The following is a 72,089-nucleotide window of genomic DNA, read 5'->3' as shown; positions in this document are numbered from 1 at the left end:
GTGATCCGTACTACTTCCAGCAGCATACCAGTGCAAAAGTTGAGAACTCCTGATTTATATATTTTTTCATGTTTCCTGCAACTAAATTAGACATTATTAAATTTATTTTAAAATGTGTACACTACTTTTATTCTTTTTGACTTCCTTTTCGTGTAATACTGTTTAAATGTATGTTACAATATTAACAAATATTTATAAATTACTTGTCTGTACTAAGTATTCATGTAATATTAATAAGACGGAATGTGATGTAAAAAGTGTGTTTTTAATGGTATGTGTGGAGCAACAATTATAATACTAATCAAAGTACTCCAATGTACCCGGCTTTTTTTGTTATCCGGCTTACCCTTCTGCAACATTAGACCGGCTAGTCAATAGTCTACTGTATATACATTTACGACACATGAGATGAGAAATTTTTGAAGGGAGACGGAAAAGGCTTGCCTAGAATCGATTTAAGAGAGAGAGAATCGTTTGAGAATCGAGGCGAGACTTACAAAAATGAGACGAGACAATAAAACTTTTTTCTCGTCTCGTTTCGTTTCGTGGGTAACACTAATATGACATTTTAAGAAAGTAATTGCCATCCCTCTTCTGCTACTGCCCCGTCGAATCTCCAAAAATCCTTTCCTAGTAGTACCTACTGTATGTCTTGCTCAAATTTCAAGTTTCTAGCTTAAGCTATTTGGTCTGAACGTTGATCAGCCAGTCAGATATTCACTCAGTCACGACTTTTTTCAAATATAGAGATATATGAATAGAGGTCGCTACTAAAGGGAAAAGGACATGTCCCGGGCGTGTGGTTGGAGGGGCGCCTAAAAGGACAATAGATAGATAGATGTACACGGTAAAAGTGGATTTGAAAAGGTGGGGGGACGGTAGGTAGCGGCATGAAGTCACGCCATCCCCCTGCCTATCGTTGCCCATTTTTTAGGAACTGGGGGCGCCGTACATATTTTATGTAGGTGAGGGGATGGCGTACCCACACCCTTTTACCACGTGATGTACATATAAATTAGGGGGAGCCGAATTTAGTGTTTGCCTCGGGTGACATAAACCCTGTATGAATAAGGAAAATATAATGAGCATGAAGATGACAAGCCACTTACGTCAGACCACAATTTGGGCTTTACACGTCGCTAGTGCTACGTTAGTGTTCGATAGTGACGCAAATCGTTAGTACTCCACAGATAACGTGTGCTTATAAATAATGAGTATGGGTCTTCTAACTGTATGCCAACAGGTTCACGTCTAAGAATCATGTCAAAAATGAGGTTAACCGTTAGAGCAATGTAAGTGCTCATTAGTGCCATTTATATTAACGTTAATGCCTCCATCGTACAGCTCTTGGAGTAATAGTATGACTTTAACAACTTTATACATCAGGCTCACCTTATTAAAATTTGCCAAAGGAACGTAACACCATGGTCTTTGTTAGCCTCAATGCGTCCCTATATTCTCGCGAACATAAAGCGCAATGTGGATGTGCTGCCTGACGTGCCCAAGTCAGATACTTTTTTTTTTAACTATTGTTTATTTTCCATTTATTGCTAGTCTGCAGAGCATTCCTTACATAAATATGCCCTTGCCCTTGGTAGTCATTGCGTATTTACAAGTAGTGTGTGCATGACTGTTAGAAAATATCAAAAACAATAGGGTATAGATAAAATCTACCACTTAACGGTTCATATTTTTATTTTACAGTACATAAATAATAATAATAATAATAATAATAATAATAATAATAATAATAATAATAATAATAATAATAATAATAATAATAATAATACAGCATAAAAGTTATCAATTGCATCACATTGGCATCAAGCGACGCATATTTTAACTTCATAAAAATTCGTTTCTCACGATTTTCTCAAAAACTATGCAAGATAATTTATCTTCATTATGTCATTTTATTTATCTCGGTGTGATATATGTCTTATCTCTAAATGGTATCAAAGTAAAACAAAAATTAAATATTAGGAGTACATCATACTTTTGGGCTACATCTCATTAACCATGGAAAGATTCAGTAGTGTGTACTTTAGGATGTAGTTTCAGCTTAACTTACATCATACATTCTTAGGATTACAAAAAGGAAAATAATTTTCCGAAATCCGGACTTTTTCCGAATTCCATAATTTTCCGAAATTTGGATTATTTCCGAATTCCGAAATTTTCCGACTTTACTTTCCGGATTCCGGAAAGTAAAAATTCCGTAATTGGCCATACCTAGTCTTTATCACTTACGTAGACAATTGCAACATCACTTATTTACTGCTTTATGAGAAAGGTCTTATTTTCACACACAAAAAAGTCGCCGGTATGTCTCAAACATTATCGTGTTCCCACCTGCAGCTGCACCAAAGCGCTGCAAACTACTTTTTAACCAGACGAAAGGGCAGTGAAGGAAAAGAAATCTCAACAAATATTATAATAACGTTCGCTTATTGTCAACCTACCTATGTACAGTAAATAAAAATTTATAATTTTTGACTTTACGAAGTATACAATGTAATTGTTCAATAATTAACATAAGCAGGCATTCATTAATTTATATGAATATAATAATTAATAAAACTAATAAGCGGGTGATTGATGACTCAGTGGTAGAGTTTTCATCTATGGTATTCTAACCCAGGACATGTGGGCTTTGGTTGGCTAATTTTGTGTTTGAAAATTTTCTCGGTTGTACTCTTGGTTCCCTTTCTTGTATTTGTTCCATCATCACTCATTAACGAATTTAGTTTATCAAAACTCTACAGTCATATATTCATTCTGTTCGTCAGTGAAACAAACAGTCTTAAGAACTATCTGATGGATTACCATCAATTTTGGCCACGATGTACAGAGTCAATAGTTAAGAATCTAGTTCCCTGATGAATGTATTATTCAAACCGGAAGCGGTACAAATTAACCATTTCCGGTTTTAACGGTAATCCTTATATAGTAAATATGGTAATAGATAGCGAGAAGCGGTTTCTAGTAATCGACATATATAACATTCATGTATATAGAATGTTACCAATTTGTGGATCTGCTGAAAATAATGAGCTTAGGTATTTAAAGAGCATTTTCCGCTTTAGAAAATGTGTGCTTGGTAAAGAATGTAGAGAATTAGCTGAGTCAGAAACGTAGCTAGAATATGGTAATAGGAAGGAGGGGTCTGTCACGAAATACTGTGGTTATTTACCAGGGGCTCAAACATTCTAAACTATTTTATTGGCAACATATATTGGTTCGTTTAGCCAAGATTTCTAATGGGCAGATGATATGAAATACTGTGGTTACACACCAGGGGCTCGTTCAATCTAAATATTTTACTGACAACATACCCATATTGATTGGCTTGGACAATGAAATGAGGATATGTTAGTATTTTAATAAGAAGCCATGAAGAAATCTCGAGTAAAAGAATATTAAAAAGTATTGAAAAAGATATAGTCTTCCGAGGTCATTCGAACGGTGTCGAGAGTTTTGCGCCTGGGAAATTCGCGCCTAACCTCAAAAACAGGGAAAATTGCGCCTGCGATGTACCTCCACCGGGAAGTTTGAGCCCTGCAAAATAAAAGAACCTATTCGACCTTACGCATTTGCTCGGAGGGGCTGATATTACAGTACAAACAATCTTCCCCCCACAGCCATGCCATTTGTGATTTATTTTCATTGTCGCTATATAAGGGGAGAATAAACTTCAATATAAGCCAAAAGAACACAACGGATCAACGCAATCACTGCTTCTTCCAGAGAGATTTTGAGGGAACACTGGCTTACCCAGAGCTCTCAGAATGCCCCTTCGGAGGAGACTAAAATAATAGGCCTAGAATATAATAATAAATAGAATAGTACCACCAGTGACCCCCTCCGGAATACTAAGTGTGCCCCCCGGAACATTTTTTCTGAAAGAACGACTGAACGCAATTGTGTGATTGAAGTGTAATTCCAGCAAGTAAACACATTGTACATAGTTTTCTTGATAATATTACTGAACTGATTTTACATTCACTTTACATTTTCTTTTCTATATTTTGTGTCCTGAAAAGCCAAACAACTCGCAAGGATTGTGAACAGAGATATCTGGGTAGAGCCAAACAGCCTTTTGTAGATTAAATTATACTCTTTGATTATATTAATAAATAATTATATATGTCATTTATACTTTTATTGTAAATTTTGCAGTATAGTGAAAAATTGTATTTGTATGGATTGCCCTTTAGTGAACTAAAATTGTATTTTTTTCATTTGTTCGGAACATTATAACGGATGGAGTAACTCACTGAGACGATGAGAGGCAAGCCTAGTTCAAGTGTGAGTGGAAGTTACAATACGCAATACACAAATAAGTTGAATTGTAGGGCGCAAACATCCCAGTGCAAATATATAGCCGGCGCATTTTTACCTCTTTTTGGGGTAGGGCGCAAACATCCCAGTGCAAATATATTGAGGGCACATTTTCCCCTATTTTTGTAGTAGGGCGCAAAATTCTCGCATTCAAAGAAAATATAATGTCCGTAAAGTTAACAAGCCACTTATGTCAGACCCCAATTTCGACTTTAAACATCGCTAGTGCTACGTTAGTGTTCGATATTGACGCAAATCGTTAGTACTCTACAGATAACGTGTGCTTTTTAAATAATGGATATAGGTCTTCTAACTGCATGCCAACACGCCCACTTCTATGAATCATCTCAAAAGTGAGGTTAACCGTTAGAGCAAGTAAGTGCTCATTAGTGCCATTAATATTAAAGTTAATGCCTCAATCGTACGGCCCTTGGAGTAATAATATGACTTTAACAACTTCAAACATCAGACTCACCTTATTAAAATTAGCCAAACCAATATGATAATACCACGCTCTTTGCTAGAGTCTCAATGCGTCCCTATATTCTCGCGAACATAATACGCAATGTGAATGTCCCCTGACGTGCCCAATTTAGTTACTTTTTTTTTTGCAACTATTGTTTATCTGTTTTTTATTGCTGGTCTGCAGAGTAGTCCTTACATTAATATGCCATTGTCCTTGATAATCATTGCGTATTTACAAGCAGTTTGTTATTACTGTTAAAAAATATCAAAAAACAACAGATAAAATCTACTACTTAACGGTTCATATTTTTCTTTTACAATACATAAACGATTAATAATAATAATAATAATAATAATAATAATAATAATAATAATAATAATAATAATAATAATAATAATAATAATAATAATAATAATAATAAGACTATTTCAGCATAAAAGTTATCACATATTATATATCACACTGGCAACAAACGACGCATAAAAATTCGTTTCTCATGATTTTCTGGAAAACTACGTATGATAACATCTTCATTCTGTCAAGTTGTTTATCTCAGTGTGATATATGTCTTACCTCTGGACAATATCACAGTAAAGCAAAAATTAAATATTAGGAGAACATCCTACTTTTGGACTACATCTCATTAACCATGGAAACACTGATTAGTGTATAATTTAGGATGTAAATTTCAGCTTAACTTGCATCATTCATTCTTAGGATTACAAAAAGGAAATTTGTTCGTTTGCATTTGAAAAAAAATCTTAGGATTACAAAAAGAAAAAATAATCTTTCCGAATTCCGGAATTTTTCTGAATTCCGGATTTTTTCCGAATTCCGGATTTTTCCGAATTCCGGATTTTTCCCGAATTCTGGAATTTTTCTGAATTCCGGAATTTTTCCGAAATCCGGATTTTGTTAATTCCGGAATTTTTCTGAAATCCGGAATTTTCCGATTTTACTTTCCGGATTCCGGAAAGTAAAAATTCCGGAACTGGCCATCTCTAGTATTTATTTCCTTACAAAAGTGTCATTGAAATCCAATCCCAGTTACGGAAGTTAATGTGTTCACAATGTCGTGTTACATCTATCTATCAGCGGCGGCTGGTACTATATGTTGCATGGTTGTGCAACCGGATATTTTTTAATACTAAAACTATTTTTAAGTATTAAAGTAGTGCATTAGTAAAAAATAAACCTCTGCTCTTGAGCGCAAAACAGTATTGATGCATTTCTGAAAAAAAGTCAATTAAAAAACGGAAAGAAAGAGATTTACATTGCCGGTGGCAGCGAACGTTGCCACTGGAAGCAGTAACATTGAGCATATGGCAGCGAGCTCCTATCTCGGGAAGTGGATTTATTCTTGCATCGCTCCTATCTTCCCCTATTGGTCTCATGCGGTTGCCTTTCTTACCGCAACTGGTCAGCTTCTGTAATAGTTACGAATTCCTCCGCTTAGCAGCGCTTGACTCAATTGATAGGGTGAGCGAGATACAGACGCTTGGAAGAAAGAAGTTATTCACAAAACAAACTCGCAAAGAACAAATATAAGTCTGGTGGTAGCAGGGACGGATCCAGGCTGAAAGTTTGGGGGGCGGTCGTTCGAAGTCAATAGATTTTATTTAACATTTATAATACAAAGGTGAAAATTCTTGGGATAAGATTTATTAAAAAAAAAAAATCCTATTCTGGGGGGTCGATCGAGTCTCGAAGAAGAAAATGTCTTACTACTGGTCTAATTCCTAGCTCTGTGTCTTTCGTGCACATGATTCTGTGTTCGATTTCCGGCGGAGAGCATAAATTAATATCAAATCATTCACTTCCAATACTCATCTGTCTTCTTTAGCCTAATTTGCTGGAATGTTAAACTACTTTATTATTTTTTTTTCCATTTTCGAAGGAAAACATCTTAGATTTCATGCTTCTTTACAGACAAAAATACGTGGTTTCTGAAAATGGACTTTTTGTACCGTATATTTATACAAAGAAATGCTAACAAAATGCATATTGTCGGAGGAGAGAGGTGTTTCTGGACCCTAAAGAAAATAAAGCGAAAAATATTTGCGGTAGCGATGCTTTCTATTCAGAGAAACTTGGCGAGCACCATTTCAGATTTCAATAAAGTCATAGAAAAATGTGAAGCCCAAAAGATGGAAGAGAAGATGGACCTTCCATTCTAAAATAATGCATAGTTTATATAATTAAATACTTTTGTTTAACTGCGTGCATGCAATTTTCTTGCTTTTTTTCTTCTTTTCGGATTAACGCCATCATCCATGGTTTACAGCACATACTATATATTCGATTTATCTCGTGTTCAATAACATGAGTGTAGAGGTTTTGTATATAAATAGTGTATAAACGTACATTGATAGTACATTAAATCAATATTAGAAAAATAATTTAATCAATAACATACAAATAGAGCTTAAAAGACTTTCCTCTTCATATTTCCTGAATATTTTTGGATAAGACTCAAGAATGCTGGGGGAGGGGAACACTTGCGCGTACCTACATACCTTTATATTGCAACATTGCAACCGGTGCTTATACAGACTACGAGCCGCTACTGATCTATCCTATATAACGCAACCTTGTGAACATATTAACTCCCGTAACTGGAATTGGATTTCAATGATACTTTACTGATATGGGTGCCCGAAGGTGGGGGAGGATGGGGCCCGGCTCCCCCTGGCTTACGAAAATGTATACGTAATATAGCAAACTACGTATATTAAATACCAGAAATACGGTACCAGACAATATAGCAGCCATGGAGGTCCCCCCCTAGAAAATTTTCTTCGGGGGCCCCTGTTTACTGATCCATTGTGCCTTAATACTGCAGTCCAGTTCGACGATGGCTGTCGTGGGTGCAAAATAGTCCCTCACTATATAGACGTAGCAATGATCATGTAGCTAGAAAGATAGAACAAATGCCACTCGCAAGCTTTTTGCACTTCTGAACACGAACCAAAACGGCCTAATTGCTGCACCATGCGTATTTTTTATTTTTTATTTTTTTTTTTTTTTAGATCTATCACGAAACATATCCAAACATTTAAATTTTCCTGGGCTACGACCGTCATCATACACGTGCTTTCTTCGCGCTTTTTTGCCATGTCCTTACTTTTTTCTCCACGTAATATCAGTTACGATTTTTTTTTTTTTTGCAATTGTTTATTCACATACATAATTACTTTGTGCCCTAAGCAGCAATGTTTAGCACTTTGCCCTCCTGAGATATTACGCCCCAAAAATGGCACCAAAATCACAACTTCAACTTTCGGCCCCCATAAATATACGGTGCCAATAGCATCATAGCTGTAGATATTACTGCAGACTCTTTACATGCAATAGTATTTAGCACAAAAGTTATGAACCCCCCACTTTATGCCATTCCAAAATACAGCCCTTTTAAAAGTGTAATTTTCTATAGTTTTTCTGGTGATTTCATGTACTGGTATGCCATTTTGCATATTTATTTAGAAGCAAGAGTACCGTATATATTCTTCATATACCTCAGTCTCTCCTGTGAATATTTGTTTTTGTTTGGTGTTCGTCTGATTCGTACGTCCTGAGCAACTGTAGTTTTCATACACGCTTGCAAATGCAAAAATTGGCACTCCACCGATAACAAAGATGACCACCATTCGGAAACACTTGTACAGTGAGGGACACTTCTAAATAGTACAGCCATATGGAGATTTACGGCAAGAGTGCTCCACTAGTTGAGTCCAAAGTATTTGCCGGGAAGTATTGCAACCCAATTAACTTTAAAAGAAGGCGGGTGGCATAATCGCCAGGCAATGAAAATTCCCGTACACTTGTGTGAAATTCCCACTACAATCTACAGCATCATTTCTCCAAAATGAGATGAATCTTAGACGTTTAGTTCTTATCCCAAACGTATTACTTGATATTTGTCCTATTCGTGAAGATAAAAAATGAAAGTCCAATACTGTTGCTGTTGGAATGAACTCTTTAAGTCGTTTGATCTGAAATGACTTTGCAGAACCTGAATAAATATTCTGTCACTTCAGCGGAGGGTGTAAGAAGAGCGAATGCTCCCCTCCTACAGTATGAAAACATATACTTTTAATCAAATGCTTAGCGACAGTGAGCCCATTGATATAGCGCTTTTATGATTTGAAATCTTGCTCCCAAGCCATCTTCCGTGATAACTGACAACATAGGAGAACGGGAGATGCAAATATGATGAAGGAGAAATACACTCACATGTGCAAATTCAGAATTGGAGACAAAATTATCGGATAGCATCCATATTTTGTCGAAAATTTTGATTTTGTAAGTAGACAAGTAAAAGAACACCCGAACCTGAGAGCATCCCATTACCAATTGTTGAATTCAAGTGAAGAACTCAGTTGAGAGCGTCAGATGATTAGGGAGGGAGAGAAACATCTTAAGATATAGGGAACAAACAATGAAAAAAAATACCAACTTCCCTCGACCGGACTCGAACCCTAACCCCCATAATTACCAAGCCACGCCTTTGCTCACTCATCCACCGAGCCACACAGAATGACACCCAGTCACACGTCAGGAAAAACCGTTCGTTACGACCAGTGATTTATTTGTAGGGGAAAGCTAGGCAAATTCCCCGTCTCTAGTTTTTCTTTCCTTGGCACTAACTTAATTACTGTTGTCCCAGCCTGGGAAGAATATTTTCCACCTTTCTAGAAAATTTCCTAACAATTTGCATACATTTTTAGCAACACAAAACATTTATTCAGCGCTGTTCTGCATTATTATACTTACACAAACGAATTATTTCCAATTCTATGAATTCCCGTACCAAGTAAACAGAAGTACTGAGTATGAAATTGTATATCTCGCGAAAAGTTTTGCAGAAAATACCTAAACTAAATTTTCTATTTGGAAGAGGGGTGAGCACACACGCTGGGCTTAGGAAGCAGATTGCGCCCATAAAATTTGTTTTGGTCAGTAAGGGACATAAATTTACATTCAAATGGCAAAATCACACGTTTAATTATACCATAATTATACTTTTAAGAGCGCCAAATGCGTAGAACGAATGCATTCTTTTTGGCTTGGAAGAATAAAATTATGGCTGAAGGTGGAAGTGAAAAAACTGATTATGATCAGGAACAATGGATGCTACCAAGCAGTGGCGTAGCCAGGAGGTCTTTAACCCCCGACATTTGTAAAAGTTGTTAATATGAGGCCTAAGATTCGGTTTTATTCAAACTTTTTCCTGGGGTGAATCCGCGGACACACCCAAAATAAATATTTAGCCAGCGGCCCTCCTGAAATCAAATCCAGGCTACGCCCCTGCTACCAAGTGATATATTCTCTGTCACATAAGAAAATGCATGTTTTCCGTGGGATTCTGTCTTTTGCCCCTTACTATGAGAATTAAATCGCTACACATTCCTTGCTACCACATCGCGATTTAATTAAATGTTTTAAAACTTTTTACAGCTCAATCCGTAACCAATAGGGATGGTATCGAGACGAGACGAGACGAGACTTGGTACAGTCTCGGTCTCGTCTCGGTTGATAAATAACGGTCTCGGTCTCGTCTCGAGTAAAAAATCACCGTCTCGGTCTCGTCTCGGTCAACAGATGCTTGTCTCGATCTCGGTATCGGTCTCGAGTACCAAATCTCGGTCTCGTCTCGAAAGTCTCGAAATAAATAGTATGAAATTAAAATAGTGGAAGTATTATTCTCGTACAGTCTGTTGTTTCCGCTTATTTTTTCCTCTCATTTTGACTTAGAATTATGGTATGGTGTACCTCTTCATAGCTAATTTGCTAGTGCTAATGCTTTCCATGCGCGTATTCCACGTTCAATAATCAGTGGGTATATCATCCTAAACAATAATAGAACCCATATTTCACTTTTAGCAATAGACTTTGTCTCATAAAGCCTCAGAACTGCCTATACAATTTAACTCTATTAAATTAACTCCAGTACTATACAGTAGTTTATTTCCTTCCTTTGAGCCAGAATTGTTCAATACTTCCTAACGGATAACGCAACACATAGCAGCACGAATGTATCTAATCGTACCGAAATTGAAACTTTACCATTTCTCATTTATTATTCAATACATTCTGCTTTGACTGTCATTCTAAAAACAGAATATAACATTCATCATCTTAACAAATAGGGAAAATTCTTACTACAACATACGTATTTTGTTTGAAATTGATGAAATGCTTTATTACCGTTTCACATCTCCGTATTTAATTGACACTTTATAACACGAACGTCCTGAACCTTGTGGTGGGAGCTACTACACTCATCTTTGCTATGTGAGGTCTCGAGTTGGATCACAAAACAAGTTAGATTCAAAGTCCAATGTTTCGCATAATTCGCGTCTCATTTTAAGTGCGTTCTGTTTCTTATACAAGTTCATAAGGTCGTAATGCATTACGCAAGCACATATCCAGTGCCGTAACATAGATTAATCTTATTCCTGAGCTCTCAACGGTGTATGCAATCTTTACTCGAGAAAACTAATCTTGCATTCATTGCGTTGAAATTTGATATTGATTAAAAATTACTTGCGAAACATGGACATACATATTATATAAGTATATAGGTAATTCGAGTTATCTGTATCGAGTAATCGAGTTATCGAGTAATCTCTCCAAAACAAGTGATTCTTAACTTTCTAGTTTTCTTTTGTATTAATTTTCGTAGGTTTGCTGCAACATGATGGATTGAATAGTCAAAAATATTTTTTCGCTGTATGATTTTCATTAAAGTTTGGATCCATTTTTACCCTACCTTACCTAGTAAAAGTTATATATTTAGTCTTAGTTGAGGAACCGGTTTTTCGCTTCTGTAAAATTACAAAATTATGACTTGGTTTAGTTTACCTCCGAGGTCCAGATATAATAAAATCATCACCATCATCAAATTCAACCATTATCAATCCATTGCTGGATGAAGGTCTTTCCAAGTCTTCTCCACAACTATCTAACTTGGGCAATTCTTTTCCAGGTTACTCCTCAGTGGCTCTTGATTTCGTCACACCTTCTTGTATGCGGAGGTTTCCCAGGCTGTTTATGTCTCGTGGTATCCAGTCTAGAATTGCTTTCGTCCGTCGATCATAATTTCTTCTTGCAATACGTCCAGCACACTTTCCAGCTCTTATTAAATTATTTCATTAGCACCATCAGTATTCATTTCTATATATTCGGGCTACAAATAGTTCGAATTCGCTACTTTCGGAGTACAGACACGCTACTTTTTAATCTTCGGATCTGGCAACACTGACTGAATGATTTAAATCAACACACTGTGAACACCCTATTTGATCTAGCGGCTATCACTCTTGATTTCGTTTCGCGTGGTCCCGAGTTCGATTTCCCGTAGGGGTAAAGTTGAACGACCGAAGCGGTTCGGATTCCACTATAATCATTAGCTCCACGCCTTTTTTAGCCGCCCTAGCATAACTGTGGAACGTTAAACTAAAACAAAACAAAACAAAAGTGAACACTGTGTATTACTAACTGTAAGTCCTTGAATAATTGCATATAGCTATATGGTATGGATCGAGTTTGAGGTGGTCGGTGGTCAAACTAAAGCAAGTGAAATGTAATTAGGGTGTAATTAGAACTTTTAATTAAGCACGGTCTTAAAGTGTACACCAGGCCTAAGGCTTAGGGGGAACAACTAGTGTTACTGAAAATGTATTAGTTACATTTGATTTCAGTTACAATTTGCATTTATATGTATTGCTGGAACGAAGACTTTAACATAAGTAGCCCAAAGACTATAAAAAACGTCGTCTCTTGAAAGCATTCTTGTACCATGAAACAAATTACGAGTAATTTTAAAATATTTTGTAGTTTATCTACGTTATTTGCACGTATTTAGAATAATATTTAGCAATTTATTTAAGTGGGAAACACTGCTTAAAATAATGTAACTGCGACTTCTTGTAATTAAAACCAACAAAAACTATTGTTGTAATGTTACAGAAGCAAAGGAAAGCAATAATCATTATAAAAATTTCATACAAATACGTCATTTTAAGCAGTATAACAATCACTACCAATGTGTTTGGTATCTCTGAAACGATTTGAAATAACAATTGTTATAAATGGCATTATAAGCATTTAAGTCCTTTCGAAGCATCTGCACGATGAGACGTGATCTGTCAGCGCGTTTTCGAAGTAAAGTCTTATAAAAATAAGGTCAAATTCAAGTTTAACAACATTTTACCCGCCCCTTCACCCCTGATGATTTAACGCATTGCGTGCAAAATTTTTGGGACATACCTGCATCAGTGTATACCGTTTCGTTAGTAATGATTACAACTGAAATTACCATTGAAAGTTATTCAGAATGTAACTGTGGACATCTCAGTGAAACTCATATTCTATCACATGCAAGAAGACATAGAAGGAAAAGAAGCGAACCAATATCATGCAGACGACTGTTGAACAAAACCAACGTTTGTAAACATTGTTCTAAATAGGGATGGTATCGAGACGAGACGAGACGAGACTTTGTACAGTCTCGGTCTCGTCTCGGTTTAAAAATAGCTGTCTCGGTCTCGGTCTCGTCTCGAGTCAAAAATCGCCGTCTCGGTCTCGGTCTCGTTTCGGTCAACAAATGCTTGTCTCGATCTCGGTCTCGGTCTCGAAGGCCAAATCTCGGTCTCGTCTCGAAAGTCTCGAAATAAATAGTTGAAATTAAAATTGTAAAAGTATTGTTATTGTAAAGTCTGTCGTTTCTGCTTCTTATTTTTGGCCTTATTCTTGACTTAGAATTATAGTATGTTGTACTTCTTCAGAGCTAATTTGCTAGTGCTGATGCCTTCCATGCGTGTATTCCAGTTTCAACCATCAGTGGGTATATCATATCTGGGATAAAATTCTAATAGTAACCCATATTTCACTTTCAGCAAAAGACTTTCTTATATGGCCCCAGTACTGCCTATACAATTAAACTCTATTAAATTAACTTCAGTACTATGCAGTAGTTTATTTCCTTCGTTAGAATAAGAATTGTTCAATACATTCTAACGGATAACGCAACACATAGCAGTATGAATGTATTTAATCGTACCAGAATTGAAATTTTACAATTTCTCATTTATTATCCAATACATTCTGTTTTGACTGTCATTTTAAAAACATAATATAACGTTCATTATCTGAACAAATAGGGTAAATTATTACTACAATATATTTTTTTTTAAATTGATCAAATGCTTTATTACCGTTTCACATCTACGTGTTTAATTGACACTTTATAACACGAAATTCCTGAACATTGTGGTGGGAGCTACGGCACTCATCCTTGCTATGTGTGGCCTCGGGTTGCATCACGAAACAAGTTAGATTTAAAGTCAGATGTTTCGCATAGTTCGCGTCTAAATTTAAGTACATTCTGATTTTTATACAAGTTCCTAAAGTTGTAATGCATTACATACGCATACGTATATCCACTGCCGTAACATAGATTAAGCTTATTCCTGAGCTCTTAGCGGTGCATGTGATCTTTATTTGAGAAAACCAATCGTGCGTTCATTACGTTGAAATTTTATATTGATTGAAAATTACTTGCGAAACATGAACATACATTCATATATATCTGAACATTAATGGTAGACTATGCAAAGTCACTTTTTGGTCAAATTGAGTTAGAATACTTTCTTAAATAGACTATGTTCTTTCTAGTGGTGTAATAATGTAAGTCTAAAGCCATCTTACTAGTGGCTACTTAGTATAGTTTGAAAAACAGTATTATAGATCTTAGTTAAGGAACCGATTTTTCGCTTCTCCTGTAAAATTACGAAATTATGACTTGGTTTAGTTTACCTCTGAGATCTCGATATAAAATCATCACCATCATCATAATCAATCATTATCAATCCACTGCTGGATGAAGTCTTCCCAAGTTTTCTTTACAACTTTCCATCTTGGGTAATTCTTTTCCAGGTTACTCCCCAGTGGTTCCTGATCTTGTCACAATTTCTTGTATGCGGACATTTCCTAGGCTGTTTTTGTCACGTGGTATCCAATCTAAAATTGTTTTCGTCTATCGATCATAATTTCGTCTTGCAATATGTCCATCACATTTTTCGGTCTATTTTAAACATCATTTCATTAGTACCAGTCATTAGTTGCCAAATAATTCATTTCTATATATTTGGGCTACAAATAGTTCATATCCTCTACTTTTGGAGCACAGACACGCTACTTTTTGATCTTCGGATCTGGCAACACTGACTCAATTATTTAAATCAACACAATGTAGGAACCCCCATTTGCTGTAATGGTTAGTACGCTTGATTTTGGTTCGCATGGTCCCGAGTTCGATTCCCGGTGGCGGTAATGTTCAACGACCGAGGTTTGTCGGGTTACACTATGATTAGTAACTCCACGTCTCCTTTATCCGCCTTAGCATAATCGTGAGACGTTAAACTAAAACAAACCAAACCAAAAATCAACACAATGTGTATTACTAACTGTAAGTCTTTGAATAATTGCATATAGCTATATGGTATGGATCGAGTTTGAGGTGGTCGGTGGTCAAACTATAACAAATGAAATGCAGTTAGGGTGTAATTAAAATTTTAATAAAGCAGTGTTTTAATCTAAAAAATACACCAGGCCTAAGGCTTAGGGAGAACAACCAGTGCTACTGAAAAGTTATCAATTGCATTTAATTTCAAATACAATTTGCTTTTACATGTATTGCTGGAACGAAAACTTTGACATTAACATTATAAGTAGCCCAAAGACTATGAAAAACATCGTGTTTTGAAAACATTCTTGCACCATAAAACAAATTACGAGTAATTTTAAAACATTTTGCACTTTAGCTACGTTATTTGCACTATATTTATAATAATATTTAGCAATTTATTTAAGTTCGCAACACTGCTTAAAATAATGTAACTGAGACTTGTTGTAATTAAAACTACTGAACACTAATGTTATAATGTTCCTGCCATTTGAGTTATTAGAGATCTCCAAACTGTTGATGTTAGTGATATGTATTGTCCTTTGTTACACTGAATAATGTATGTGGTATTATGGTTTTATTTAATATCTAAATTAGAAATATGTAGAGCTCTTTCGTGGCTAAGCAGTTAGCCTATGGCGTTAGATTCCCGGCGGGAGCTCATGTGGTTTAGGTTCAACGTTAATCAGTAGGTTCAGTCTCATATAGCCTCGCTGCTGAAAGAGGCGTTAAACTCAATTAAAAATGAAATGAAATTTTTGAGTTTTACGTCCCACGGTTATGCCGGTTAGGCTAAAGGAGACTGTGATGATGAGAGATGAATGAAATGGTGGAAGAAAGTGGGAGGAAACGGAAGAACCCCGAGAAAACCCACGCACTAAACTAAATTAACTGAACAGAATTATGTAATATCAAACGTAGTGCAATTTGAGAAATTACAACTTTATGTTGCGTTGGCAACATTGCTTGTTTATCTAGTGGTATTGCAGAGTATCTAGAAGAATTTCCCCTTCCATATTTCACACAGCATGTTAAAAAAAATCAGCATTTTTTAATATATATGACTATTGTATATAACTTGATGAAATACCCATTTTTCGCATGGGACCAGTATTTGGAAGTCAAGGCCTGTGGGAGTATCACTGTCTCAGCAACCGCGAAAACTATGTATTTGACACTGATATCGGTCATTTTGTATTATTTTTACGTCTCGGTACTCCCCTCCCCCACAAGTGAACCACGGCCACCATGCACTGGTAGCTGACTTTGAAAGTCATCGGTAATGGAAGTATCATCATTGATCTCAGCGACTGCGAAAACTATGTATTAGACACTAATATCGGTCATTTTCTACTACTTTTACATGTCCCGGTAAACGCCCCTCCTGATTAAAAAAAAAAACGCTTTTTCTTGGTCTGAGGCCTGGGACATGATACTTGTCACCCAATTTCGTAACTCTTGGACTCTCGTCTGGTCCCCAGGCCGCACACAGGCAATCAGAAAGACAGACACGCAGACACACAGACAAACAAACTCTTTTTTTTTTTTTACTTATATGAGATATGATATACATGCGGGGATCCAAGGGAAGTGTTAAAGGGGTTATACCTCCCCTTGACGCTCAGCTATACATTGTATAAAATGGGCTTCAATACTACTTCTTTCTTTACACTGGATAAAATGTCAAACTATGGTTTAGCCCCTCCCTCGATCATATCCTGGATTCGCTGGTATATATATATATATTGAGAGAGGGAGAGAGAGACAGAGATGACTATACACATCAGCAGTGGTGGATTTTGTTTCGGGAGAGGCTTGAGAACGAGTAAGAAATATTTGTGTTGTACGTGCAATGCGAAAAAATGATCACAAATCTATTTCGGGAGGGGCTTCAGTCCGATAGCCATCCCCTAAATACGCCACTGAACATTAGTCAACTGTTCCCATATTACCTAATACAGCAACGAAAGAAATTTTGAGTAAAGGTCAATCTTAATAGTTGTCTATATCAATATTCGAGACGAGACCGAGACTTTCGAGTATGACCTAAGTCTCGTCTCGGTCTCGTCTCGATTTATAGAGCTCCGTCTCGGTCTCGGTCTCGTCTCGATATATAAAAGGCCGTCTCGGTCTCGGTCTCGTCTCGGTATATAAAAGGCCGTCTCGGTCTCGGTCTCGTCTCGATAATTCGAGACGAGACCGAGACGAGACCGAGACTAGTCTCGGTCTCGGTACCATCCCTAGTTCTAAAATTGCATTGTTCGAGAAATTGGTTTCGCATTTCAGTTGATTCATTTTTGCATCAAACCATTGCCCGCAATCAAAATGGAAGGTACCATTTAACAAGAATTTTACATACTTTATCCCATTACAGAGACATTTATCTCTTATAAAAACATTTCAAATAACTTTGTTTCGTAGATACAATTTGCAAAAACTAAGGCTCCCATTTGCAATTTCACCGATTCTTCCCGCTTCACTCACGTACAGAGTGAGGTTGGAGCGATAATTTTCTAGGAGTTAGATTCTTTCCTTTCGATTATGGCACTTTCACTCTAATCATCTTTTCGACTGTTGCAACATTCCCGAGCTATAGAATGATAAATACCGTCTGTGATTTCCTATTCGAATATTTGTTCTGGTGTTTTCATATTAGTGATACCTAATGCAGGTACCATGTCTTGGTGGTCATTTTAAAAACTGTTTTCCATATGAACAATCTTTTGCAACAGCACTCTTTAGTTTTTAAAGATATGTCGAACGAGGTATCACTCACCCCATGTTTCCATTTTCAATTTTGAAGTTTCGCCCTGGGCCCCCATGAAGGGTGACCCTGGGAGTCTCCGCGACAATATCAATCGATGTGCCACATGACATTTTCTATTTGAGTTTTTGTTCGGTTCATTTATGTTCAACCGTTTTCATATTAGTGGTACTGCAAGTTTTACTGTATCTGATAGAGGCGAGGCCGAGACGAGACGTCTTGGCGGCCATTTTGAATACAGTGCACAATATGAAAGATCTTTTGCCACAACGCTTTTTAGTTTTTCAAGATGTATCGAAGAGGTAAAAATCACCCCTTGCTTCCATTTAAAATTAAAGTTGGGCCCCGGGAACCCATGCAGGGCGGACCTGGGTGGCACCGCGACCATATTATATATATAAAGAGAGAGAGAATTCTATTTCCATCGGCAGTGTTTCGGGAGAGGCTTGAGGAACGAGTAAGAAACATATGCGTTGTACGTGCAATGCAAAAAAATATCACAAATTTATTTAGGGAGGGGTTTGAGCCTAATAACCACCCCTAAATACGCCACTGTACATCAGTCAACCATTCTCATATTATCTAACACAGCAACGAAACGAATTTTGAGGAAAAGCAATTTTAGTATCTATCAATATCAATATTCGAGACGAGACCGAGACTTTCGAGACGGACCTAAGTCTCGTCCCGGTCTCGTCTCGATTTATAGAGGTCCGTCTCGGTCTCGTCTCAGTATTTAAAAGGTCGTCTCGATCTCGGTACCATCCCTAGTAACCAAATCGATAACTGTATGATCTCTCTTTGCAGTTCACCCAAGACACTATAGAAATATCGTAAAACTTAATAAAAGAAGAAAAAAGTTCTTTCACAGCGTGAAGCTTACGATTATTGTCATATATTTATAGCGTAGATGTGTTGTGTATCTTATTCCGTAGCTCATTGGATCCGCGCAGAATTCCCATTTCCGCGACCCGTGTTTGAATCTTCATGCCGATCTTTTTTATTTTTATTTTTCTTTATTGATCAGATAGGACTCCAGTAGAGAGAAATATATTGTTACAATTCAAGGTGAGATTCGATATTCTGCAAGTACTAATTTTTTATTTCTTGTCAAGCAAAACAATGAAGTAGAATTTTACAAGCGTAAAACTTCTAGATTTGAATGTTAATAGAAACTATGAATAAGATTACAGCTGAAAATAAATTGAATTCTTTTCAATTGTAGTCCATAATTAGCTATGGTCAAGGAAGTGGATTTCAGCTGTTTTGTGTGTGATCAGCACATTGAGTTTCATCATCCATATTTCTGGAATTAATATCACTAATTTTTTTTTTTTTTTTTCGTTTATATATAAAATTCTCATCTTTTAGTCTTTAACAAAACAGAGATTATTACTCAAACTGTCACTATGGCATTACATTTCATTATATAAAGAAATGAAATTAACTACAGATGGTGATCAGAAAAATGGAAACACCTGAACGAAATTGCAACTTACCAGATTAATATGGTGTCGGGCCACCTTTTGCCTTCAGAACATCCTTGATGCGACGTGGGATGGAAGCATAGAGGTCGTGAATGGTAGCAAGTGGAACTTTACACCATTCCTCGTGCAGAGCATCGGCCAGTTCTGTGAGAGAGGATGAAGGTGGATATCGTCGCCGGAGTCGTGTTTCCAAGACGGACCACAGATGATTAATTATGTTGAGATCTGGGGATTGGGCGGTCCAGGGGAGGTGTTGAACTTCATCTCGATGTTCCTCAAACCACGCTGCAACAACGCCAGCTGTGTGAATGGGTGCATTATCATCCTGGAAGATGGTGTCATTGTCCGGGAACAACATCCGGACCATAGGATGCAAGTGGTCTCCTAAAATTGCGACATAATCGTTGGCAGTGATTCGTTCGCTAAGTGTGACCATAGGACCCAATGAAAACCATGATATGACGGCCCACAGCATCACCGAGCCGCCGCCATGTTTCACAGTTGGGCGGAGACACTGCAGATCATAAGCTTCTTTATGCGTTCTCCATACATAAACATGACCCGTGGTTGGGAATAGGGTGAAGGATGACTGATCCGACCATATCACACGTTTCCAGTCCTTAACGGTCCAAGTGGCATGGTCGCGGCACCATTTGCGACGTGCGAAAGCGTTATGGTCACTGATGAGCGGTTTGGCCCGTGCAACACGACCCCATAAGTTCATGTCATGTAATTCGCGGCGGATTGTGATTGTCGAAACAGGGTGGGGGAGGTGCTGATTGAGTTCCTGCGTCGCTTGCTCCGCAGTGGCACGACGGTTCTGCGTGACAATTCGCTTTAATACCCGGCGTGATCTGTCACTCATGATTTTCTTCCGCCCACTGTTCCGCTTCCCCGATGTGGTTTTCCCGTGTGTTGTGTAGGCCGTCATCACCTTCGACACTGTCCCACGCGACACACCTAACACAGTAGCCACTGCCGTCACACGCACTCCACATAACCGCGCATCAACAATTTGCCCTCTTTGAAAATCTGAGTGGTCTCCTATTTTACACTACCTCCGTCTGTTGCAGCCACTGGACACTGCTGTTCCACTGCGCCTGACGTAGTATGGAGACCGACCTAACACACCACCACCAGCAGTCCTGCGCTGCGGGCGCCACGACAACCACTGCCAACCCATACATCTGACGTGTTGCCAACTACAGGTGTTTCCATTTTTCTGATCACCATCTGTATATATATATATATATATATATATATATATATATATATATATATATATATATATATATATATATATATATATATACCTAAAAATATTGAAAAATAATATGACAAATATTATGAACAATTTTATAATAGAACTAAGGAATGGTTTATAATAAAATAAACTGCAATGAAATGCAGAGTATTAGAAGCTAGCGATAATATTGCCAGTAGATGCTGAAATACAAGTTTCTTGAACAGATAGGGACACTTCACCTGGAAATATACACCTTGAATTTGATTCTCGATAGAATCTGAAATATGTTAGGAACTTTAAACCTTGAATAACGCAACACAAATTTGAATCCCATGGTTATAATAGTGTCGTTACAAACTCACAAGCGATCTTTTTATATAAATCAACCAATCTGAAGCCAAATCTTTGATGAAAATGTATTTTCTCCTTTGCGTATATTTCAGGGAGAACTTGTAACGTCAACTTTTAATTAGCAAATGTAGCAACTGATCAAATTGAATAATGCTAAAAATAGCCTACTTTGCTTGCTTGAACTTGTTTGGTAGAAGTTCATACATCAAATCGTTTTTCGTTTTGTTTGTTTCTTGTTTTCTTGTTTAGTTTTCTTAGGGTTCTGTATACTTCGGAAGATTTTAACAGAATGCTTGTAATTATACATTTATGGTTGGTCTTTTGAAATGAAAAAATATTTATTATGAAGAAAATGGTCTGCAGAGCTCTTTGTAGAATGTCTGTTATTAGTTGTAGTAGTTGATTTGATTTTAACGTCCCATTCAGCAGCGAGGCTATATGAGACATGGATATACAGCTTAACGTGGGATCCAAACCACACGAGCTCTTGCCGGTAATTGAACTCCGCTTTTAAAACAAAGTGTCTTACTACAGTCAGTTCTTACCCGTTTGGGTTGCAACAAACCTTGTGATACATTTGTTATTGGAAAGCAGTAATGAAACTGGATAAGAATTTCATTACCTGGAATCAGTCAGACCCGTGATCCGGTATGACCGAACAAACCTGGAGACGATGGAAATGAAAATGTCTACGACACAGTTAAAGGAGCCCTAACCGTTCCTGTTGGTCTAATGGGTAGCGTGTGCGCCTGTGGTTCGTGTAGTCTCGGATTCGATTTTCACTAGGAGATCATTAAAACTTTACTTTAAGTAACCTTAGTTTCGTTGATGATCCGTCTCCTTTAGCCTAAAGGACTTTATCGTGGAACAAACAGACAGTAACAATACTATTAACGGGTATCTACATTCTATATAAATGAAAAATAGTTGTCTATCATAACGAAAAATGGCTGAACCGTTTGAAATGTATTTTATTGACATAGTTAATCTCTAGCTTGGACTAGGTTGTTGAGATCTAGCTCAGGAGAGTACTCCGGGAAGTAGTAACTAAACACACGATTCTGATTGGTTGGCGTTATCCGTATCTTGCTACGTAACCTATACCTATGTATATAACAGAAATCATACGCTTGTTGCTGTCTGTCCTCGTGGCTGTTCGTAATAGCGCTCTACGCTGGTAACAAGAATTGCTTTTGGCGTGGGTTCAGACCCGGCCTAAGGAAAGTTTTCTAATTTTTTAAAATCGTTCATAACACTTTTTTCAATAAAATATGATGAAAAAAGTACTCAAAAAGGCGATTTGATTACTTTTGTGCAGATAAGTGGTAGTAGTAGTACAGAAGCGAAGATATATATATCTTTCCATGAAATCATGATAATAAAAAAAAGACTTCCAACTCTATTCAGAAGGTACCAAATTTCTCAGTAATAAATCCCCACGTTGAGCGGGTTTGCATATCCAGGCTCCTAACTATGAAAACATTTACGATCACTCCAAACCCAATCATTTCACAGATTCAATCTGTTGTATATAAGTTATTAGGACGTAAAATTGAACATAATTTATACGAAAAAGACTTTTATGCATTGCAAGATCTGTAACTGCCAAATATTCACCACAAACTTATAGTCGTACCGACATAAACAAAAAGAAGTGTGAAGCAGGAAACAACTTTACCCAAAAGTCAAAAGAGACGCACTGAAGACATATGAACTGGCCAGTTTGCCGTGAGCAGCGGTGTAGTGAACATCGCTGTGGTGTGCCTCCGATCTTATCGAGCTTCTTACGTTAGTTTGAAATTGAGTGTTTAGTTTGCTGTACTCAGTCGTGTGTTCTCAGTAGTAGGAAATACAGTGTACCAGTGAAAATTAACAGTTCATACCAGTGACAAGCAGTTTATTGGATATAGTACCCCGTTTTGTTTTTTGTTTTTTGCCATGAATAACCTTCGGAAAAATACTGTGCGGCTTGCATTTGACAAGACGACACGAAATATCCGGCCTTCGGTTGCGCTCATCCAGACTTGGTTAATTAACGAGTTTCAGTTATCAATACACGATCTTGAAGCTATTCAACTTCACAATGATGACTATAGCTTATATTTAAAATTTAAATCGCAAGAGAATGTTGACACATTTTTACGACGACACCCGGAATCACTGAATTTTCGACATGAAAATGGAACAGTCAGTCAGGTCAAACTTTCAAATGCTAGTATACAGTACACTCGTGTACGCATTTTGGATCTCCCGATGGAAATTAGTAAGGATGAACTTAGTGCTGTGCTTTGTCCCTTTGGAAAGATCATGTCCATGAATGAAGAAATGTGGTAGAATACCCTCCCTTTTCCCATTTACAATGACAATCGTATTGTGCAAGTGTGTTTAGGAAAACATATTCCCTCAAAAATTGTGGTACGGGGTTGTCGTGCTACTGTTATGTATCAAGGTCAACCACCCACGTGCTTCATTTGTCTGGATCTTAACCACATCGCAAGTTCTTGCCCTCGCAAAACAAAAGCTCAGATGCCTTCAGTTCCTGTTACTGGATTTAAGATGACCGAACTTTCTACTGGAAAAATGCCCACCACTCCGAACTTTTATCCGTCTTTTAGTGCAAAAACCATGAATAATGAGCCTAATACCCAAAATATGGAATTGGAAAACACTTCAGTTGCCGAGGATGTTAATCTGCATGCTGATAAGGACTTCCCCTCTCTTTCAAGTCATTCTGAACCACTTGCCACAACAGAACCAGAGGAACGGAAACAAGATAGTGGTGTCACCTGTGAGCACTCTATACAACTACGAGAGCCACAACACGCTGTGCATACTGAATCTTCGTCTCAGTGCCCACAAAAACAAGTCTGTTAGCTCTCCTTCCCCTTCCCCCTCCACTGTGGCAGTTCCTTCTCCCCCTTCAGTGGCTGTAGTGAGTGACCCAGTTTGCAAGAAAAGAAAAACAAAAAGGTTGCAAGACAATGCATCGAAAACAAGCGAGTTGCCTGTGTGGAATTCTCAGACTGTATCGCTGCCTGCAGCAGTGGCACTTGACAACATAGCAATACTCAATGAATAACACGTTGCTCCGTGTATACCTGTCGATTAACACCAATGTCTCACGCGAGAGTCAAAGCAGTGTTCCATGTAAAGGCTTCCTTCCTCTTCAAGGGCAGGAATGCTATTTGTTTATACTTGAGAGGTAAGAATCTCCTATTGTCCTTCGATCCACAATACATCGCTATCGCTGGTGTTTACATTCTATAAACATAACCATAGTGTTTACTAATGTGTCGGGAAGTCCAAGATTTTGCAGGGAAGTGTTTGCCCTGTATTGTTTATTTATTTTTTTTAATTCTTTATACTTTGTTTATGCAAGCAATTCCTAATTCCACTTCACGATCCTATATCTCGTTAAATATTCGAGGGATTTCTAGTGATAGTAATCGCCATCTATTACGTAATTTTATCATGCAAACATCGGCTGACTTCATATTACTGCAAGAAGTAGCGTTTCAGAATTTTGACTTCCTCCCTATGTATCTAGCATATGTGAACGTGGGCCCTCAGCACCGAGATACTGCCATCTTGTGCAAAAGAGGTGTCGAGGTTAGGAACGTTGTGTATATTCCATCTGGCAGGGGTATCGCCATAACTTGTGATGCTCTTACTCTGATTAACATTTATGCACCGAGTGGTTCAAATAATAGGAATGCAAGAGAACAGTTTTACAATGAAGACATTTTACCCCTATTTCCCACTATTCCCAACAAAATAATATTGGCTGGGGACTTTAATGTTGTGAATCGTGGGATAGACACTACCTCGAAGTTCATTCCTTCCCCTGCTCTCCAAAAATTAATTTCCTCCCTCAAACTCAAGGACGCTTGGGTTCAACACCGCCAGGATCTTCAGTTTACCTATAAGACTCAAAATGTCTAGTTGCATTGATCGATGTCATACAACACGTGACTTAATCGCTTCTGTCACCGATATTCATTTACGGATTATACCATTCAGTGATCACGCAGCAATACTGTGGACATGCAAGTACAACCTAGGTGTTTCGGTTACTTTCGGTTACCGGAAAGACTGAGTGGAAATTAAACAATCAATTACTTAATCATGTTGAAACGAAATGCATCTTTCGTCTGAAATGGGAGTACTGGCTCCGACAACGTCATTACTATCTAACTTTAAATGAATGGTGGGTTAAATACGTTAAGCCGAAAATACAGAGTTTTTTTTAAATGGCAAGGTGCTGAAGTACAAAGAGAAAGACGAGAAAGTCTCGCATATCTGTATCGAGCTCTCCAGGAGTTATGATTCCTCCCCAGTTAATAGCAAAATATGATAGCCATTAGCAAAACGAAGGCTTGGATCAAACAAATCCAGGCTTCTTCGGTCAGGAAATATGCCCATAGCCTGCCTCCCGGTGGTTGTCTTCCCGATGAACATATTACCCTGTATCATTACATGACTCAACATAAACGTCGGGTTGCTAAGGTTATTGACGTAATAAAGAATGATAATCGAACGATCACGTCCCTCCCCGACATTCAGCAGGTATTTTTCGATCACTATAGGAATTTGTACGCCAAACATGAGGCACCTCAAGATGGATACCAGCAATACCTGAATCTCCCCCTTCCCGTCCTGTCGGAAAGGGAGCGCCAGTGCTTAATGTAGCCCATCACAGAAGAGGAAATAAGTAGGACGCTGGCTCAGTGTAATCGTGATTCCACTCCTGGGGCAGATGGATTATCGTATGCATTCTATCAAAAGTATTGGGATATAGGGGGGAAGGACATGCTTGCCCTCTATAATGAACTATTATGATCTCCGAACTTTCTACAAAATGAGGGTCACGTGATATTTCTTCCAAAATCTGCAGACGTCAAAGATGAAACACAATATCGGCCCATTACTTTGTTAAATACCGACTTAAAATTGTTCACCAAACTTTTAGTGCAGCGCCTGCACAATCTCTTCGCTGATAAAATTAGTCCTTTTCAAGCAGCGCTCAATAAAGAAAAGAATGTGTATTATGCACTTACGAAGATCCGAGATGTAGTAGGATACTTTCTGTTTGCTAGGAAACCGGCCTGTCTTCTGTCATTGGACTTTCAAAATGCCTTTGATCGCTTATCGCATGATTATCTTTTTGCAGTGCTCAGTGCATATAAATTTTCGCTTAGCTTCCTTAACATTATCCAGCAACTGTATAGCACGGCGACAGCTCGACTACAGATAAATGGTTTTCTCACTCAGTCCATTTCACTGAACAGCGGAGTTCGCCAAGGTTGTCCAATGTCCATGTTTCTTTTTGGGCTTGCTCTTGAACCTCTTTTATATAAGTTGGCTGCGTATATACAACCTCCGCTTCACGACTTGCAAAATCTCTCCGTCACGGCCTATGCTGATGATGTGAATATTAGTTGCACGACATTACAACAGTTTCACTATATTATTGCCCAATTACAATTCAGTGCTATTAGTGGTGAACGTATCAATTTCTGTAAAACAAAAGTGTTGACATTTCATAACTGGAAAATGGATGGCATTCCAGAGCCCTTCTCAACTGTTGAAGTGGTAGATCAAGTTAAAATATTGGGTGTTACATTTTCGAATAGTGACAGTATCCATTATGGAAGAATTTGGGATCCATTACTGAATACTGTGCGCGGGCTCTGTCTCCAACAAAAATTACGCAAATTAGATCTTATCCAACGTATTTGGTATGTAAATAGTTATTTGTGTGGAAAATTATGGTATTACGCTCACATATATCCGATATCGGACCTATATCTTCGAAAACTTCATTCTGTTATTGGTTGGTTTATTTGGGCAGGACTTTATTTTCGTGTCACACGTAATACCCTTATTCTACTTTGGAAACAAGGGGGCTTACAGCTCATTTCGATACGTGAGAAATGTAAGGCGTTTTTCTTAACCAATAATTATAAGCAATATCAATTTCCTGACAGTATTACACATCAGTGGCTTTCGTGCTGCATGGTGTCATTTCTAGCACCCAACCCTCCTAATATGGAATCCCTCAAAGACGCCCCTATGTATATGAAAGAATGCGTACAAGGTTGGTCGTATCTACATCTCTTGGATCCCACCAATTATTTCAATGTAAAAATTCTGGGTCAGTACTTACTTGCACCACTGTACAAGGAAATGGTTCCGCACGTTCAGCAAAAATTTCCCACAAAAAACTGGAAGATGATATGGCATAATGTACACAATGTCACTCTGTCAAAGCAGGTGAGGAGTATCTGGTATATGATTGTGAATGAGCTTGTTCCTACTAATGTTAAATAAAAACGTATTGGAGTACTACAAACGGATATGTGTCAACAGTGTGCTCAACCTGATACGATTGAACACAGACTGCAGTTCTGTGCTCAATCACCTGATATCTGGAGAACGTTAACACGAATGTTAAGTGTCATCTGCTGTTTACATGCGACTATGTTTGGACCTCAGTCTATACTGTTTCCCGAATATCGTTTCTTTCCGATCACAAAACACAATACCGTCACCTGGCTAATTGGACAATCACTTTTCTATATCCTGGATACGTATCCGTGTGGCAATATGTTTGATTACATTATTTTTCTGAAAAATGCTTGTAAAAGATTTTCTCTACAGTGCGAAAACAAATATTTTGCTCACTACTTACGAATCTTGTATAATGATTGATTGATTGATTTTGAGTTTTACGTCCCGTTCAGCAGCGAGGCTATATGAGACGTGGACCTACTGATTAACGTGGAATCCGAACCACATGAGCTCCCGCCGGGAATCGAACCCGGAAAACCGCTTAGCCACGGAGGAGCTCCGAATCTTGTATAATGAATATGTGCACTGAGGTGTTATAAGTTCCTGTAATGTAATCAAATGACAATAAAAAAAAAAACTGGTCGAGCGGTTTGGATCACTAGTCTATCAACTAGAAGTTTATGTGTTCTAACCCTGAAGGGAGTATTCGTGTCTTCCTATTTTCATCAGAGGACTGAGAACATTTCTTTAATAAATGTTTTACAACTACTTTTCTCTCAAATTTGATTAGAAGGAAACATTATATGAATTGCAAATCTAAAACCCACAGCTGAGAACAAAATATTATGTTCAATATTTCATTATTATCCTTTGATTTGTAATGAAAAACTAATTATAAGCATTGACGATTTCAGAAGATTTTCCCCCAGTAATGGTCAATATATGAATGAGAGAAAACTGATAAAACATTATTTGTCCACTTTGAGCATGATCGAATATAACTTATGGCCACGAAGGGGAAAATTTATGTCGACAGAGTCTCAAATTCTCCCACAGATCATGCCCTGAAATCATCACTGTTTGAAAGGTTTCCTTAACAAATAGAATATTACATTTATTTCTCGTTCTACGTTTTGAAATGGAAAAATCATAATTTTAAAGTGAATTATAATACGATAAGCATACAGATTTATAGAACTAATGAAGTAAATATTCTTGTGTAAGTTATCGATTTCTAATCGGATTAAAACTCGAATATTCGTTTGCATTGCACTTTAAAGTAAATCCTCTCTCTATATAGTTCTTACTGGAAAGTATATTTAACTCCAATTACTTAATCAATATTTTTAACAATATATTTTTATTGTAATACTTTTACTATTCAATGTTGTATACACTACATTTCCCAAAGCAAAACCTCGCAAATGTATAGCGGACTAGTGAATATTATCAAATAAATTATCATTTTGTTTACGTAAATACTGCATCGCCTCATTTGAAACTTCGTAATAATAATAATAATAATAATAATAATAATAATAATAATAATAATAATAATAATAATAATAATAATAATAATAATAATAATAATAATAATAAATCATAGCCATACCTTTATCAGAATTTCAGGCTTAGTCAATAAATGAATTCAACGTGGTCTCTATTCGAAGTTCTATTGAATAGAATCCGATAGAAATACAAAGAGAAACCTCGAGAACAGGTAAAAGAAAAATGTTACCTTGGTGGGACTGAAACTAACCTTTAAGAGTTCCTTTCAATTTACAGACAAATGCCTTAGGCACTTTGTTCCTTTTCTTTAAGTTAACTGATTCACCGAACGTATCTGAGTAACTTGTCTCTATTTTCTACTCGGTTATATACGTTTTACAATCATTTCCGTTAATCTTGAACGACAGGAACACGAATACAAAAACATCTATGAGAATTAAAATTCCAAACTTCCCCAGCGGGAATCGAACCCGGGACCCCATACACCTTAGGCACGCGTGCTAACCACTAGACCAGCGGGGAAAGCACGTGAAATGCATTTTGTAATATCTGAAGTTTGCACCTATTTCATCCTGCTGTAATAATGTTTACCGTATTCGTTACTTTGAGGAATGATACATGTTATTCATATAGGTTCTATTACATATTCGTCCGTAAATATTATATAAATTATCAGAATTATTCATGATCTTCCATGGAAATTCACTGGCGCATGCACACTAGACAGACAGTGTAATTGAAAGGTGAGTTCAACAGATATTATATATTTCGCCGACATTATTTAATAGCTATGTAGAAGAGATAACAAAAATGAGTTTTCATAATGAAGATGGAATTTCGGTAGAAGATAGAATGATGAGGTGTATATGGTTTGTGGTTGCTATGATTGTTGTTGCAGAATCTAAAAAGAAAATTAATAAAATATAGAAAACTTGAGAAAGGCTTCTGAAGAATATGGGAGGAAAAGCGATCGGTGTCAAATATAGAAGTAGGAGCGGGAAAAAAAAACAGGTGACTAGTTTTTGATGTCTGAGTATTATTACTAGTGATATGACATGCGAACGTGAAATAAAAGCAACGATAGAAATGGCGAAAGAAGCCTTTAGGATGAAGAAAATACTATTTTGTGGGGCCTTAGAGTTGAAAAAAAGACTCATAAAATGCTTCGTTTACTGTATTTATAGGACAGAAACATGGACATTACGCAGAAATGATGAGAAACAATTGGAGGCTTTCGAAATATGTGCGTGGAGAAGAATGGAGAGAAATAGCTGGGTCGAAAGGAAAACGAATGAGAGGGTTGGAAATGGAAGGAGAAAAATATTATTAAGAAGAGAAAGTGAAACTGGTTGGAATATTGGTTAACAAGGAACTGTATCATGAGGGATGTGCTAGAGGGTATGGTGGCAGGAAAGAGAGGGAGGGGACGAATTAGAATATATAGAAACATAATTAGGCTATTGGCGATATCAAAAAAGAAAAATCGTATGTGAAGATGGAGAGGTTAACAGAATATTGTGGAGCATGGCAGCTTCTCAGCTGCGGTAAGTGACCCGCTGGTAATGGCGGAATACTTCTGATATAATGATGCTGATGATGCACAGTAGAAACAGAAAGATCCACTTTACTGTCATTGCTAATACGAATCACAATGCAAATTTCTACAAGTTGTCAAAATACCTAGCTCTAAAGGCTGTAGAGAACTATCTGTTAGTCTGCGAAGAGAAATTATAGTCGAGTAAAAGTGGAACAAACTCTCATTCAGATCGCTTGGGTTTTGGGCTGTGACGAAAAAGGAGTGAAGAAATTGATTTAGCGGTATGACAAATAATAATAATAATAATAACAATAATAATAATAATAATAATTTATTTCACAATTCATTTCTGCCAGTAGCTTTCGCCCCCTTACTCCCACTTCATGCTTACTCAGGAGGAAGCTGCGCGTCACCAGGTTGGGAACCACTACTTACCATTAAGGAATTCTGATAGCCTGTTAAAAATTTGAATTCTGACTAATATCAGTAAACTGCATTCTTCTGTTTCTACTGCGCATGCACCAGTGAATTTCCATGGAAGATCATGAATAATTCTGATAATTTATATGATATTTATGAACGAATATGTAATAAAACCTATATGAATAACATGTATCATTCCTCAAAGTAACGAATACGGTAAACATTATTACAGCAGGATGAAATAGGTGTTAAATTCAGATACTACAAGATGCATTTCAATTGCTTTCCCCGCTGGTCTGGTGGCTAGCACGTGTGCCTAAGGTGTATGGGGTCCCGGGTTCGATTTCCGGTGGGGGAGTTTGGAATTTTAATTCTCTTAGATGTTTTTGTATTCGTGTTCTTGTCGTTCAAGATTAACGGAAATGATTATAAAACGTATATAACCCAGTAGAAAATAGAGACAAGTTACTCACAAGGGAACCTTCCGAAAATGATAGTTGCAGTGAAAGATGTGACCTATGCCAATTGAAAGAGCTGTAACAGAGATGAGCATTCCACAAAAATTAGCTGCCCATAGCAATAGGTTCAAGAAATATAAGGGGTGGAAGTTCGGGAAACAGCAAGGTTGGACAAGAAGGAAAAGTGCAAATTCCGCAAAAAATGGGGGCACGGCAAAATACAATGCTGACAAGTGATGTATAGAAAGAGACTTGCCGCAATAGTGAACAAATGAAGGCCACAGTGGGGTTAACAGTGTTGCCAACTGCAATGGAAAGTACATGTTTTGCAAAGAGCACTATATGAAGTGAGTGCAGTATTCAGTGTCAATCTGTCATGTAGAATATAAGATATGACGTGTATAATCAGTGGTACAATCTAACAAAAGAAAATAGAAAAAAACAGAAGTACGAAAAATACGGAAAAGACGGAGTTGGCCATAATGCGCCACATATGATCACGAGCTGTGCATATTAGAATGAACAAAACAAGAAAGCACCAACTATGCAGGAAACCGACGTACCTAGAGTCGAAAAGAAAAACTAGTTCCAAAGTTGGCAACACTGGCCATGAAAATCCAGACAATTCTAATATAGCTAGACCACTCGCTTCACAGAAAGGAAATTCCTGCAACAGGCATTAGCCTTCGCATCATTTGTACATGCTCGTCCACATTGTACGTGCAATTGTTCGATGAGACAATGGTCCAAACAGAAGATACATTTGCAGTGAGCACAGCGGAATACTGCCAATCCGTCACACATGGTACAATGATCGCCTGTGAATGTCTCGAAACAGTACTCTAGAGGTGTCAGAACCTTTGGTGGTCTTTCTATCACAAATCCACACCTGTAGAAAGCAAACATAATCAAAGGCTTGATCTGTTGTGTGTTGCTGTCTGCAGTACTATCACCGCCTATATGATATATTCAGAGTGCCCCACCTAACGCTGCGAGTGAAATAGTTTCAAAGCGAAAAAAATGAGACATATCCAGTTGTGCAGAAATGTACCCATGTCAGCGGGCGACAAACTTCTGTGAGACGCAAGTGCCCCCAAGTTCCCCATCATAGGGTCCCAGGGGCCAACTTCAAAATTTCAAATAGCACCATCGGTCGAGTTATATTTCTTTCGATAAATCTTGGAATATGCAACAACGCATATAAGAAATATTTACTATATGGGATTTTAAAATGGTCGCCAAAACATCTGCTCGGTGACAAGAACAACGTGCATTTTTGGCGGTCATTTTGAAATCCGTGCTTCATATAGCAAATGTTTCTTATATGCGGTGTTGTATCTATCCAGAGAAATATCATCCGCCCCCTGTTCCCATTTGAAATGTTGCGGTTGACCCCTCGGGCCTTATGAAGGGGGCCCTGGGGGACTTGCTTCCTACAAAGTTTTCTTGACCTTTGACATGAGTACATTCCTGTGCAATTGGATTTGCAACATCTCTTTTCGCTTCGCAGCAATTTGAGATCACAATGTTCGATGCCATGTTAAGATATAACATATTTGTGGCGGCCATTTTGAAAACATGCTTCATATAGCAAATGTTTTCTATAGGTGTTGTTGCACATTCCATGATCTATCGAGAGATGTACCACTCGGTTCCTGTTGCCATTTGAAAGTTTGAAGTTGGCTCCTGGAGCTCTATGATGGGGATCCTGGGGGCACTTGCTTCTCACAGACTTTTATCACCCCCTGACACTGGTACATTCCTGCACAACTGAATCCGTCACATTTTTGTTCGTTTCGCAAATCTTTCAGGTCACAAAGTTTGGTGGGACACCCTGTATATTCTCACATACGACCTAACCATGACATAATGTTCACTACTCCTATTATCGGTTGTTGGCTCAACCCAACCATTTCATGTTCCCCGACTTGACATTGCCTCAATCACTCTAGCATTGATGCATTCCGAGTGATGCCTGTTGCCGGAATTTTCTTTTTGTGAAGCGAGTGGCCTAACTATATTATACTTGTCTGGATGTTCAGGGCCAGTGCTGCCAACTTTGGAACTCGTTTTCCTTTTCGACTCTAGGTACGTCGGTTTTCTGCATAGTCGGTGCTTCTTGTTTTGTTCATTCTAATATGCACAGCTCGTGATCAAATGTGGTGCATTATGGCCAACTTCGTCTTTTTCCGTATTTTTCGTACTTCTGTTTTTTCTATTTTCTTTTGTTAGATTGCACCACTGATTATGCACGACATACCGTATGTTCTACATGACAGGTTGACATTGAATATTGCACTCACTTCATATAGTGCTCTTTGCAAAACATGTACATTTCATTGCAGTTGGCAACACTGTTAACCCCACTGTGGCCTTCATTTGTTCATTATTGTAGCAAGTTTCTTTCTATACATCACTTGTCAGCATTGTATTTTGCCGTGCCCCCCTTTTTTTTGGCGGAATTTGCACTTTTCCCCTTTGTTCAACCTTGCTGTTTCCCGAACTTCCACCCCTTATATTTCTTGAACCTATTGCTATGGGCAGCTAATTTTTTGGGAATGCTCATCTCTGTTACAGCTCTTTCAATTGGCATAAGCCACATATTTCACTGCAACTATCATTTTCGGAAGGTTCCCTTGTCAGATACGTTCGGTGAATCAGTTAACTTAAAGAAAAGAAACAAAGTGCCTAAGGCATTTGTCTGTAAATTGAAAGGAACTCTAAAAGGTTAGTTTCAGTCCCACCAAGGTAACATTTTTCTTTTACCTATTCTCGAAGTTTCTGTTTGTATTTCTATCGGATTCGATTAAATAGAACTTCGAATAGATACCACGTTGAATTCATTTATTGACTAAGCCTGAAATTCTGATAAAGGTATGGCTATGATTTTATTATTATTATTATTATTATTATTATTATTATTATTATTATTATTATTATTATTATTATTATTATTATTATTATTATTATTACGAAGTTTCAAATGAGGCGATGCAGTATTTACGTAAACGAAATGATAATTTATTTGATAATATTCACTAGTCCGCTATACATTTGCGAGGTTTTGCTTTGGGAAATGTAGTGAATACAACACTGAATAGTAAAAGTATTACAATAAAAATATATTATTAAAAATACTGATTAAGTAATTGGAGTTAAACATACTTCCAGTAAGAACTATATAGAGAGAGGATTTACTTTAAAGTGCAATGCAAACGAATATTCGAGTTTTAATCCGATTAGAAATCGATAACTTACACAAGAATATTTACTTCATTAGTTCTATAAATCTGTATGCTTATCGTATTATAATTCACTTTAAAATTATGATTTTTCCATTTCAAAACGTAGAACGAGAAATAAATGTAATATTCTATTTGTTAAGGAAACCTTTCAAACAGTGATGATTTCAGGGCATGACCTGTGGGAGAATTTGAGACTCTGTCGACATAAATTTTCCCCTTCGTGGCCATAAGTTATATTCGATCATGCTCAAAGTGGACTAATAATATTTTATCAGTTTTCTCTCATTCATATATTGACCATTACCGGGGGAAAATCTTCTGAAATCGTCAATGCTTAATTAGTTTTTCATTACAAATCAAAGGATAATAATGAAATATTGAACATAATATTTTGTTCTCAGCTGTGGGTTTTAGATTTGCAATTCATATAATGTTTCCTTCTAATCGAATTTGAGAGAAAAGTAGTTGTAAAAGATTTATTTAAAGAAATGTTCTCAGTCCTCTGATGAAAATAGGAACACACTTTAGAAAAAAACAAAAACGAATACTCCTTTCAGGGTTTGAACACATAAACTTCTAATTGATAGATTAGTGACCCATACCGCTCGACCAGTTCGTATGTCTTCAGTGCGTCCCTTTTGACTTTTGGGTAAAGTTGTTTCCTGCTTCACACTTCTTTTTGTTTATGTCGATACGACTATAAGTTTGTGGTGAATATTTGGCAGTTACAGGTCTTGCAATGCGTAAAAGTCTTTTTCGTATAAATTATGTTCAATTTTACGTCCTAATAACTTATATACAACAGGTTGAATCTGTGAAATGATTGGGGTTGGAGTGATCGTAAATGTTTTCATAGTTAGGAGCCTGGATATGCAAACCCGCTTAACGTGGGGATTTACTTTTGAGAAATTTGGTACACCTTGTCTCAAAAAGGTTGAGCGCATTATTTATTGCAGTTTCGAGGCAAAAATTTTCTAAGTCCAACTTCGGGTATCTTCGGAAAAAAGGAAACCAGGTCCGAACCTCGAAGCCAAACTTCGCAATCGGGAAAAAGTTTGCAAATGTGTTTCTCTTCTTTTAAATGTAATAAGACTTGTTACCAAATGTATAAAAAAAGCAACATTGATGGAAATACTTAATGATATAATATTTCGAAACTTTGTATTAATGTCAGCACATGCTTGTTTGTCATTTTGCTCTCCATACTTAATGGAATATTTAGATACGTAAACGAATCTTTCCATATGTAAAAGAATGCTAAAAATTAAGACATAGAACATAATTCTCGCCTGAGTACTAAAATAAAAGTCAAAGTAAAATAAAAACAGTGTTTCCAGTGGATATGAATGTCATTATTATCTTAAATGCTTCTATACATCGCTAGAAGTATTTTCCGAACAGCGCTTGTGTTAGCTCAGTGGTAAGCCCTTGGATTTCAAATCGTAAGGTTGAGAGTTCGATTCCTATCTGGGTCAATGCTTCTTTTTTTAAAAAAAATCTGTTTTCCGCAATGCATGAAAAATTATATAAAATAATTACATTAAAATACGTCAGTTGTGTATATATGTAACATATAATCATTGCCGAACATAGTGATTATTATGTTTAAAATATAACAGGTGTTCACAGTACGTTGGTATTCTATGATATATGTGAAAGTTAAATACAAATTAAGAAAATATCATCGCAATAAATAAATTACGTAGTGTATTTATTTGCAGCTATTTGTCATATAGAGGTTACTTCTCAACATTCGTATTATAGCATGTCATTGATGTTCTTGAAAAATTATCCGAGACATAAAAAGAGGGTTTAAACAGAGAATCCAAAGTCGGAACGCTCGCAAGAAATTCATGAACCCCAAAGGTCACGTGGGCAGACTGGAATTGTCCTTATGAAGCATGCCACAGCAGAAGGTCTTTACATAGATTTTCAATTCAATACCTGATATATGCTTTTGCAATGTGGAAGTGGTGATGCCTTTGGTCGCTCTCTCACTTTCTCGCTCGCTCACTCTGTATTTATATATATGAAAGTGGATGTATGTGTGTGTTTCAACATAATTCTGATATGTCTAGAGCAATTTTAACCATATTTCTTACAATCTGGAAAAGAGTACTGTCGGGATACATATCAAAAATGCTAGAAAAGGATCGATATTAGTATCGAATTCATAGTTTCATGGTCGCTTAGGTAAACAGTTCTACTTTCAATTCAAGTCCAATTAAGCTCCCATTAGCACCCAGGGTGGTTACGTAGCGACATAAAAATATCGAAATCAACCGATATCAGAGTCGAAACGTAAGTTTTCAGTGCCGCATTTCCCATTAGTCCAACTAGGCCCGTGCCTAGAGAGCAACATATTTGAAGAGCGCAAAGTTTAAGATTTTATTTTTTTTGTATGAAAAAGTTTTAAAAATCGAGAGCAAATATATTATTTTATGAGCAATCCTCTTTTACTATTCTAATATATTTAATGATAGCGTAAGAAATCTAAAAATAATTCAGAACATGTTTCCCATTTATTTTTATTACGTAGTTGTAGCTGTAGCATCTAGTGAGTGGTATTTAACTGCAATAAATTCACTAATTAAACATATTCGAATTAAGTTTTATTTGTAAGTTAGGGATCAAGCGGCGGAGAAACATGTAGTTATTGGGGGCGCCGAGAGCAAAAGTGCGTAGGGCTTCTAAGTGCAGCATTGTTCGCTAAATTAATTGGTAGTCTAGAAATTTTAATGCCATTTAAGACCAAATTTAGTCTTAGCGGTGGCAGTATCCGTTTGCTGTCCTAGGAGGAATGAAAGAGGCTGATATCAAAATTATAAAAAAGACCGACATTAGTGTCGAATCTATAATTTTGGGGGTCTCTTACAATCCATATCTTTCGTGGTCCTTAAGTTCATTGGGAGCAGTTCTGATGACCCTTAAGTTTAAGTTTAACTTCCAGTAGGAGTAAGATCCCCCCGCACATCTAATAAGGAGAGTCGAAGGGAGTAACATATACAAAGGTTCAAAACGACCGATGTTAGTGTAGAGTCCATGGTTTCGTTATCACCGAGATAAATAGCAACATTTCTGAACGAACATGTCAGCTGGATTTTGAATTTACAAGGGCAGCATCGAAGGCATTGCTCGCACAGCTCTACGTATTTTAATGTTTCTGTATAAATGAATGTTCCAGCGTATTTCTGGAATGTCTGGGACAACCTTTACCAAACTTTGGGGATATATTACTTTCAATCTAAGAAGAAAATATTGTAGTAGTATTAAGTTATGCAACTTGGGAGGTGTGACATGTAAAAATAATGTAAAACGATTGATCTTAGTATTTTATCCATAATTTTCTCGGTCGTTGAGATGAATAGTGATGCACCAAATGGAGGTGACATCCAAATTCATCCCCATTTTCACAGGATGATGGCCTGGGAGAGCTAAAAATAAATTCTCAAAAATTACTTACATATTTGTCGAATTCATAGTTTTCGGGGCGAGAAAGCGTTTCTAATAACTTTGGAAGGTAACTTGTACCCACTGCAAGATGGGCTTTTTAATCATATCAATTTCTCACCTTAAGAAGAAATTACCATTTCAACTATGATATTAAGCCAACCTCCGCAATCAATGAAAAATTTATGTGGATGTATGTTTCGTCTTTTAAATGAAACAAGACATGTTAAAATCAAAGATGGAATGGGTCAATGGGCCGGTTAGTAATTGGGTGAAATGGGTCAAGATTTGTGAGTGGGTCAGTGGATCGTGGTTCAAAAGGACGTGTCCTACTGCGAAACACCAGTCACCGTGACTCACACTGACCCACCGGGTGGCCACACTTTTAGTCCAAAGATATTTCGTCCAAAGAACATTTCGTCCAGAGATATTTAATCCAAAGACATTTGGTCCAGGGACATTTCGTCCAAAAGACAATTGGTCCAAAAGTCATTTCGTCCAAAGGAGAATAATTGGTCCACAGGACATTTCGTCAAAAATACAATTGGTCCAAAAGACATTTCGTCTAAAAGACAATTGGCCCAAAGGACATTTCGTCCAAAAGACAATTGGTCCAAAGGACATTTCGTCAAAAAGACAATTGGTCCAAAGGACATTTCGTCCAGGGATGTTTAGTTCAAAGCACATTTCGTCCAAAGAACATTTGGTCCGGTAACGCTTGGGGGTCAAGGGTTTGTTTCTATTAGAAGAGTAAAAGTGATTCATATAACATTACGATTCAGTAGCTTCTTATTTCTAAAGGAAATTTGAAATAGAGATTTATTCCGCAATTTTCATTTCGATAGAACAAATAATGCTGAGATATTCGGAAAAACGTAAACGCCTGAAAACAAAATGGCCGAACAACAAGAGTGAGGGAAAGGTTGCAGTGTGAAGTATGTTGCTGTAATAACTGCTAACATGACATCTAAAATTTTCATGTTGTGAATTAAATAGTTCTAAAGTAAGTACCGGTAACTAAAATTAATGGAGTTTAAATTTGAGTAAGTTAAATATTAGATATTCAAACCCTTGTGTTAGAAAAGTGAAAAATTATGTGTCAAGTATCTTTGAAGAAATACTGAGAATAGAAAAATACACATGTGTGAAATATATTCTTAGTGTCCAAAGATAATACTCTTAAACAGTCACATTCTTGGATGGAACATTGTGAAAAGTGATTGACAAATATAAGATGCAAGTTGGAATATTTCGTGTATAATATACGTATCTTTTCAGGTTAACCACAAGTCTGGTTTCTATTCGTAGATTATTGATAGTTTGTAACTTCGGCAGACGTTTCTATATAATTAGCGAGTTGTATGACAAACCAGAATTATTAACTTTCCTTGTATTTTTATTTCAGTGTTACTCCTTATGCAAATACAGTATATACTTTTGCTTTCATATTAATTTTCTCGGTAAAGCAAAGTACATTTAAGATATCCATTGCAAAGTCTCAAACCAAATACAAGATTCACATGACCATGCGGAGGCAGTGTTGTCCGCAAATGAAGACGGAGTTTGCTCTTCAAAGGGTTGTTTATTATTGTGGGAAGTGAATTCCTTAACCAACGAAGCTACAACTGTATTTCTACAAAGCTAACACTGTATTTTTTGTAAAATTATTAATGAAAGCAAAGAAAGATTACATTTAGTTTTCAGGCGTTTATGTTTTTTCTGAATATCTCAGCATATATTTGTTTTATCGAAAAGAAAATTGCGGAATAAATCTTTATTTTAAAATTTCCTTTTGAAATAAGAAGCTATGACAAGTAACACTTCCCAAGTGTAACACTCAAATTTTGATAAAAAATTTGGCAGGCAGATACTACACATAAAATTAATAAATACGTGTTTTTTTTTCATTTTCTGCGGAAAAAACGGTTTTGGGGGGCAAAAGCCCCCATCCAATATTTTGAAAGTTGTCGCCCGAAAGGCAAGAAGAAGTGGACCGAAATGAATGAAATTGTGCACAAATATTGTAGACGAAAAGTGAGGGAATACGGGTTTCGTATTTTCCTGCAAAGAATGGTTGGGTGGGGCGCGGACCCCTCCAAACCTTTGCTCATGAAATATCAAAAGTGCTAGTAACAGTATGTTAGATGTGTGTAAAGGACATAAAGAATTGCAACGAAACTTTGTGTATGGACAATACGCAAAAAATAAATGAACACGGTTTATTTTATTTTCTGCGAAAAAAAGGTTATAGGGTGCAAAAACTCTCACCCAAAATTTTGAAAGGGCTCGCCCTTTTTTCGAAACCCAATTACCTCAATTTACGTCTACAATATCTGTCCACAGTTTCATTCAATTCTGTGCACTTCTTCTTGCCTTTTAGGCCTCAAATTTCAAAATTTTTGGTGGGAGATTTTGTCCCTTAAAACCGTTTTTCCGCAGAAAATAAACTAGCATTCGTTTATTTTTTGCGTATTGTCCCTACACAATGTGTCGTTCCAATTCTTCATGTCCTTTAAGCACTTCTGACATACTGTTATTAGCACTTTTGATATTTCACGATCAGTTTTGTAGGGGTCTGTGTCCCACCCAAACCACCGAAACCTGTATTCCCTCATTTTATGTCTACAATATCTCTGCACAATTTCATTCACTTTGGTTCATTTCTTCTGACCTTTCGGGACTCATGTTTCAAACTTTTGGATGGGGGCTTTTGCCCCCTAAAACCGTTCTTCCGCAGAAAATAAAAAAACTGTATTTATTTATTTATTGCGTATTTTCCCTACTCAAAGTTTCGTTGCAGTTGTTCATGTGCTTTACGCTAATCTGACATACTGTAATTAGTACTTTTGATATTCCGTGATCAAAGGTTTGGAGGGGTCTGTGCCCCACGTAACCATTTTTTCCAGGAAAATACGAAACACGTATTCCCTCATTTTACGTCTGCAATATCTGTGCACAGTTTCGTTCACTTTGGTCCACTTCTTCTTGCCTTTCGGGCGTCAACTTTTAAAATTTTGAGTAGGGGCTTTTGCCCCCTAAAACCACTTTTCCGCAGAAAAATACACGTATTCCTTTATTTTATCTTTAGTATCTACCTGCCAATTTTTTTTCAAAATTGGAGTGTTACACTTGGGAAGTATTACTTCTGAGTCATAATGTTATATGCATCACTTTTACTCTTCTAATAGAAACAAACCCTTGACCCCCAAGCATTACCGGACCAAATGTTCTTTGGACGAAATGTGCTTTGAACTAAACATCCCTGGACGAAATGTCCTTTGGACCAATTGTCTTTTGGACGAAATGTCCTTTGGACCAAATGTCTTCTGGACGAATTGTCCTTTGGACTAATTGTCTTTTGGATGAAATGTCCTTTGGATCAATTGTGTTTTGGACGAAATGTCCTTTGGACCAAATGTCTTTGGACTGAATGTCCTTTGGACGAAATGACTTTTGGGCGAAATGTCCTTTGGACCAATTGTCTTTTGGTAATTTCTTCTTAAGATGAGAAATTGATACGATTAAAAGTTATTAGAAACGCTTTCGCGACCCCAGATAACTATTACTTCGACAAATATTTAAGTAAGTTTTTACATTTTATTAATCATATCTTCAAGCCCCTCATCCTGTGAAGATGGGGGTGAATTTGGATATAACGCCATTGAGTGCCTCACTACTCATCCCAACGACCCAGAAAACAATGGATAACACTCTATAATCGGTCATTTTACACTATTTTTACATGTCCCTCCTCCCAACTTCCATCCCTTGAGGTATCTGAATTCCACAATATTTTTTTCATAGGTTGAAAGTAATATGTCTCTCATGTTAGGTAAAAGTTGCTCCAGACATTCCGGAGTTTCAGTGGAATATACACGTATACATACATCAAAACATTTAGAGCTGTGTGAGCAACGCTTTCGATGTTACTTCTGTAAATTCAAAATCCAGGTGGCATAGTCGCTCCTGCCAAAACGTAGCATTAAATGACATTGTGTTTGTAATAGCGTCACGAACTCAAACTATAAATTTGACACTAATCTCAGTCACTTGAGATTTTATTTTTCATCCTTTATCGCCCGCCATGATGATGGTTTTTGAATCGACTGATTTGATTTTAAGTTTAACGTCCCGTCAGCAGTGAGGCTATATGAGACGTAGACCTACTAATTAACGTAGAATCCGAACTATATGAGCTCTCGCTGGGGGCCGAATCTGGGTCTCCCACGCCGAAAGCGTGTACGCTATACACTTAACCACAAAGGAGCTTTAAGATGAGAGTTAAACTTGGACTTTAACGCTTTCGGAGTTGTAATTATTAATATCTGCAACAACGAGAACTATTGATTCGACACTATCGATCGCTTTCACTTTATATATATACTCCACCAACTCCCAATAGCTTAAACCCGAGAGTACTTTTTTAGACTGTAAGCACTATATGTAGGAAATTTGTTTACATGATGGAACATACACACACACACACACACATACACACAATATATATATATATATATATATATATATATATATATATATATGTATGTATGTATAAGGCGGAGAGAAAGGGACCACATCCATATACAAAAGCATTGCAGATTATTGAATTGAAACCCTTTGGAAAGAAATCCTATTCTGCCTTCTTTCTAAATTATAAATAAGTCTCTTACACATGACTTCGTGTTCGTAAATTTTATGTTTACATGGTTTTGGGGATCGCGAGTTTTGTGTCTGTAACGAAGATTGGAGTTGTATAATAATTTCTGTTTATACCCAAATAGTCACTTTAACTTTCAGAAAGCGTAAATCACTTGCTGTAATGAGAAAATTGAGAAGTAACTTCCGATGACAAATAGCTGCAAATAAATACACTACATAATTTATTTATTGCGATAATATTATTTTCTTAATTTATATTTAACTTTCGCATATATCATAGAATACCAACGTACTGTGAACACCTGTTATATTTTAAACATAATAATCACTATGTTCGGCAACGATTATATGTTATATATATACACCACTGACGTATTTTAATGTAATTATTTTACATAATTTTTCATGCATTGCGGAAAATATAATTTTATAAAAAAAGAAGCGTTGACCGAGATGGGAATCGAACTCTCAACCTTACGATTTGAAATCCAAGGGCTTAACACTGAGCTAACACAAGCGCTGTTCAGAAGACACTTCTAGCAATGTATAGGAGCATGGAGAGCTAAATGACAAACAAGCATGTGCTGACATTAATACAAAGTTTCTAAATATTATATCATTAAGTATTTCAATCAATGTTGATTTTTTTATACACTTGGTAACAAGTCTTATTACATTTAAAAGAAGAAAAACACATCTGCAAACTTATTCCCGATTGCAAAGGTTGGCTTCGACGTTCGAACCTGGTTTCCTTTTTTCCGAAGATACCCGAAGGTGGATTTAGAAAAATTTTGCCTCGAAACAGCAATAAAGAATGCGCTCAAACTTATTGATACTAGGTGTACGCATAGTGGCACGTGTCGAACCGAGTTGTTTGCTACGCGACGTTATGCCTTCAGGCAAACTGCTGGCTATCGACTTGGTAAGTCTTAAGGGCCACCACGAAGAAAGAAAGAAAGAAAGAAAGAAAAAGGTATGCTTATTTCATGGAGAGAACAAAATAAAAGAGTGAATCTGCTCCTTGACATTAAGTGTTTGAAACTAATGCTGTTATGAATATCCATTTTTCTAATTTCCTTAGTAGACTAAAGGGAAACATTAATTCTCCTATATATGAAAAAGAAAAATATATCTCATACATCACACAGATAACGAAATAAAATAGCATATTTATCTAAGCCTTGGCGTTAAGTGCTTTAAAATTGGTCAGAATATTTTTCCTAGTTTCTATAATAAAAAGAAAAAATGAGAATTGTTAATTCCCATAGAAAAATAAAAAGAATAAAATAAAATATATTTAAAATATATTAAAATAAAATATGACTAAACTAAGTAAAATATTTACTCCGAATAGTCTCTGTAAGAAATTTGTAGAAAATTGTCAGAATTAATGAACATAAACTATTAGTTGTCAATTAAAAGTGTAGCAAGTGATAGTTTTAAACCCAAGTAGAATATTCACTCTGCTTCATGAAAATAATAAACATTTTATAAAAATAATGATCTTTTGGCTGTATCGTAAATATTTTAGTAAATAAATGAATAAAATAAATACAAATGGTGATCAGAAAAATGGAAACACCTGAACGAAATTGCAACTTACCAGATTAATATGGTGTCGGGCCAACTTTCGTCTTCAGAACAGCCTTGATGCGACGTGGGATGGAGGCATAGAGGTCGTGAATGGTAGCAAGTGGAATTTTACACCATTCCTCGTGCAGGGCATCGGCCAGTTCTGTGAGAGAGAATGGAGGTGGAAATCGTCGCCGGAGTCGTGTTTCCAAGACGGACCACAGATGTTCAATTATGTTGAGATCTGTAGATTGGGCGGGCCAGGGGAGGTGTTGAACTTCATCCCGATGTTCCTCAAACCACGCTGCAACAACGCCAGCTGTGTGAATGGGTGTATTATCATCCTGGAAGACGGCGTCATTGTCCGGGAACAACATCCGGACCATAAGATGCAAGTGGTCTCCTAAAATTGCGACATAATCGTTGGCAGTGATTCGTCCGCTACGTGTGACCACAGGACCCAATGAAAACCATGATATTGCGGCCCACAGCATCACCGAGCCGCCGCCATGTTTCACAGTTGGGCGGAGACACTGCAGATCATAAGCTTCTTTGGGCGCCCAAAAACACATAAACACGGCCCGTGGTTGGGAATAGGGTGAAGGATGACTTATCCGACCATATCACACGTTTCCAGTCCTCAACGGTCCAAGTTGCATGGTCGCGGCACCATTTGCGGCGTGCAAAAGCGTTATGATCACTGATGAGGGTTTGGCCCGTGCAACAAACCCCGTAAGTTCATGTCATGTAATTCGCGGCGGACTGTGATTGCCGAAACAGGGTGGGGGAGATGCTAATTGAGTTCCTCCGTCACTTGCTCCGCAGTGGCACGACGGTTATGCGTGACAATGCGCTTTAATACCCGACGTGACCTTTTAGTCATGATTTTCTTCCTCCCACTGTTCCGCTTCCCCGATGTGGTTTTCCCGTGTGTTGTGTAGGCCGTCATCACCTTCGACACTGTCCCACGCGACACACCTAACACAGTAGCCACTGCCGTCACACTCACTCCACATAACCGCGCACCAACAATTTGCCCTCTTTGAAAATCTGAGTGGTCTCCCATTTTACACTACCTCCGTCTGTTGCAGCCACTGGACACTGCTGTTCCACTGCGCCTGACGTAGTATGGAGACCGAACTAACACACCACCACCAGCGGTCCTGCGCTGCGGGCGCCACGACACCACTGCCAACCCATACCTCTGACGTGTTGCCAACTACAGGTGTTTCCATTTTCTGATCATCATATATATATATATATATATAGTTGGTTTCATTTCTTTATATAATGAACTGTAATGCCATAGTGACAGTTTGAGCAATAATCTCTGTTTTGTTAAGGACTAAAAGATGATAATTTTATGTATAAAGGAAAAAAAAAACACAAAATTAGTGATATTAATTCCAGAAATATGGATGATGAAACTCAATGTGCTGATCACACACAAAACAGCTGAAATCTATTTCCTTGACCATAGCTAATTATGGACTACAATTGAAGAGAATTCAATTTATTTTCAGCTGTAATCTTATTCATAGTTCTTGACAAGAAATAAATAATTAAATACTTGCAAAATATCGAATCTCACCTTGAATTGTAACCATATTTTTCGCTCTACTGGAGTTCTACCTGATCAATAAAAAAAATAAAAATAAAGGAGATCGGCACGAGGATTCGAACACGGGTCGCGAGAATGGGAATTCTGAATGGATCCAATGAGCTACGGAATAAGATACACGACAAATCTACGCTATAAATATATAATCGTAAGCTTCACGCTGTGAAAGAACATTTCCTTCTTTTATTAAGTTTTACGATATTTCTACAGTGTCTTGGGTGAACTGCAAAGAGATAGATCATGCAGTTATCGATTTGGTTAGGGATTGAGCTTTAAAAAGTTTTAAAATATTTAATTAAATCGCGATGTGGTAGCAAGGAATGTGTAGAGATTTCTCTCTCATAGTAAGGGGCAAAAGACAGTATCCCACGGAAAACATGCATTTTCTGATGTGACAGAGAATATATCACCTGGTAGCAGGGGCGTAGCCTGGATTTGATTTCAGGAGGACCGCTGGCTAAATATTCATTTGGGGTGCGTCCGGGGGTTTACCCCGGGAAAAAGTTTGAATAAAACCGCAATCTTAGGCCTCATATTAACAACTTTTACAAATGTCGGGGGTTAAAGACCTCCTGGCTACGTCACTCTTTGGTAACTTCCATTGTTCCTGATCATAATCAGTTTTTTTCACTTCCACCTTCAGCCATAATTTTATTCTTCCAAGCCAAAAAGAATGCATTCGTTCTACGCATTTGGCGCTCTTAAAAGTATAATTATGGTATAATTAAACGTGTGATTTTGCCATTTGAATGTAAATTTATGTCCCTTACTGACCAAAACAAATCTTATGGGCGCAATCTGCTTCCTAAGCCCAGCGTGTGTGCTCACCCCTCTTCCAAATAGAAAATTTAGTTTAGGTATTTTCTGCAAAACTATTCGCGAGATATACAATTTCATACTCAGTACTTCTGTTTACTTGGTACGGGAATTCATAGAATTGGAAATAATTCGTTTGTGTAAGTATAATAATGCAGAACAGCGCTGAATAAATGTTTTGTGTTGCTAAAAATGTATGCAAATTGTTAGGAAATTTTCTAGAAAGGTGGAAAATATTCTTCCCAGTCTGGGACAACAGTAATTAAGTTAGTGCCAAGGAAAGAAAAACTAGAGACGGGGAATTTGCCTAGCTTTCCCCTACAAATAAATCACTGGTCGTAACGAACGGTTTTTCCTGACGTGTGACTGGGTGTCATTCTGTGTGGCTCGGTGGATGAGTGAGCAAAGGCGTGGCTTGGTAATTATGGGGGTTAGGGTTCGAGTCCGGTCGAGGGAAGTTGGTGCTTTTTTCATTGTTTGTTCCCCATATCTTAAGATGTTTCTCTCCCTCCCTAATCATCTGACGCTCTCAACTGAGTTCTCCACTTTAATTCAACAATTGGTAATGGGATGCTCTCAGGTTCGGGTGTTCTTTTACTTGTCTACTTACAAAATCAAAATTTTCGACAAAATATGGATGCTATCCGATAATTTTGTCTCCAATTCTGAATTTGCACATGTGAGTGTATTTCTCCTTCATCATATTTGCATCTCCCGTACTCCTATGTTGTCAGTTATCACATAAGATGGTTTGGGAGCAAGATTTCAAATCATAAAAGCGCTATACCATTGGGCTCACTGTCGCTAAGCATTTGCTTAAAAGTATATGTTTTCATACTGTAGGAGGGGAGCATTCGCTCTTCTTACACTCCACCTGAAATGACAGAATATTTATTCAGGGGGGCGCGGTGGCTCAGTGGTAGAGCGTTCACCTCTGGTGCTTGGGGTCCCGGGTTCGATCTTGGTGGTGGACAAACACCGTGCTCGTGGGTTTTCTCGGGGTTCTCCCGTTTCCTCCCACTTTCTTCATTCCACCATTTCACTCATCTCTCATTATCACCGTCACCTTTAGCCTAACCGGCATAAACGTGGGACGTAAAACTCAAAGATTTCATTTCATTTTTTTAAAATTTATTCAGGTTCTGCAAAGTCATTTCAGATCAAACGACTTAAAGAGTTCATTCCAACAGCAACAGTATTGGACTTTCATTTTTTATCTTCACGAATAGGACAAATATCAAGTAATACGTTTGGGATAAGAACTAAACGTCTAAGATTCATCTCATTTTGGAGAAATGATGCTGTAGATGGTAGTGGGAATTTCACACAAGTGTACTGGAATTTTCATTGCCTGGCGATTATGTCACCCGCCTTCTTTTAAAGTTAATTCGGTTGCAATACTTCCCGGCAAATACTTTGGACTCAACTGGTGGAGCACTCTTGCCGTAAATCTCCATATGGCTGTACTATTTAGAAGTGTCCCTCACTGTATAAGTGTTTCCGAATGGTGGTCATTTTTGTTATCGGTGGAGTGCCAATTTTTGCATTTGCAAGCGTGTACGAAAACTACAGTTGCTCAGGACGTACGAATCAGACGAACACCAAACAAAAACAAATATTCACAGGAGAGACTGAGGTATATGAAGAATATATACGGTACTCTTGCTTCTAAATAAATATGCAAAATGGCATACCAGTACATGAAATCACCAGAAAAACTATAGAAAATTACACTTTTAAAAGTTCTGTATTTTGGAATGGCATAAAGTGGGGGGTTCATAACTTTTGTGCTAAATACTATTGCATGTAAAGAGTCTGCAGTAATATCTACAGCTATGATCAGTGGCGGCGGTTGGACTTTAAAAGTGGGGGGGCAAGACATGATCTTAAGAATTGTATATCAATGTTAGATTTCCTGGTTGTTTCTAACAATGGTTGATGAAAGGTTGCATAACTAATAGGATACTATATTTTTTCACTTAAAATGCCGTATATCGTATTTCTGTTTTATTAAGTAAATTCGTAAGAGCACTACAGGTAGGTATGATCTGTCAGGAAAGTAAATGTACACCTATTTTTCGAGTCTGGCATTCCTGCGCTCCATCCGTGGAGAGTATGAGAATTAAATCAATCAAATGTTTACTGAGGGGCAAAAAGAAAAGCTTAATCTGAATAAGACATTGCAGAGGGACACAAGCTGTGAATACGAATAGTGCATTGTGTAAATAAAGGACGACACAGAAAGAGAGAGCCAGAAACAGCTGTTAAACTTACAAAAAAAGATTAAAAATTGTCGAAGTGGGAACATAAAACACAAATACAACAAATAAGCCGACAACTAAAAGGTCACCATGCCATGATCTTGGTGTAGTGGTTAAGTGAAACGCAAAGGTCGCCAGTTCGAATCTTAAGCGAGGACATTTTAAAAATTTTTGTTAATAATACATACAACAGATGAGAGATGGTAAAAGAGGTCTATTTAGTTTTTCGTAGCAATTATTATTGGTAATGTTTAGTACTGATAATACTTTTTGTCTTTGCGTATTGCTTTTATTCTTTTCTTCATTTCCAAAGAGAAGAATATCCGAACAAATGCCACCAAAATTCCTCATATTTTGAATGTAAACGCCATTTGCAATTAGTGAAGAATAAAAATTGAACGTTCCGATGTAGCTGCAAAAAGTAAAAAGAAAAACATGGAAGTCGACCATATTCATGGTTATTAAAAATACAATTTCTACATGCCTTACACCTCCCGACCACGTTTCTACGTTAGCAAGTAAGAGGTTTGTGTTTAGGTTAGGTTGGTCAATACGTTTTGCAAAGGGGCCCGGTTTAGCTCTGACGCACCACAGGTGCGAGAAGGGAGAAAACACCTTTTCTCTCTCCCTCTGTGTGTCTACTTATCTATCTATTTGTATATATATAACGCTATTTGTGAATGCCATAACCACCCTAATTTTCAGCGGATTGAGACGAAACTTGGCACAAACATTAATTGTTGAAATATCTTGATGAGTTCGTTAACCAGAATAATCAGATGAAAATGTTCAAAATGGTGGCCCTTCAAACTCTTAAAAAGTTCCAAGGGAACCAAATTTCGCCCATAAATAGGTATTCAGAAAGTTTGAATAAATTTTCTTCTTTTACTGAAATATTTGTGTGCAGAAACTTATTGAAATATTGGACCCATTAATCGCCTAAAGAAGGCTCACGCCCTTTCGCTACGGTCAGGGTTTTTTTTTTTTTTTTTTTTTTTTTGCAGGAGGGGGTTATTTTCCTATCGGAACAAGATGATTGTTAGTGATGATATGAAATTACACATTGAAAGTGAAGTAACTTCTGTAACGTGTTATTTGAAAGAATAATATAATAAATGTGCATTCCTCTAACACACAGAACTGTAAATCATGCATTTCGAGTTCGGGAGCCTGAATGGCGAGGAGTGTTATTTGATTTGCTTTTTAGTAACACATTGCATTGCAAATAAAGGTAGGCAACATTAGTGGTAAGTAAAACAACAATAATAATAATAATAATAATAATAATAATAATAATAATAATAATAATAATAATAATAATAATAATAATAATAATAATAATAATAATAGGTGTTGTTTGTGGCAAGGTAATATCTTAATCAATTCTTCTTCAAACGTAATGATTGTAACGCCATATCTCCCTTAGAAACAAAATATTAGCAATTTATATCGAGAGAACGAGAAACTGTAGAGCGATGGGAGCAACGTTGGACAGTATGCACTCATAGTACTCAGAAAAGTAAGCGATTTCAATGCGAAAGGAACGAAGAGTCATTGTCATGGGTACTCATGGGGCCACGGCAGAGCCCTCTTTAGGCAAAGCGTCAATAACTTATATCGAGAGATGATACTGGGATGGGACCAACTTTGGACACCGTGGACCCATAAAGCACATCGAAAAAAATAGGGGGGGGGGCCGCCAGCCAGCCTTACTTATTTCCACATAATAATATAAAATTATGTTGTCGAAATACACACACGAGTTAGCTACTAATATTTCATATTATTATTATTATTATTATCGACAGCGTCTTTTCATTACGTGTGCGTGTTTGACATGAAGCCAAAAAGAAGATCCATCATTCGTAGAAAGAATAATAGTCAGTTACTTTAACTGTGAACGACAGCGAAAAATACGAAAAGAGTGGACTACCTGTAACGTAAAGAAGCAATATTTTCTCTCAAATGGATAAAAAATCAAGCCGAGATTGATTCGAACTCGCATGGACGGCGCGAAAAGCCAGTGCTTTGTCGACTTTTTTTTAACTGACTCACTGAACGTGTTTCAGTAACTTACTTATCGCTAATTTTACTTGCTTCACTCGTTTAACTTGCTTTTTCTAATAACTTATAACGACAGAGACACGAACACAGAAACATCGAAAACAGTTAAAAATCATAGATCAGCGTTTCCCAACCTTTTTCAACTTGCGGCACACTACGGGTGATACTTGGATTCTCGCGGCACACTTATAAATAATATTTGTAAATATAAAACACAGTGGTATTTTTTCTGTGATTATTGATCTCCTTCTTACAAAGAAGAAAGCTCTATCACTGGTTTTTCCCTGTGGTAAATCATTATGCTTATTTTTCATTCTAATTTAAAAATAGAAAACAATTGCAATGAAGTATTGGACTCAAGTTTTTAAAAATAAGCTTTCTTTTTAAAACCTATATCCAACCATTTACTAAGAAGAAAGATCACTAAATAACGAACGAAGAAACAAATCTCTTTTACTGTTAAAACACAAATGTAGGTAATTTGCCGAAAGGATTGAATGTTATTTTACATTTTCAAGTTACAAAATAGTCTGCAACAATAAAGAAGCAATAATGGTCATAACAATGATAATAAATAATTTTTTCAACATTAGAAATGTACAGAAGAGTAGCACGATATGAAACTTAAAATTGTAGATTCATAGTAGAGGTTCATAGTAATGTGAAATACAAATACACTTTTTCCCTACGCTTTACAATTTGATTGCTATAAAATTAATAATTTTGTTTCGATTCCTCGCGGCACACCAGCGGTTCATTGACGGCACACTAGTGTGCCGCGGCACGCCGGTTGGGAAACGCTGTCATAGATGCTCTCCCGCCGGGAATCGAACCCGGAACTCCATACACCAAAGGCGCACGTGCTAGCGACTAGACCAGCGGGAAGGGCTCCACTCTCTCCCTGTGTCGTTAGGGATTACGACCACTGTCTTGCCAGCTATCACTTCTGTGGGTTGTATACTATGATCTCATGTTTCTTCTCTGCTGGAAGAGTAAAACCTACATTATATGTAATACATGAGGTATTTAGACCTACATGCTCTTCATATAATGTAATAAAATGGTCATGCTGGGAATAAGAAAAAGAACATTCCTTGGACAAAACGGAAACTATTGGCATCAGAAATATTTATCTACGAGGCATGCGCAGTAGTATATTTCAGAATAGTTACTGTTTTGTTCAGTAAACGAAGAAAGGGGTATAAAAAAGCAAATATGTCGCGTCAACGAGATCGACCAGATTTAACAGGGGCGGAAGCAGATGTATAGTAATACAACAACTTCGCTCAGTTGATACGAGCCGAGCCGGTTGATATCACTACCCGAGTTGGTCTTCTGCTTGGGCTCAAGAATTCGACCGTGCAGGTCTCAGAATTAATTTTAAGAACTACAGTATAATTTTAAGTACTACAAGAAAAATCATTACATGAACATGTTTGGAACGAACCAATAATCTTATTGTAATGATATTTCGACCAAAGTGCATGCCGTAGTTAATTTATTCGTTGATCTGGAGACAATTTAGTGCCCATTAATAAACTAAATAACATACAATGGAGTAAAATTACAGAAATGATATCGTGTTATACAGTAATTTCGCCGTGCAAGTTCAATAGTATAATAATAATAATAATAATAATAATAATAATAATAATAATAATAATAATAATAATAATAATAATAATAATAATAATAATAATAATAAAACCTTTTCATCGGTCGTGCGCGGAAAGTGAGAATTAAATCAATCACATGTGAAGTCAATGTAAGAAGAAAAGCCTAAACTGAATAAGACATTGAAGCGGGTCACAAGCTGGGAATAAGAATAGTGCACGGTGTAAATAAAGGACGACACCGAAAGAGAAATCCATAAACAGCAGGTAAAAGGAGAAAAAAGAGTAGTCATTGTTGAAGTGGAAACATAAAATACAAACACGAATAGGGATGAGCACAAGTCGAGCCAAAATTCAATTCAACTCGAGTACAATTTGAGTCGAGTCAAAGGTAATTTTCTTGAATTGAGTTCCGAGCCAAGTCGCTGTTTTCGAGGTCTAGTTTCGAATTGAGTTGAGTTTGATAATGGCTCTCTCGCTCGTTCAGCTCGTTTTAACTCGTTTTGAAATATTGGCCTGATCAGACTGGAAAGCAAAAGCCATGAGAAATGTAAGCAGTAATGTGGAATACTTTTAGTGTTGCTCACGACAGAGGTGCGTCTCTCCTCGTAATTTTAGTGCATCTCGTGGGGCAATTTTAGTGTATCTCGTCTCGTCTAGATAACGAGAAGACAAGAGTTTATTATTATTATTATTATTATTACGAGACAGCCTCAAATGTCGTAATCACCAATATAAGTATATACTGTAGTTCTTAAAATCAAGGCTGAGATCTGCACGGTCGAATTCTTGAGCCCAAGCAGAAGACCAACTCGGGTAGTGATTTCAACCGGCTCGGCTCGTATCAACTGAGCGAACAGCTCGAGTCGGCTCAGTTGGGATGAGCCGATGACCCGAGCCGGCTTAGTTGGAACAAGCCATCGACTCAGCTCAATTGAGCCGATGGCTCGAGCTTTCTCGGTTGGGATGGGTCACCTACTCGGCTCATGTGAACCGGTTCGAGCCAGCTAAGTTGAAACTAGTTCATCAGCACGTTTCGACTCAGCTCAACTAAGCCGATGGCTCAAATCGGCTCGGTGTGGTGAGCTGTTGGCTCGGCTCACTTCTCGATTCGGTTCGATATTGAATGAGCTGTAAGCCGAGCCGCTCGAGCCGTTGAGAAGCCCAAACCCGGTCCCAGCTGTTTTGAATATGTTTGGATGAAGCCTATAACTTTTAACAATTTTTTGCTCGAGCCCGAATACTTGCCCCTTCGGAACTCAAACCCAGAACGTGACCGATGTCCTTGCCTCCTGAAGACTTCCAGACGACCGAGATCGACAGTCAATTAGCTTTTACTATTCAGATACAAACCGTATATCTTTTAAAGATTATACATGGAGTTGATATAATAATAATAATAATAATAATAATAATAATAATAATAATAATAATAATAATAATAATAATAATAATAATAATAATAATAATAGTTTTAAACTTGCCCTGAAATTTGGCAAAACTTACTTAAAAGTAGAGATTTCGGGGAAAGGGTTCCGTACCTTCAAGACACACCTCTGCAACTACCAACATTTTAAACTAGAACCTTTTATTGAAGTTTCATGTAGAAAGTATGTTTTGAGGAAAATAACTGTAATAAATATAACTGAATATCACGCGACAGTAAGGCATATAATAAACTAATTTTTAGAATATGCAGAGGTAAATATAAAAGCTTTGCTACAAAAATACCTACACAGAGCATAATTCAATGAGCTCTGAAATACAATGTAACGAAATAGCCTATGAGATTCAGTCTACAGAGCAATTGTTACTTAAAGAATGGACATACACTATTTCGAGAATCGAGACAAGACGAGAAATGTTTACGATACTTTTCGTCTCGTCTCGATTCTCATCTCCAAAGAGAGACGAAAATTTTGATTTAGCCCTGACCCGTCTCAAATGTAAAATGTTAATTCTCATGTTATTTTATTTGTTTTAGAAACAAGATGAGAAACTCCTCTTCTCGTGAGCAACATTAAACCAAACCGAAATATTCTTTCCAAATGTCACGTTTCTCCTTGTAATGGTATGACCTGAGCGATAATTTAGCTTTTAGCTTTTAATCTTCTACGAGACAATAATAATAATTATTATTACTATTATTATTCCTGAAGATTTGATAGTTCAAGTATTGAAACATCCGAGTATTCAAATATCTGAATATAATAAAACGTATGTTATCGCTGATCAATCGCCATCAAAAATTCTAAAGTAAGAAAAAAAAATTGCAACGTGCATTCGCAGAAGCACATTGACCACTGAACCGCGATCGCTACGCGGTAAACGATCCGTCTTTAGTCTGGTTACGTTAGGTTTCTTTGTCTCCGCTTGCAAACTTGTATGTTATATTTTTCGATTCAAAATGTCTTTCGTATTTCTTTTATGAAGTCGGCAAAGTTTATATTAATAACTTGAGTTTTTCTTAAACCACTGGTTCACAAGTTCGTTCTTTCTCCACACGAAACTACAAATATGACAGATTGAATTCTCATACTCCCCATTTCTTTCAAAGCAGTCGCCATTACCTGGTCAAAGACTTATTTCCGCCACGATTCATATTAACCAAAATAAATTCATTTTTCGGAAGCGGAACTTTCACTTTCCGGATTTCGCAAAATTATGGAATTCAGTTATACTCCGGAATTCAGAAGAATTTCGGAACTCGGAAAGAATCCGGAATTTAGAAAATTCCGGAATTGAGAAAAACTCCGACTTTCGAAAAAATCCGGATTTTCCGAATTCCGGAATGTTAACGAAATCAGAAATTTCTAAATTCCGGATTTTTCCGAATTCCGAAATTATTACAAAATTGGAATTTTCCGAATTCCGGAATTTGTCCGGCTTTACTTTCGGGAGTCCGAAAACTAATAATTCCGGAACGGGCTATCCCTAGTTTATACACAACCTTTCAGAACACTAAGCTAGTAGCTGTCTACAAACAAACAAGTAATGCAAAGCATGTTGTATACTGCAATACGTCATGTATTAAAATCCGACACCATGACCCTTTTATTACATTATATGAAGAGCATGTAGGTCTAAATACCTCATGTATTACATATAATGTAGGTTTTACTCTTCCAGCAAAGAAGAAACATGTGATCATAGTATACAACCCACAGAAGTGATAGCTGGCAATACAGTGGTCGTAATCCCTAACGACACAGGAAGTGAGCGTTGCCATCGGCGCTGGTCTAGAGGCTAGCACGTGAGCCTTGGGTGTATGGAGTCTCGGGTTCGATTCTCGGCGGGAGAGCATCTATGATTTTAACTGTTCTCGATGTTTCTGTGTTCGTGTCCCTGTCGTTATAAGTTATTAGAAAAGGCAAGTTAAACGAGTGAAGCAAGTAAAATTAGCAATAAGTAAGTTACTGAAATGCGTTCGGTGAGTCAGTTAAAAAAATAGTGGACAAAGCACTGGCTTTTCGCGCCGTCCATGCGAGTTCGAATCAATCTCGGCTTGATATTTTATCCATTTGAGAGAAAGCATTGTTTCTTTTCGCTACAGGATGGATTTTCTCTTTGGTTTCATGTCAAACATGCTCACGTAATGAAAAGACGCTGTAGATGATAATAATAATAATAATAATAATAATAATAATAATAATATGAAATATTAGTAGCTAACTCGTGTGTGTATTTCGACAATATAATTTTATATTATTATGTGGAAATAAGTAATGCTGGCTGGCGCCCCCCCCCCCCCTATTTTTTTCGATGCGCCTTATGGGTCCACGGTGTCCAACGTTGGTCCCATCCCAGTGTCACCTCCTGTTTTCTCGATATAAGCTATCGACATTTTGCCTAAAGAGGGCTCTGCCGTGGCCCCATGAGTACCCATGACAATGACTCTTCGTTCCTTTCGCATTGAAATCGCTTACTTTTCTGAGTACTATGAGTGCATACTGTCCAACGTTGCTCCCATCGCTCTACAGTTTCTCGTTCTCTCGATATAAATTGCTAATATTTTGTTTCTAAGGGAGATATGGCGTTACAATCATTACGTTTGAAGAAGAATTGATTAAGATATTACCTTGCCACAAACAACACCTATTATTATTATTATTATTATTATTATTATTATTATTATTATTATTATTATTATTATTATTGTTGTTGTTGTTGTTGTTTTACTTACCACTAATGTTGCCTACCTTTATTTGCAATGCAATGTGTTACTAAAAAGCAAATCAAATAACACTCCTCGCCATTCAGGCTCCCGAACTCGAAATACATGATTTACAGTTCTGTGTGTTAGAGGAATGCACATTTATTATATTATTCTTTCAAATAACACGTTACAGAAGTTACTTCACTTTCAATGTGTAATTTCATATCATCACTAACAATCATCTTGTTCCAATAGGAAAATAACCCCCTCCTGCAAAAAAAAAAAAAAAAAACCCTGACCGTAGCGAAAGGGCGTGAGCCTTCTTTAGGCGATTAATCGGGTCCAATATTTCAATAAGTTTCTGCACACAAATATTTCAGTAAAAGAGGAAAATTTATTCAAACTTTCTGAATACCTATTTATGGGCGAAATTTGGTTCCCTTGGAACTTTTTAAGAGTTTGAAGGGCCACCATTTTGAACATTTTCATCTGATTATTCTGGTTAACGAACTCATCAAGATATTTCAACAATTAATGTTTGTGCCAAGTTTCGTCTCAATCCGCTGAAAATTAGGGTGGTTATGGCATTCACAAATAGCGTTATATATATACAAATAGATAGATAAATAGACACACAAAGGGAGAGAGAAAAAGTGTTTTTCTCCCTTCTCGCACCTGTGGTGCGTCAGAGCTAAACCGGGCCCCTTTGCAAAACGTATTGACGAGCCTAACCTAAACACAAGCCTCTTACTTGCTAACGTAGAAACGTGGTCGGGAGGTGTAAGGCATGTAGAAATTGTATTTTTAGTAACCATGAGTATGGTCGACTTCCATGTTTTTCCTTTTACTTTTTGCAGCTACTTCGGAACGTTCAATTTTTATTCTTTACTAATCGCAAATGGCGTTTACATTCAAAATATGAGGAATTTTGGTGGCATTTGTTCGGATATTCTTCTCTTTCGAAATGAAGACAAGAATAAAAGCAATACGCAAAGACAAAAAGTATTATCAGTACTAAACATTACCAATAATAATTGCTACGAAAATCTAAATACGACCTCTTTTACCATCTCTCATGAGTTGTATGTGTTATTAACAAAAATTTTTAAAAATGACACATGATTTTAGCCACCATGCCGAGGATTCGAACTTGCGTCCTTTGCATTTCTAAGCCAGCACCTTAACCACTACACCAAGATCATGGCATGGTGACCTTTTAGTTGTCGGCTTATTTGTTGTATTAGTGTTTTATGTTCCCACTTCGACAATTTTTAATCTTTTTTTGTAAGTTTAACAGCTGTTTCTGGCTTTCTCTTTCGGTGTCGTCCTTTATTTACACAATGCACTATTCGTATTCACAGCTTGTGTCCCTCTGCAATGTCTTATTCAGATTAAGCTTTTCTTTTTGCCCCTCAGTAAACATTTGATTGATTTAATTCTCATACTCTCCACGGATGGAGCGCAGGAATGCCAGACTCGAAAAATAGGTGTACATTTACTTTCCTGACAGATCATACCTAGCCCTTTATACTCTTAAACAACGAAAGTGTAAGAAGAGATTTGATTCCTTGTTCATGAATATCTTACAATTCTGTCTGGAAAATTGTGTGATCAGATTATTTAATAACAAATTTGCAAAACAAATAAATAGAAAGGATAATATTGATCATATAATGAATAATGATGCTTGTTTAGCAGAAGTTATATTAAAACTGGAAATTAATAAACAACTTATACTTTTAATTCCACACATGCCATTAAATGAATGTTTTTACTCTTAGAAAATGAAATACACTAAATACTGCAAGCATATGCTATGACATTTAAGGAAATATGCAATTGCAATATTAATTGCTTTGAATTGCAATTAAAACGCAATTCCTGTAGCTTTCGTAACTCCACGGGAAGACAAATATCCAATACGTACTCACGCAACGGCAAATATCATATGGCACCATTTTTTCCTATGAAACAGTAATACATACGAAACCTTTACCAGGATGTCCACATTCTTGTAAATAAGTGAAAGTCAGGGAAAGGTCAGGGAAGTAAAATTGTGCCAGGTGAAGTCAGGGAAATGGCAGATTGGTCAGGGAAAGTCAAGGAAAAATCGATTTAGGTCCATTGTTCAATTATTGAATTTATGAAATAGGGTTGATTTCTTTACTGTTACTGGATGCAAAATGTAGTGTCCTCTGATATAGTTGTTGAAACTAATTTTCTTGCAAAAAAAAAAAAAAAAAAACATATCTAACTGCACTGGCATATTTGCTCAAAAGAGTAGACGCTGTTCTAGAAGAATTGCATGGTGCCAAGAGGATATCTGAACAAGTGGCTGAGAACGCGAAGAAATATTATCTCCAGTTCATAGTGAAAGCTCAGACTGAAGAATTTAAAGAACACTCGAACGAATTCATAGCCAATGATAGAGATGGTATTGGACTTGATGAGTTTTTTTTTACTTAGTCTTAGGAATGGGAAGAACTTCGTTGACTTATGGTCAGTTATGAAATAGTGTTTTATCTTCTTTCACGGAAACGCATTTTTTGAAAGTGGTTTCACAATAAATAAAATTCTCATTGTTGACAACTTACAAGAAGAATCTCGGGTGGCTCAACGGATCATATATGATTCTGTGATGAGAATATGTGGACAATCAGGTTTAATAATTACAAGAGGTATGATAAATTCAGTGAGAAGTTTAATGAGACAACAACAAAAGGAGCTGGAGGAAGAAGAAAAGAAAATTAAACTGAGGAGACAACAAGAAGGATATTTAGATCAATGAGGGAAAAAAAACTATGCGAGAAAGGATGAAAACAAATTTCTAAATGTGTTGCATTTAACAACTGCACCAGCAAAAGTATGTGTGTCTGTGTGTATTTTTTTAACAATCAGTAAAATCATGTATGAACTGTTTATTACTATAGGCAATATTATAATGCTGTGTAATTGGTATTATAATATGTAAGCATATAATGTGTATTTTTTTCATATCTTAAGTACTCTGTATACTGTACACTTTCGTTTGTAACTTTACATTTTGTGTAATATGTAGGCCTAATCAATATCGGCCTAATGCATATGTTTGTAAATTTACATTCCTTTGGAAAGAAAATTGAAAAAAGAAAGAAAAAGAAGCGGAAGAGAACAAGGCCAATTATAGGGAGTATGGAGGTTGGAGTTTCTTTCTTTTTTCTATATTTTTAAGTTATTCAGGGGTCAGGGAAATCTGGAACTTTCGTCATGGAAAGTCAGGGAAAGGTCAGAGATCTTTTCTCCGAATTGTGTGCACACCCTGTTTATATTTCCAAATGAAATTATATAAATTAGGGCTTCTCTTCAAAAAAGTGGGGGGCAACTGCCCCCTCTTGCCCCCCTAATCGCCGCCCATGGCTATGATACTATTAGAACCGTATATTTATGGGGGTCCGAAAGTTGAAGTTGTGATTTTGGTGCCATTTTTGGGGCGTAATATCTCAGGAGGGCAAAGTGCTAAACATTGCTGCTTAGGGCACAAAGTAATTATGCATGTGAATAAACAATTGCAAAAAAAAAAAAAAAAAAAAATCGTAACTGATATTACGTGGAGAAAAAAGTAAGGACAAGTCAAAAAAGCGCGAAGAAAGCACGTGTATGATGACGGTCGTAGCCCGGGAAAATTTAAATGTTTGGATATGTTTCGTGATAGATCTAAAAAAAAAAAAAAAAAAAAAAACCTACGCATGGTGCAGCAATTAGGCCTTTTTTGTTTGTGTTCAGAAGTGCAAAAAGCTTGCGAGTGGCATTTGTTCTATCTTTCTAGCTACATGATCATTGCTACGTCTATATAGTGAGGGACCATTTTGCACCCACGACAGCCATCGTCGAACTGGACTGCAGTATTAAGGCACAATGGATCAGTAAACAGGGGCCCCCGAAGAAAATTTTCTAGGGGGGGACCTCCATGGCTGCTATATTGTCTGGTATTTCTGGTATTTAATATACGTACTTTGCTATATTACGTATACATTTTCGTAAGCCAGGGAAAGCCGGGCCCCACCCTGCCCCCACCTTCGGTCGCCCATATCAGTAAAGTATCATTGAAATCCAATCCCAGGTACGGGAGTTAATATGTTCACAAGGTTGCGTTATATAGGATAGATAGATGTAACACGACATTGTGTACACATTAACTTCCGTAACTGGGATTGGATTTCAATGACACTTTTGTAAGGAAATAAATAATAGGGATAGCCAGTTCCGGAATTTTTACTTCCCGGAATCCGGAAAGTAAAATCGGAAAATTCCGGATTTCGGAAAAATTCCGGAATTAACAAAATCCGGATTTCGGAAAAATTCCGGAATTAACAAAATCCGGATTTCGGAAAAATTCCGGAATTCACAAAAATTCCGGAATTCGGAAAAATCCGGAATTCGGAAAAAATCCGGAATTCAGAAAAATTCCGGAATTCGGAAAGAATATTTTTTCTTTTTGTAATCCTAAGAATTTTGTTAAAATGCAAACGAACAAATTTCCTTTTTGTAATCCTAAGAATGAATGATGCAAGTTAAGCTGAAACTTACATCCTAAATTATACACTAATCAGTGTTTCCATGGTTAATGAGATGTAGTCCAAAAGTAGGATGTTCTCCTAATATTTAATTTTTGCTTTACTGTGATATTGTCCAGAGGTAAGACATATATCACACTGAGATAAACAACTTGACAGAATGAAGATGTTATCATACGTAGTTTTCCAGAAAATCGTGAGAAACGAATTTTTATGCGTCGCTCGTTGCCAGTGTGATGTAATTGATAACTTTTATGCTGGAATAGTATTATTATTATTATTATTATTATTATTATTATTATTATTATTATTATTATTATTATTATTATTATTATTAATCGTTTATGTACTGTAAAATAAAAATATGAACAGTTAAGTAGTAGATTTTATCTGTTGTTTTTTGATATTTTCTAACAGTAATAACAAACTGCTTGTAAATACGCAATGATTATCAAGGACAATGGCATATTAATGTAAGGACTACTCCGCAGACCAGCAATAAAAAACAGATAAACAATAGTTGCAAAAAAAAGTAACTAAATTGGGCACGTCAGGGGACATTCACATTGCGTATTATGTTCGCGAGAATATAGGGATGCATTGAGACTCTAGCAAAGAGCGTGGTATTATCATATTGGTTTGGCTAATTTTAATAAGGTGAGTCTGATGTTTGAAGTTGTTAAAGTCATATTATTACTCCAAGGGCCGTACGATTGAGGCATTAACTTTAATATTAATGGCACTAATGAGCACTTACTTGCTCTAACGGTTAACCTCACTTTTGAGATGATTCATAGAAGTGGGCGTGTTGGCATGCAGTTAGAAGACCTATATCCATTATTTAAAAAGCACACGTTATCTGTAGAGTACTAACGATTTGCGTCAATATCGAACACTAACGTAGCACTAGCGATGTTTAAAGTCGAAATTGGGGTCTGACATAAGTGGCTTGTTAACTTTACGGACATTATATTTTCTTTGAATGCGAGAATTTTGCGCCCTACTACAAAAATAGGGGAAAATGTGCCCTCAATATATTTGCACTGGATGTTTGCGCCCTACCCCAAAAAGAGGTAAAAATGCGCCGGCTTTATATTTGCACTGGGATGTTTGCGCCCTACAATTCAACTTATTTGTGTATTGTGTATTGTAACTTCCACTCACACTTGAACTAGGCTTGCCTCTCATCCATCCATTATCTCTCAGTGAGTTTCTCCATCCATTATAATATTCCGAACAAATGAAAAAAAAAAAAATACAATTTTAGTTCACTAAAGGGCAATCCATACAAATACAATTTTTCACTGTACTGCAAAATTTACAATAAAAGTATAAATGACTGATATATAATTATTTATTAATATAATCAAAGAGTATAATTTAATCTACAAAAGGCTGTTTGGCTCTACCCAGATATCTCTGTTCACAATCCTTGCGAGTTGTTTGGATTTTCAGGACACAAAATATAGAAAAGAAAATGTAAAGTGAATGTAAAATCAGTTCAGCAACATTATCAAGAAAACTATGTACAATGTGTTTACTTGCTGGAATTACACTTCAAACACACAATTGCGTTCAGTCGTTCTTTCAGAAAAAATGTTCCGGGGGCACACTTAGTATTCCGGACGGGGGTCACTGGTGGTACTATTCTATTTATTATTATATTATAGGCCTATTATTTTGGTCTCCTCCGAGGGGGCACTCTGAGAGGTCTGGGTAAGTTATTTCTGAGACTGAAGTTTATTCTCCCCTTATATAGCGACAATGAAAATAAATCACAAATGGCATGGCTGTGGGAGGAAGATTGTTTATGCTGTAATGTCAGCCCCTCCGAGTAAATGCGTAAGCTCGAATAGGTTCTTTTATTTCGCAGGGCTCAAACTTCCCGGTGGAGGTACATCGCAGGCGCAATTTTCCCTGTTCTTGAGGTAGGGCGCAAATTTCCCAGGCGCAAAACTCTCGACACCGTTCGAATGACCTCGGAAGACTATATCTTTTTCAATACTTTTTAATGTTCTTTTACTCGAGATTTCTTCATGGCTTCTTATTAAAATACTTACTAACATATCCTCATTTCATTGTCCAAGCCAATCAATATGGATATGTTGTCAGTAAAATACTTAGATTGAATGAGCCCCTGGTGTGTAACCACAGTATTTCATATTATCCCCCCATTAGAAATCTTGGCTAAACGAACCAATATATGTTGCCAATAAAATAGCTTAGAATGTTTGAGCCCCTGGTAAATAACCACAGTATTTCGTGACAGACCCCCCCCCTTCCTATTACCATATTCTAGCTACGTTTCTGACTCAGCTAATTCTCTACATTCTTTACCAAGCACACATTTTCTAAAGCGGAAAATGCTCTCTAAATACCTAAGCTCATTATTTTCAGCAGATCCATAAATTGGTAACATTCTATATACATGAATGTTATATATGTCGATTACTAGAAACCGCTTCTCGCTATCTATTACCATATTTACTATATAATGATTAACGTTAAAACCAGAAATGGTTGATTTGTACCGCTTCCGGTTTGAATAATACATTCATCAGGGAACTAGATTCTTAACTATTGACTCTGCACATCGTGGCCAAAATTGATGGTAATCCATCAGATAGTTCTTGAGACTGTTTGTTTCACTGACGAACAGAATGAATATATGACTGTAGAGTTTTGATAAACGAAATTCGTTAATGAGTGATGATGGAACAAATACAAGAAAGGAACCAAGAGTACAACCAGGAAATTTTTCGAACACAAAATTAGCCATCCAAAACCCACATGTCCTGGGTTAAAATACCATAGATGAAAACTCTACCACTGAGTCATCAATCACCCGCTTATTAGTTTTATTAACTATTATACTCATATAAATTAATGAATGCCTGCTTATGTTAATTATTGAACAATTACATTGTATACTTCGTAAAGTCAAAAATTATAAATTTTTATTTACTGTACATAGGTAGGTTGACAATAAGCGAACGTTATTATAATATTTGTTGAGATTTCTTTTCCTTCACTGCCCTTTCGTCTGGTTAAAAAGTAGTTTGCAGCGCTTTGGTGCAGCTGCAGGTGGGAACACGATAATGTTTGAGACATACCGGCGACTTTTTTGTGTGTGAAAATAAGACCTTTCTCATAAAGCAGTAAATAAGTGATGTTGCAATTGTCTACGTAAGTGATAAAGACTAGGTATGGCCAATTACGGAATTTTTACTTTCCGGAATCCGGAAAGTAAAATCGGAAAATTTCGGAATTCGGAAATAATCCGAATTTCGGAAAATTATGGAATTCGGAAAAATCCGGATTTCGGAAATTTTTTTTTCTTTTTGTAATCCTAAGAATGTATGATGCAAGTTAAGCTGAAACTTACATCCTAAAGTACACACTACTGAATCTTTCCATGGTTAATGAGATGTAGCCCAAAAGTATGATGTACTCCTAATATTTAATTTTTGTTTTACTTTGATACCATTTAGAGATAAGACATATATCACACCGAGATAAATAAAATGACATAATGAAGATAAATTATCTTGCATAGTTTTTGAGAAAATCGTGAGAAACGAATTTTTATGAAGTTAAAATATGCGTCGCTTGATGCCAATGTGATGCAATTGATAACTTTTATGCTGTATTATTATTATTATTATTATTATTATTATTATTATTATTATTATTATTATTATTATTATTATTATTATTATTATTATTATTATTATTATTATTATTATTTATGTACTGTAAAATAAAAATATGAACCGTTAAGTAGTAGATTTTATCTATACCCTATTGTTTTTGATATTTTCTAACAGTCATGCACACACTACTTGTAAATACGCAATGACTATCAAGGGCAAGGGCATATTTATGTAAGGAATGCTCTGCAGACTAGCAATAAATGAAAAATAAACAATAGTTAAAAAAAAAAGTATCTGACTTGGGCACGTCAGGCAGCACATCCACATTGCGCTTTATGTTCGCGAGAATATAGGGACGCATTGAGACTAACAAAGACCATGGTGTTACGTTCCTTTGGCAAATTTTAATAAGGTGAGCCTGATGTATAAAGTTGTTAAAGTCATACTATTACTCCAAGAGCTGTACGATGGAGGCATTAACGTTAATATAAATGGCACTAATGAGCACTTACATTGCTCTAACAGTTAACCTCATTTTTGACATGATTCTTAGACGTGAGCCTGTTGGTATACAGTTAGAAGACCCATACTCATTATTTATAAGCACACGTTATCTGTGGAGTACTAACGATTTGCGTCACTATCGAACACTAACGTAGCACTAGCGACGTGTAAAGCCGAAATTGTGGTCTGACGTAAGTGGCTTGTCATCTTCATGCTCATTATATTTTCCTTATTCATACAGGGTTTATGTCACCCGAGGCAAACATTAAATTCGGCTCCCCCTAATTTATATATACATGAAAAGGTAAAAGTGTGCGCGGACGCCATCCCCTCACCTACATAAAATATGTACTGTACGTGACTTCATGCCGCTACCTACCGTCCCCCCACCTTTTCAAATCCACTTTTACCGTGTACATCTATCTATCTATTGTCCTTTTAGGCGCCCCTCCAACCACACGCCCGGGACACGTCCTTTTCCCTTTAGTAGCGACCTCTATTCATATTCTTGCAATGTATATATTTGAAAAAAGTAGTGTTGCCACGAGACGAGACGAGACGAGACTTCAGGCTGTCTCGTCTCGTGTCGTGCAAAGTGTGTCCCGTCCCGTCTCGTCTCGTCTCGTTTCTCTCGTTTTGTCTCGTAAAAAAATGAACGAAAGTACCATGGGAACGAAAGTAAAATGTAGCAAACTGCACTATGCTAATCAAGATACAACTAAGTTACAAGTATTATCCAGACCACACAAGACAAGAAATGTCACGGTAGCTACACCGTGAAGCCTTCACCTCTGGTAGTCGGTTCGATCTCGGTTAGTGCCATGTCAGCTTTGTGATGGACAAACATTGAATGTGTGTGGGGACCGCGGGGGCTCAGTGGTAGAGCGTTCACCTCTGATGCTTGGGGTCTCGGGTTCGATCCCAGCCCCGCCAAGTCAACATTGTGGTGGACAAACACCGTGTGCGTGGGTTTTCTCGGGGTTCTCCCGTTTCCTCCCACTTTCTTCATTCCACCATTTCATTCATTATTCATCATCACTGTCTCCTTTAGCCTAACCGGCATAAGCGTGGGACGTAAAACTCAAAGATTTCATTTCATCTCATTTCATTTTTCGAATGTGTGTGTTTTCTCGAAGTTGCCTAGTATCCTACCACTTTCTTCATTCCACTAATTTCCCCATCATCATCCATTCGGCCAATGTTGCCTAACGGTCTTAAAAATAAATTCAAATAAGCTCACAAGGCAAGCACAAATAGTTTACAAGATAATACATCTCTGCTGTTAGTTGTCTGAGGCTTCTCGATCCTGGCTTTTTTTTTTTTTTTTTTTACCATTCTGAAACATTGAAATTTGTTTCACCAGTTTCAATACACGAAATTGCTCATAAGTACGTCGAAGATGAAGACACTAATGTCAAATAATGTTTACACGACAAGGAAAGTTCGATGTAAAAGTGTCACTATCCTCGACACTATCGTATACTATCAGCCCACTTGCTTTATAGTATATATATATATATATATATATATATATATATATATATATATATATATATATATATATAGAGAGAGAGAGAGAGAGAGAGAAATATGTGTGTACACTTTGATTTCATATATTCCAGCCTTTAGGTTTCACAGTGTTAACCCATAACAATCCAAAAACTACTTTCCATTTTAGCATGTTTATATTTGTTGCAATTATTTTTTTTAAAAAAAAAGCTCGGAACCAAATAATTTTATTGACTAATGGAAAGTATTTGATTGAAATTTTATATGTTACTGCACAGTAACCTCTACTTAAAGTGCCATAGTAATGGGAGCTGAACGACACATCGGACGAAACAATGCTTGGGGCCAGTCTTCACCTCCATGGTTCAAATCTGTAAGCATAACCGCGGGATGTGTGCTACTATGTGGTGGTTGCCCCGTTTGTGTAACAAACTCATGACAGTACACCCAGATTAGCTAGTGGCTAAAAAAAGTTGATTTTTGGTTAGCCATTTTGGGTTAAAGTTTCTTATATTGTCGTGATCTATTCGCAATCATACAACGTACCTCTTCATACGAAGCCGAGCGGTCTGCGGCGATAGACCATGGCTTGAAGGCCCTGGGTTGAGTCCTGGAAGGGTCATGTGTATGGATTTTAACAGCATTTGTTTTTTCGTATTGTGTCAGGGGGCGAAATCGTACGGGATAAAAGGATTTCAGTGTGGAGAGAATATCCTCCCCAGGATACTTTCATGGGAGTAAGGAATTAGTAAAAATATAGGATATACATTTTATAGCAGGTTTAAAAATATTGTTTGGGTATCCTATTTCTTTTCTGTTAATTATGTTCTCCAATGTTCGAATTTTGATAATTCTCATGATATTTTCTGCTTTCAACGGAGTTCCATGAATATTATGCCAAATGTTCTTTAAACTTATCAAGTTCGAGAGGTTTTATATGCCTGTAAGAAACAATTTCTGAAGATAATTCAGGTCCTAATGATTATTATTCACTAGGAAAGGGAAGTATTCCCCTCCTCTCAACATGAAAGCAGAGGACAATTTCGCACTCTGGTCAGATCAAACATTTCCGCGTAACAAAACAAAGGTCCCCCTGTAAAACCTCTTCACCTAAAGTGTTATTGTTAGTATCATAAATTTGCTGAAAGCAAACAATTTGAAGGGTTCGTCGATAATATCTTTGCTTTCTTTGTCCTTCGCCTGCAAACGAAGAGGTGAATTTTACAACATGACTGCTGTATAATAAGCGAGCGATTGGTAAAATGGTAAAAGTATGTTTTATGTGTATGTGTGTGTATGTGTGTGTGTGTGTGAGAGAGAGAGAGAGAGAGAGAGAGAGAGAGAAGACAAAATTTTAGTTGCAAGATGACATATTTCAATTGCCGTTTTCGGATCATATAGCAAAAAGAATACCGCCACCAGAGAATAAAGACAAGTGTGGTCTGTTCTGTTATCTTCACCATCTCAGCCAGAACTTTCAACTACAGCCTGTAATGAGTGTAGACCTTACCCAGTTTTCAAATTGAATAGATGGTGGTGGTAGTTCGGTTTCTTGACCTTGTAAAAATCTTCCCTGTCTTTGATTTTGTTTGTCATCATTCCAGCCAGAAATAAAAAAAGAGAGAATTACTTAGTTTAAAGCAAGGGGAATTGGGGACAAGACATTAAGGATGATATCCCTGGAAGCTCATGTATCACGATTGTTTCATTCAATAGACAGAGGACACTTTTTTATGAAGGCTTTTCAACATGTTTTCTCACAAAGGGGATTTTCTTTTTGCAATCTATATGACCACTGGCAATTTTAATCTTGGCCGTTCCCGCCAGCGTTTTCATTTTCGAGACACGAGACGAGACGAGACATTTCACGAGACGTCCCGTCTCGTCTCGTGTCTCGTCTCGTTTTCGAGACGGGACAAGTAGTCTGTCTCGTCTCGTGTCTCGTCTAAAGGGTTCTGTCCCGTCTCGTGTCCCGTCTCGTTTACGAGACGAGACGAGACGAGACACGAGAAATGTCTCGTCTCGTGGCAACACTAGAAAAAAGTCGTGACTGAGTGAATATCTGACTGGCTGATCAACGTTCAGACCAAATAGCTTAAGCTAGAAACTTGAAATTTGAGCAAGACATACAGTAGGTACTACTAGGAAAGGATTTTTGGAGATTCGAGGGGGCAGTAGCAGAAGAGGGATGGCAATTACTTTCTTAAAATGTCATATTAGTGTTACCCACGAAACGAAACGAGACGAGAAAAAAGTTTTATTGTCTCGTCTCATTTTTGTAAGTCTCGCCTCGATTCTCAAACGATTCTCTCTCTCTTAAATCGATTCTAGGCAAGCCTTTTCCGTCTCCCTTCAAAAATTTCTCATCTCATGTGTCGTAAATGTATATACAGTAGACTATTGACTAGCCGGTCTAATGTTGCAGAAGGGTAAGCCGGATAACAAAAAAAGCCGGGTACATTGGAGTACTTTGATTAGTATTATAATTGTTGCTCCACACATACCATTAAAAACACACTTTTTACATCACATTCCGTCTTATTAATATTACATGAATACTTAGTACAGACAAGTAATTTATAAATATTTGTTAATATTGTAACATACATTTAAACAGTATTACACGAAAAGGAAGTCAAAAAGAATAAAAGTAGTGTACACATTTTAAAATAAATTTAATAATGTCTAATTTAGTTGCAGGAAACATGAAAAAATATATAAATCAGGAGTTCTCAACTTTTGCACTGGTGTACTGCTGTAAGTAGTACGGATCACCCTTAGCGCCTCACGATCAAAATTAACTAAGCCTAAAAGAGTCAAAATACATAGTATCTAGTTTTAGAAAATGTCCTTGATCGATGACCGTTTCTTCTTGGCACAGTAGCGTTTTTATAAAAGCGTTAAAAGCTTAGTAGATCGTTTACAAAACATTTCTAATTTTATTACGGAGTTTTCTTTCTTTCTTTCTTTTTCTGTCTCTTAACTAGGCCGGATAGTGCAAAGTCTACTGTACTTGACATTTGGAAATAGCGAAAACAGTAGTTTTTGTGGAATAGTTTATTAATAAGACCAGTGGCGGCTCGTTTCTGAACTCAGCATGATATGCGCAAAATGAAGTAGCAATTTGCTTTGAAGCTATCTAGATACAATATTCTGATGGACTGTAGGATATTCCCGTGTTCTATTTGCTTGGCTTGCACAAAATTAATGCAGGAATTCGGGAACTTTTATTTTGACATTTCAGTGATAATAAAATATGGTTTGGCCCCGCATGGCGTAGTCGCTAACACTCTCGTTCTTGGTGGGAGCGGTCCCGGGTTCTATTCCCGGTGGCGACACTCGATCGAAAAAGTGCAACAGCTTTTTCAGGCCAGCTATTTTGAGTCAGGTTTTTCGTTTTTCCTTAGTTTCCCACATTCACACTAGGAAAATGCCGGGATGATACCTAACATACAGATCCCAGGCAGCTTCCTTCCTTCCCTTTCCCCGGATAGTGTGCTCGCCGGGGGACGTCACTCTCATACGTGACAGGTTAAATGTCAGTTAAATGTTAAATGTATTGATGCCGACAGCTCAGAAATCTAATCCCTAATAAAATACATTGGTTTTATCCCTTGTTAATGTCGTCTGAAAGCTTATGTTTAGCAGATTGTAGAAATATATGTCATAGGAAATATATCTGTGTATTCATCTATTTTCATGCCTGAGACGATAGGAAGCCAAAATATTATACCATTTTCTAAACTCTAATGCAGCGAACTATTTAAATTCGGTCGCAGAGGACCCAAAACAAACTGAAACAATAATGAAAGTGAGATATAAATTATGATAATGTAAGTGAGCATACAATAGTAGATTGTTTCTAAAAATTCTGTCGTAGTGACTTACTCTTGGAGGACAGAAAAGATCACTAACGTTGTTCGGTTGTTGGACACTACAAATAGAAGCTGATCTCCGAAGCAGTTCTGCGGAAAACAAAACGATAAGTTACAAAGAAACCACACGTTGATCATTCGATTGTAGTATGGCATTTTGAGAAACTAAAAAAGGTGAAAAGATGAATGAATTGATCTAGAACCAAAGAAATCGATGATTTACATCTGTTTTACATTCTGCTACTTATGAGCGACGAAAGCGATATATTTTTTGAACATATTCACACAGGCAAGGAAAACTAAATATTGTACTGTAAGCGACATCTCCTGTTCATACAATGTTCGAAGTGGAAAAAAAAGTAGAGACGGTATGTTTTATTACGATTTTGACTCGACATACCGGCTATCTAAATGTTGAAATACAGTGAGGGAATGTTGTCTAAAAAATTGCATTTATTTATATAATGACTGAAAATCATTGGAGAGATTCTATAAGTTATGGGGGGAGGAAGACATGGAGAGACTTTGATCCCCAGCCAACAACTTTCTGAAAAAAATAAATCCCCTTATGTTGTATTAAAGAGAATGATGCACGAAAATGCTCAGAAACCGAGTTTTTATCTTAATTTCCTGCGGGAGAATCACGGACACCCCACTCGACTGAAGAATATTCTAAATTCCCGTAAGATCCGCCTCCCTTAACAGACAACCCCCTAAATCCGCCCATGCTCAAAACACAATATTTATATGCATTAAGACAAGAAGACACACACGTACATAAGAAACAAACAATTCAGTATGTTGCATCAAAATATAAACTAGATGAACTTCTTTAAAGATATATAGGAAAAATATAACAAAAATGGTGTTGTCAACATAGAAATTATTTCTACGTAAGAAATAAAATATTTTTACGTGCAAAGCTATTTGTCAATTACTGTGAATAAATGGATTTATTAAAGATATTTAGCATCTACAGTCCAGTGACGGTATGTCTTGATCACCGAGAAACCAGAGGCGGTATGCTTTCATCACTGAAAAATCAGAGGCGGTATGGTATACCACCGCATACCGTCTAACTTCGACCACTGTATCCATGTTTTAAGTTATGTGACTAATCAACCTTCACCTCGGTGTTGTCAAAATTCAGCATATATCAATAGATATTATAAGTCACAGCTAGCCTTAAACAATGCA

This window comes from Thermobia domestica, chromosome 5 (genome assembly GCF_964235325.1).
Source record: "Thermobia domestica chromosome 5, izTheDome1.hap1.1, whole genome shotgun sequence".
In the NCBI taxonomy this organism is placed as follows: Eukaryota; Metazoa; Arthropoda; class Insecta; order Zygentoma; family Lepismatidae; genus Thermobia; species Thermobia domestica.
This window is presented reverse-complemented; position numbering follows the sequence as displayed.